General features: G+C 37.2%; 4 protein-coding genes and 3 non-coding genes across 7 annotated transcripts; 3 read left to right on the top strand and 4 right to left on the bottom strand.

Annotated features, from left to right (window-relative positions):
* Positions 1-24,882: 24,882 nt before the first annotated feature.
* On the top strand, positions 24,883-26,451 carry LOC113311259. The gene is made up of 2 exons (XM_026560099.1): positions 24,883-25,179; positions 25,858-26,451. Exons 1-2 carry the CDS (start codon positions 24,883-24,885, stop codon positions 26,449-26,451), a joined length of 891 nt encoding a protein of 296 aa, XP_026415884.1.
* Positions 26,452-36,204: 9,753 nt separating this feature from the next.
* Positions 36,205-36,276, bottom strand: TRNAQ-UUG. The gene has a single exon. It is a non-coding gene; the product is annotated as a tRNA-Gln (tRNA).
* A 2,032-nt stretch (positions 36,277-38,308) lies between these two features.
* On the top strand, positions 38,309-39,274 carry LOC113311258. The gene has a single exon (XM_026560098.1). The coding sequence runs from the start codon at positions 38,309-38,311 to the stop codon at positions 39,272-39,274; it is 966 nt and encodes a 321-aa protein (XP_026415883.1).
* Positions 39,275-52,654: 13,380 nt separating this feature from the next.
* TRNAV-UAC lies at positions 52,655-52,728 on the bottom strand. The gene has a single exon. It is a non-coding gene; the product is annotated as a tRNA-Val (tRNA).
* An 818-nt stretch (positions 52,729-53,546) lies between these two features.
* On the top strand, positions 53,547-55,859 carry LOC113314315. Its single transcript, XM_026563107.1, has 3 exons — positions 53,547-54,859; positions 55,053-55,616; positions 55,728-55,859. The coding sequence occupies exons 1-3, from the start codon at positions 53,999-54,001 to the stop codon at positions 55,842-55,844; spliced, it is 1,542 nt and encodes a 513-aa protein (XP_026418892.1). The 5' UTR covers positions 53,547-53,998; the 3' UTR covers positions 55,845-55,859.
* TRNAV-UAC lies at positions 53,590-53,663 on the bottom strand. Its single transcript has one exon. It is a non-coding gene; the product is annotated as a tRNA-Val (tRNA).
* A 351-nt stretch (positions 55,860-56,210) lies between the features above and the next one.
* On the bottom strand, positions 56,211-57,596 carry LOC113311256. The gene has a single exon (XM_026560097.1). The coding sequence runs from the start codon at positions 57,594-57,596 to the stop codon at positions 56,211-56,213; it is 1,386 nt and encodes a 461-aa protein (XP_026415882.1).
* Between the last annotated feature and the right edge of the window lie 14,493 nt (positions 57,597-72,089).

Below are 72,089 nucleotides of genomic sequence, written 5' to 3'. Positions count from 1 at the left end.
TTCTCATGTCTCATGTCTTCCGATTCCTCTCTGTCGAGAAAACAAGAAATTGAGAAGATGTTAAGCATGTGTTTATTTTTCGAATCGTTCTTGTGAATCGATCCTCAAGGATTCTGAGGAAAACCTACGTATGAAGTCACTTGAATGTGATAATCTTTATCAAAAGTACTTTTTGTTGGAAGAGAAATTTGCAGAGTCTGAAGCAAGATTTAACTCCCAGCAAACAAGTTTTGACGACAGAGAAAGCGGCCGAGAAAAGCGCATTGACGTTGATTTAGCTGCTGCTCTTGATAAAATCAAGATGTTGGAAGATGACTTGAAAAAGTTCAATACTAGTTCAAGCAAATTAACCACTATGCTAGGAGTAAGTAAAAATCATCGTGATACACGAGGATTGGGCTATAAGGGAATAAATGCTCCAAGTACTAGCAAAGAGGTAAAAATTGTCAAGGCTAGTGATTATTCTCAACAAAAGGTTTCCACTGATGGAAAAAGTGAAATACCTTCTCCGGCAGTTAAGGTTCAAAAGAACAAAGTATATCAACCTCCAAAACCAGCACACATGAATCCGGGTAAGAATGTTCCTTATATTTGTCATTATTGTGGAAACAAAGGTCACCTGGAAAGGAGATGTCGTTTTCGTATAAGGAATGAAAAACTTCATGATATTCTTGTTTGGGTGTCAAAAGAAGTTGTTAAACCGGGATCATATGTTAAGCCTAACACTCTTGACATTACGGGTTGTAAACGTCCAACCTTTAGGCAAAGGAATCAGTGCTATGATAATCCTAGATTTGCCTATAAACGTCATACGAAGCCTTTTCACAATCATAATGGTTATCAAAAGGATAACTTCGTAAAGACGAAGACAAGATCTGATCCTCCCAATTGGAGAAAGGATAACTTTCAAAAGAATAGTCAATCTAATTCTCTTCCAGAAAATCTTGAAGAGAGTAATGGGAAGAAGGTTTCGGTCGTTCCTAAACGCACTCAAAAGTGGATACCAAAGAAAGTCAATGATGGTTTGGGTGTGAAAAGGAATGATCTCCCAGAAAGTTCCATGATTATGGAGAAGGTAGTATCCATGATGCTGGAACTTAAAGAGTTCTTTGGGAAGATGGATTTGGATGTGAAAGGTTCTAAAAGTGATCTCTTTCATGATAATCCAAAGGTCACCTATGGTGAGCAAGACTTTCTTCACCCCAACGCAACTTGATTTTGTTGGAAGTGCATCCTCACCAAGGAATGCCCTGCTTTGTATACGGTGACGGAAGCACAAGAATTTGGGCACACAGATTATGTTCGGTAAGGCGGTAGAATTCGATTGGATTCATCTAAAAAGGTATGTCTATAAACTTGAGCAAGATTTGTACTTTTATTTTCTTAGAATACTTATAATAATTTTCCTTATCGTTCATTTCTACCTAACTTGATCTGTCTTTAAGGTTCTTAAAAGTTTAGGTTTGAAAATAATAGTTCGGGATGTTTGGACTACATGGTACACATACCAAGTATGCATAACAACATTCAAAATCAAAATCCATGGGTTTAAGTTCACAAACCCGTATGCATACTTGACGTCGATATTCTATAAACTTGTTTTGGTCGTAACTTCTTCGTCCGAACTCGGATTTACCTCATTCTTTTTTGTATTCTCTTCCTTATTGAATTCCCTTCAAAATGGAGATGATAATTGTTGAATTTGGATGAGTTAATATTGGTCTTTTTCCTGTCTCTTGTTTTTTAATATTTGCTCCGTTTCGTTGCACTTGTTCTATTCTCTTGGACTTGGGCACTAGGATTCTTGGAGAAATCCTATTCTAAGCTATTTTGTGGCTGTTACAAGAGTGATATTGGTGAATCACAAAGAAGGAAGTTCGAGAATGGGTAGTAGTTCACATTGCTATATATTCTTGAGTGTTCACAATCATCTCATGTGAACTATGGTGCATAGTCGTCAATGACTTTGTATGTTTTTATTTGTTAAGGAAATCTTTTTATACGCTTTTGGTAACCACTCTTGGTATAAATCCGTGCGAAAAAGATTGATTCTACCTTCTAAGGGAAAAGATTGTTATTGCAGTATTAATCTTTATGATTTGTGATATTGCAATTGTTTATGGGATATGTATTGTTTGCATCCGTGAACTTGAAGGTCCCATATGTTGTCAAAAGTAAAGTCGTTCATAAATTGGTATTCGTATTGATGAAAGGACGAATGGACTTTTGACAATTACAAAAGTTATGCCTATGCAGTCATGTATTTGATGGAAAATAGGATAAAATCTTTTGTTTGACAAGGATAAAGTCTGTTATGTCATTATGATGGAAAGTAGAATAGATCCTTGTATGTTATCCACGATATTGATCTTCATTTATCCATTTTCTTATGTTTTATCGTGAAGGCCCTGATTGTGTGTCTTATGTTGAACACGATACAACTAAGTCGATTATTCTTATTGGCTTTTTTGGTTGTTCCATAAGATGTTATATGTTGAGCATTATGAACTAAATTAATCATCTTGGTTGGTTATTTAATTATTTGCTCTGAAAGTCTTCTTTTGTCGAGAAAATATTTTGACAATTAAATTGATTACTTTTATGATTAGTTTGGTTGTTTGTATTCCAATTAGGTTAATTATAAGTTCTCTTGTAATTAGTCTAGTTGATTTTTCATATATTCCACAAGTTCTTGTGTTGAGCATATGAAGGCTATACAAATCATGTTATATTGGTTAATGTAGTCGTATATTCCGTAAGGTTTTTCCTTATGTTGAGTATGTGAACGATTAAGTTAGTCGTCTCCATATGATTACCTTAGTCGTAGCTCCGTAAGTTTACTTATGTTGAGCACCTTCAATTAAACTGATCACTTTTGTGGTTTGATTTAGTTGCGTATTTCAATTAAATTAATCATGGGTTTTCTTGTGATTAATTTGGTTGAGTTTTGGATATAGAAAATCATTTTTATGGTTTTTGGTGTCCAATTTAAAAATCCTTCTTTTCTTTCGAAATCAAGGTCGCTCTTGTTGTTCTTCCGGAAATGACATCAAATGGGGGAGAGTTCTTTTGAACTTGTTCTTACTGGTAATATCTTGCAGGGTGTGCGGCTGTGGAATTTTATAGGGGTTATCTTGTATCTTAAAACTCCTTGATGAATGCATTAAGCTTCGTCTTTATGATTGCATCTAAATTAAGTTGGTATGTATTTTTCTTTTAGTCTATGAAATGTATCTTGTGGAAATTTCATTATGATCCCGTTCTTGTACCTTTGCCAATTTTATTGACAAAAAGAGGGAGAAATAGTGTAGTTCACACTACAAGTACATATGGTTTTCGGATCATTTTGTAAGGGGGAGGGGTTTCCATGATCGAGATGGAGTATTGACTAAGAGGAGTGATACATATCACCGTAGTATTATTGTTCAAGTCTTGATACAATTGGACTTTGATATTACATAATAATACTATGACACTGTATAATAATGATCGAGAATCTCGATTTTTATCATTGTTATAGCTACGAATCTTCAACAACGGTGATGCTAAACTTACAACCTTTGGGATCATTAGATTACTTTGAAGGATGAAGATTTCAGGGAACGTTGAACATTAGACTATGAAATAGAAGCCTTAAAAGTTTATCTTTTTTGTATTCCATATGTATTAATGGTTTTGTCACTAAAATTGATAAAGGGGGAGATTGTTAGAGCATAGATCGGTCGACCTCGCATGCGGTGCTATCTCAAGCATGTTTGTCAATGTTAGTGATCAAAACTATAAGTCTTGATTTCTAGCCTACATAGCTAAGTCTCGGACTAGGATAGAAAAGTGTAGTTGAGCTCATGGACTTCATGGAGATTTATCATACAACGATGAAGATCTATACAAGAAACCATGGAACTTTATCAACAAAAAGGTATGTGGATACTTGAACTTATCTATCACTCAAAAGTCTATTTATCCTATCTCATACTTCTTATGAGACAAAATTTGTATGCTATATAGACTAGATCATACACATTTGCATTTCGAGATGAGCATTCATTCCTTATCTTTTATCTCGAAATTGTGTGTTGGTAAAGCGTTTCACTTTGATCAAGTTTATCTTCACCTAGTGACGAAAGTCGTGAAAAGTTTCAATCACTTTGAGAATTGCTCTGACGTGAATCGGTCTGTGAATAACGGCTACATAGCATCCTCTAAGAATGTTTCAATGATTGAAATGAGAGTTTAGATTACATAACCATGCATTCCTTGAATTGAAGTTTTTGAACTTTGTTGATCAAGAGAAATCGGGAGGATTGTGGAATTGGCTTGCCAAGTCCGCGAACCCAGTCCGCAGACTCAGTCCGCGAACTTTCGGAAGTTCTCGACCGAGAATTTCTGCTGGATTTTCCAAAACTCGTTTGTGTGCTAAGTCCGCGAACTGGCGGAAGTTCTCTTTTCGAGAATCTCTGCTGAGTTTGGAAAACTCAACCGATTAACTTACGTCCGCGAACTTGTTTGTGAACTTAAGAGGTTATGATCTAAAGATGTGCTCTGAACATGAAACATTAAATTACTAAGGAATGCTTTATGCAAATAGTGGCTATAATGTTCATGAGCCGATTCAATCGAATCGAATCATCTTTGTTTCAATTGTGTCTTGTGTAGTTACATAAGATCTCATAGCAATTGAACAACTCTTTAACTAGTTCATTTGAGTCAATTGAACTAGTTATGGTGAAGAAGAACAAGGTTAATATGAAATGCTCATATGGTTAACCTTTTGGGTTACTATGTTGAACCAACATACACGTACACGTTTGGGCATGGTTTTCACAAACCCAGTAAACGTTACCCAAGTGTGTGTGACAAGCTAAGTTTTCGATCTAACGGTTGAGAAATATTAGCTTGAATCTAAATCAGGTTTTCATCTAACGGTGAATAAGGATTGCTTTGTAACTAAGGAAAAACCCTGATTTGAAGGCTATATAAAGGAGACATCTAGCATTGTGCAAAACTAATCCCCACACGTCTGTGTGCTACTAGTGCGCCGCTAGAGTCGTCTCCATTAACCTTTGATTTTCTTCTCTAAAATCAGGTTAACGACTTAAAGACTTCATTGGGATTGTGAAGCCAGACGATACTACTTTATCGTAGTTGTGTGATCTGATCTTGCATCTTCTATCGTACGAGTAATCGATTGATTGGCTTGAGATCGTGAGAGTTCTCCGATAGGCAAGATAAAGAAGTCACAAACATCTTCGTCTCACTGTTTGTGATTCCTCGACAAACCTCCTGTGTAGTCAGGAAGGATTGTAGAGAGGTGATTGATTAATCTAGGCTTTTCTTCGGGAATATAAGACCGGATTATCAATTGGTTCCTGTTCACCATGATTTTATATCTTAAGAAGGAACAAAACCTAGGGTTTATCTATGGGAGACAGATTGATCATTTTATAGATGTGAGAGACAAATCTGTTTATTATCAAGTCTGTTATTTTGGGTTGCAACAACTCTTGATTGTGGGTGAGATCAAATGGGGGAGAGTTCTTTTGAACTTGTGCTTAATGGTAATATCTTGCGGGGTGTGTGGCTGTGGAATTCTATAGGGGTTATATTGTATATTAAAACTCCTTGAAGAATGCATTTAGCTTCGGCTTTATGATTGCATCTAAATTAAGTTGGTATGTATTTTTTTTTAGTCTATGAAATGTCTCTTGTGGAAATTTCATTATGATCCCTTTCTTGTACCTTTGCCAATTTTATTGACAAAAAGGGGGAGAAATAATGTAGTTCACAATACAAATATATATGGTTTTCGGATTTTTGTAAGGGGGAGTGGTTTCCATGATCGAGATGGAGTATTGACTAAGAGGGAGTGATACATATCAACGTAGTATTATTGTTAAAGTCGTGATACAATTGGACTTTGATATTACATAATAATACTATGACACAATAATGATCGAGAATCTCGATTTCTCTCATTGTTATAGCTACGAATCTTCAACAACGGTGATGCTAAACTTACAACCTTTGGGATCATTGGAGTACTTTGAAGGACGAAGATTTCAGCGAACGTTGAAGATTAGACTATGGAATAAGAGCCACAAAAGTTTTTTTTTTGTATTCCATATGTATTAATAGTTTTGTCATTAAAATTGACAAAGGGGGAGATTGTTAGGGAATAGATCGGTCGACCTCGCATGCGGTGCTATCTCAAGCATGTTTGTCAATGTTAGTGATCAAAACTATAAGTCTTGGTTTCTAGCCTACATAGCTAAGTCTCGGACTAGGATAGAAAAGTGGGTTTGAGCTCAAGGACTTCATGGCGATTCATCATACAACGACGAAGATCTATACAATGGACCGTGGAACTTCATCAACAAAAGTTATGTGGAGACTTGAACTTATCTATCGCTAAAAGTCTATCTATTCTATCTCCTACTTCTTATGAGACAAAAGTCGTATGCTATATAGACTAGATCATACACATTTGACATTTCGAGCTGAGCATTCATTCCTTATCTTTTATCTCGAAATCGTGTGTTGGTAAACGTTTCACTTTGATCAAGTTTATCTTCACCTAGTGACGAAAGTCGTGAAAAGTTTCAATCACTTTGAGAATTGCTATGACGTGAATCGGTCTGTGAATAACGGCCACATAGCGTCCTCTAAGAACGTCTTAATGATTGAAATGAGAGTTTAGATTACATAACCATGCATCCCTTGAATTGAAGTTTTCGAACTTTGTTGATCAAGATAAATCGGGAGGATTATGGAATTGGCTTGCCAAGTCCGCGAACCAGTCCGCAGACTCAGTCCGCGAATGTCGGAATTTCTCGACCGAGAATTTCTGCTGGATTTTCCAAAATTCGTTTGTGTGCTCAGTCCGCGAACTCAGTCCGCCAGTCCGCGAACTGGCAGAAGTTCTCTCTCCGAGAATCTCTGCTGAGTTTGGAAAACTCAACCGATTAACTTACGTCCGCGAACTTGTTTGTGAACTTAAGAGGTTATGATCTAAAGATGTGCTCTGAACATGAAACATTAAATTACTAAGGAATGCTTTATGCAAATAGTGGCTATAATGTTCATGAGCCGATTCAATCGAATCGAATCATCTTTGTTTCAATTGTGTCTTGTGTAGTTACATAAGATCTCATAGTTATTGAACAACTCTTTAACTAGTTCATCTGAGTCAATTGAACTAGTTATGGTGAAGAAGAACAAGGTTGATATGAAATTCTCATATGGCTAACCTTATTGGGTTACTATGTTGAACCGACACACACGTATACGTTTGGGCATGGTTTTCACAAACCCAGTAAACGTTTACCCAAGTGTGTGTGACAAGCTAAGTTTTAGATCTAACGGTTGACAAATATTAGCTTGAATCTAAATAAGGTTTTCATGTAACGATGAATAAAGATTGCTTTGTAACTAAGAAAAAACCCTGATTTGAAGGCTATATAAAGGAGACATCTAGCATTGTGCAAAACTAATCCCCACACGTCTGTGTGCTACTAGTGCGCCCGCTAGTGTCTCCATTAACCTTTGATTTTCTTCTCTAAAATCAGGTTAACGACTTAAAGATTTCATCGGGATTGTGAAGCCAGAACGATACTACTTTATCGTAGTTGCGTGATCTGATCTTGCATCTTCTATCGTACGAGTATTATCGATTGATTGGCTTGAGATCGTGAGAGTTCTCCGATAGGAAAGATAAAGAAGTCACAAACATCTTCGTCTCAATGTTTGTGATTCCTCGACAAACCTCCTGTGTAGTCAGGAAGGATTGTAGAGAGGTGATTGATTAATCTAGGCTTTTCTTCGGGAATATAAGACCGGATTATCAATTGGTTCCTGTTCACCATGATTTTATATCTTAAGAAGGAACAAAACCTAGGGTTTATCTATGGGAGACAGATTGATCATTTTATAGATGTGAGAGACAAATCTGTTTATTATCAAGTCTGTTATTTTGGGTTGCAACAACTCTTGATTGTGGGTGAGATCAAATGGGGGAGAGTTCTTTTGAACTTGTGCTTAATGGTAATATCTTGCGGGGTGTGTGGCTGTGGAATTCTATAGGGGTTATATTGTATATTAAAACTCCTTGAAGAATGCATTTAGCTTCGGCTTTATGATTGCATCTAAATTAAGTTGGTATGTATTTTTCTTTTAGTCTATGAAATGTCTCTTGTGGAAATTTCATTATGATCCCTTTCTTGTACCTTTGCCAATTTTATTGACAAAAAGGGGGAGAAATAATGTAGTTCACAATACAAATATATATGGTTTTCGGATCATTTTGTAAGGGGGAGTGGTTTCCATGATCGAGATGGAGTATTGACTAAGAGGGAGTGATACATATCAACGTAGTATTATTGTTAAAGTCGTGATACAATTGGACTTTGATATTACATAATAATACTATGACACAATAATGATCGAGAATCTCGATTTCTCTCATTGTTATAGCTACGAATCTTCAACAACGGTGATGCTAAACTTACAACCTTTGGGATCATTGGAGTACTTTGAAGGACGAAGATTTCAGCGAACGTTGAAGATTAGACTATGGAATAAGAGCCACAAAAGTTTTTATTTTTTGTATTCCATATGTATTAATAGTTTTGTCATTAAAATTGACAAAGGGGGAGATTGTTAGGGAATAGATCGGTCGACCTCGCATGCGGTGCTATCTCAAGCATGTTTGTCAATGTTAGTGATCAAAACTATAAGTCTTGGTTTCTAGCCTACATAGCTAAGTCTCGGACTAGGATAGAAAAGTGGGTTTGAGCTCAAGGACTTCATGGCGATTCATCATACAACGACGAAGATCTATACAATGGACCGTGGAACTTCATCAACAAAAAGTTATGTGGAGACTTGAACTTATCTATCGCTCAAAAGTCTATCTATTCTATCTCCTACTTCTTATGAGACAAAAGTCGTATGCTATATATACTAGATCATACACATTTGACATTTCGAGCTGAGCATTCATTCCTTATCTTTTATCTCGAAATCGTGTGTTGGTAAAACGTTTCACTTTGATCAAGTTTATCTTCACCTAGTGACGAAAGTCGTGAAAAGTTTCAATCACTTTGAGAATTGCTATGACGTGAATCGGTCTGTGAATAACGGCCACATAGCGTCCTCTAAGAACGTCTTAATGATTGAAATGAGAGTTTAGATTACATAACCATGCATCCCTTGAATTGAAGTTTTCGAACTTTGTTGATCAAGATAAATCGGGAGGATTATGGAATTGGCTTGCCAAGTCCGCGAACCCAGTCCGCAGACTCAGTCCGCGAACTGTCGGAATTTCTCGACCGAGAATTTCTGCTGGATTTTCCAAAATTCGTTTGTGTGCTCAGTCCGCGAACTCAGTCCGCCAGTCCGCGAACTGGCAGAAGTTCTCTCTCCGAGAATCTCTGCTGAGTTTGGAAAACTCAACCGCTTAACTTAAGTCCGCGAACTTGTTTGTGAACTTAAGAGGTTATGATCTAAAGATGTGCTCTGAACATGAAACATTAAATTACTAAGGAATGCTTTATGCAAATAGTGGCTATAATGTTCATGAGCCGACTCAATCGAATCGAATCATCTTTGTTTCAATTGTGTCTTGTGTAGTTACATAAGATCTCATAGTTATTGAACAACTCTTTAACTAGTTCATCTGAGTCAATTGAACTAGTTATGGTGAAGAAGAACAAGGTTGATATGAAATGCTCAAATGGCTAACCTTATTGGGTTACTATGTTGAACCGACACACACGTATACGTTTGGGCATGGTTTTCACAAACCCAGTAAACTTCTACCCAAGTGTGTGTGACAAGCTAAGTTTTAGATCTAACGGTTGACAAATATTAGCTTGAATCTAAATAAGGTTTTCATGTAACGATGAATAAAGATTGCTTTGTAACTAAGAAAAAACCCTGATTTGAAGGCTATATAAAGGAGACATCTAGCATTGTGCAAAACTAATCCCCACACGTCTGTGTGCTACTAGTGCGCCCGCTAGTGTCTCCATTAACCTTTGATTTTCTTCTCTAAAATCAGGTTAACGACTTAAAGATTTCATCGGGATTGTGAAGCCAGAACGATACTACTTTATCGTAGTTGTGTGATCTGATCTTGCATCTTCTATCGTACGAGTATTATTGATTGATTGGCTTGAGATCGTGAGAGTTATCCGATAGGAAAGATAAAGAAGTCACAAACATCTTCGTCTCAATGTTTGTGATTCCTCGATAAACCGCCTGTGTAGTCAGGAAGGATTGTAGAGAGGTGATTGATTAATCTAGGCTTTTCTTCGGGAATATAAGACCGGATTATCAATTGGTTCCTGTTCACCATGATTTTATATCTTAAGAAGGAACAAAACCTAGGGTTTATCTATGGGAGACAGATTGATCATTTTATAGATGTGAGAGACAAATGTGTTTATTATCAAGTCTGTTATTTTGGGTTGCAGCAACTCTTGATTGTGGGTGAGATCAAATGGGGGAGAGTTCTTTTGAACTTGTGCTTAATGGTAATATCTTGCGGGGTGTGTGGCTGTGGAATTCTATAGGGGTTATATTGTATATTAAAACTCCTTGAAGAATGCATTTAGCTTCGGCTTTATGATTGCATCTAAATTAAGTTGGTATGTATTTTTCTTTTAGTCTATGAAATGTCTCTTGTGGAAATTTCATTATGATCCCTTTCTTGTACCTTTGCCAATTTTATTGACAAAAAGGGGGAGAAATAATGTAGTTCACAATACAAATATATATGGTTTTCGGATCATTTTGTAAGGGGGAGTGGTTTCCATGATCGAGATGGAGTATTGACTAAGAGGGAGTGATACATATCAACGTAGTATTATTGTTAAAGTCGTGATACAATTGGACTTTGATATTACATAATAATACTATGACACAATAATGATCGAGAATCTCGATTTCTCTCATTGTTATAGCTACGAATCTTCAACAACGGTGATGCTAAACTTACAACCTTTGGGATCATTGGAGTACTTTGAAGGACGAAGATTTCAGCGAACGTTGAAGATTAGACTATGGAATAAGAGCCACAAAAGTTTTTATTTTTTGTATTCCATATGTATTAATAGTTTTGTCACTAAAATTGACAAAGGGGGAGATTGTTAGGGAATAGCTCGGTCGACCTCGCATGCGGTGCTATCTCAAGCATGTTTGTCAATGTTAGTGATCAAAACTATAAGTCTTGGTTTCTAGCCTACATAGCTAAGTATCGGACTAGGATAGAAAAGTGGGTTTGAGCTCAAGGACTTCATGGCGATTCATCATACAACGACGAAGATCTATACAATGGACCGTGGAACTTCATCAAAAAAAAGTTATGTGGAGACTTGAACTTATCTATCGCTCAAAAGTCTATCTATTCTATCTCCTACTTCTTATGAGACAAAAGTCGTATGCTATATAGACTAGATCATACACATTTGACATTTCGAGCTGAGCATTCATTCCTTATCTTTTATCTCGAAATCGTGTGTTGGTAAAACGTTTCACTTTGATCAAGTTTATCTTCACCTAGTGACGAAAGTCGTGAAAAGTTTCAATCACTTTGAGAATTGCTATGACGTGAATCGGTCTGTGAATAACGGCTACATAGCGTCCTCTAAGAATGTCTCAATGATTGAAATGAGAGTTTAGATTACATAACCATGCATCCCTTGAATTGAAGTTTTCGAACTTTGTTGATCAAGATAAATCGGGAGGATTATGGAATTGGCTTGCCAAGTCCGCGAACCCAGTCCGCAGACTCAGTCCGCGAACTGTCGGAATTTCTCGACCGAGAATTTCTGCTGGATTTTCCAAAACTCGTTTGTGTGCTAAGTCCGCGAACTCAGTCCGCCAGTCCGCGAACTGGCAGAAGTTCTCTCTCCGAGAATCTCTGCTGAGTTTGGAAAACTCAACCGCTTAACTTAAGTCCGCGAACTTGTTTGTGAACTTAAGAGGTTATGATCTAAAGATGTGCTCTGAACATGAAACATTAAATTACTAAGGAATGCTTTATGAAAATAGTGGCTATAATGTTCATGAGCCGACTCAATCGAATCGAATCATCTTTGTTTCAATTGTGTCTTGTGTAGTTACATAAGATCTCATAGTTATTGAACAACTCTTTAACTAGTTCATCTGAGTCAATTGAACTAGTTATGGTGAAGAAGAACAAGGTTGATATGAAATGCTCATATGGCTAACCTTATTGGGTTACTATGTTGAACCAACACACACGTATATGTTTGGGCATGGTTTTCACAAACCCAGTAAACGTCTACTCAAGTGTGTGTGACATGCTAAGTTTTAGATCTAACGGTTGACAAATATTAGCTTGAATCTAAATAAGGTTTTCATGTAACGATGAATAAAGATTGCTTTGTAACTAAGACAAAACCTTGATTTGAAGGCTATATAAAGGAGACATCTAGCATTGTGCAAAACTAATCCCCACATGTCTGTGTGCTACTAGTGCGCCCGCTAGAGTCGATCTCCATTAACCTTTGATTTTCTTCTCTAAAATAAGGTTAACAACTTAAAGAGTTCATTTGGATTGTGAAGCCAGACCGATATTACTTTATCGTAGTTGTGTGATCTGATCTTGCATCTTCTATCGTACGAGTAAAATCGATGGATTGTCTTGAGATCGTGAGAGTTCTCCGATAGGAAAGATAAAGAAGTCACAAACATCTTCGTCTCACTGTTTTTGATTCCTCGACAAACCGCCTGTATAGTCAGGAAGGATTGTAGAGAGGTGATTGATTAATCTAGGCTGTTCTTCGGGAATATAAGACATGATTATCAATTGGTTCCTGTTCACCTTGATTTTATATCTTAAGACGGAACAAAACCTAGGGTTTATCCGTGGGAGACAGATTTATCCTTTCATAACATTACTGTGTGAGACAGATCTGTTTATTATCAAGTCTGTGATTTTGGGTTGCAGCAACTCTTGGTTGTGGGTGAGATCAAATGGGGGAGAGTTCTTTTGAACTTGTGCTTAATGGTAATATCTTGCGGGTGTGCGGCTGTGGAATTTTATAGGTGTTATCTTGTATCTTAAAACTCCTTGATGAATGCATTTAGCTTCAACTTAATGATTGCATCTAAATTAAGTTGGTATGTATTTTTATTTTAGTCTATGAAATGTCTCTTGTGGAAATTTCATTATGATCTCGTTCTTGTACCTTTGCCAATTTTATTAACAAAAAGGGGGGGAAATAATGTAGTTCACACTACAAATCCATATGGTTTTCGGATCGTTGTGTAAGGGGGAGTGGTTTCCATGATCGAGATGGAGTATTGACTAAGGGGCAGTGATACATATCACCGTAGTATTATTGTTAAAGTCGTGATACAATTGTACTTTGATATTACATAATAATACCATGACACTGTATAATAATGATCGAGAATCTCGATTTCTCTCATTGTTATAGCTACGAATCTTCAATAACGGTGATCCTAAACTTACAACCTTTGGGATCATAGGATTACTTGGAAGGACGAAGATTTCAGGGAACGTTGAAGATTAGACTATGGAATAGAAGGCACTAAAGTTTATCTTTTAAGTATTCCATATGTATTAATAGTTTTGTCACTAAAATTGACAAAGGGGGAGACTGTTACAGCATAGATCGGTCGACCTCGCATGCGTTGCTATCTCAAGCATGTTTGTCATTGTTAGTGATCAAAACTATAAGTCTTGATTTCTAGCCTACATAGCTAAGTCTCAGAATAGGATAGAATAGTGTAGTTGAGCTCAAGGACTTCATGGTGATTCATCATAAAACGACGAAGATCTATACAAGAAACCGTGGAACTTTATCAACAAAAAGGTATGTGGAGACTTGAACTTATCTATCACTCAAAAATTTATCTATTCTATCTCGTACCTCTTATGTGACAAAAGTCGTATGCTATATAGACTAGATCATACACATTTGACATTTCGATCTGAGCATTCATTCCTTATCTTTTATCTCGAAATCGTGTGTTGGTAAAACGTTTCACTTTGATCAAGTTTATCTTCACCTAGTGACGAAAGTCGTGAAAAGTTTCAATCACTTTGAGAATTGCTATGACGTGAATCGGTCTGTGAATAACGGCTACATAGCGTCCTCTAAGAATGTCTCAATGATTGAAATGAGAGTTTAGATTACATAACCATGCATCCCTTGAATTGAAGTTTTCGAACTTTGTTGATCAAGATAAATCGGGAGGATTGTGGAATTGGCTTGCCAAGTCCGCGAACCCAGTCCGAAGACTCAGTCCGCGAACTGTCGGAATTTCTCGACCGAGAATTTCTGCTGGATTTTCCAAAACTCGTTTGTGTGCTAAGTCCGCGAACTCAGTCCGCCAGTCCGCGAACTGGCAGAAGTTCTCTCTCCGAGAATCTCTGCTGAGTTTGGAAAACTCAACCGCTTAACTTAAGTCCGCGAACTTGTTTGTGAACTTAAGAGGTTATGATCTAAAGATGTGCTCTGAACATGAAACATTAAATTACTAAGGAATGCTTTATGCAAACCGTGGCTATAATGTTCATGAGCCGATTCAATCAAATCGAATCATATTTGTTTCAATTGTGTCTTGTGTAGTTACTTAAGATCTCATAGCAATTGAACAAATCTTTAACTAGTTCATTTGAGTCAATTGAACTAGTTATGGTGAAGAAGAACAAGGTTGATAAGAAATTCTCATATGGATAACCTTTTTGGGTTACTATGTTGAACCAACATACACGTATATGTTTGGGCATGGTTTTCACAAACCTAGTAAACGTCTACCCAAGTGTGTATGACAAGCTAAGTTTTCGATCTAACGGTTGAGAAATATTATATTGAATCTAAATCAGGTTTTCATCTAACGATGAATAAGGATTGCTTTGTAACTAAGACAAAACCCTGATATGAAGGTTATATAAAGGAAACATCTAGCATTGTGCAAAACTAATCCCCACACGTTTGTGTGATACTAGTGTGCCCGCTAGAGTCGATCTCCATTAACCTTTGATTTTCTTCTCTAAAATCCGGTTAACGACTTAAAGACTTCATTGGGATTGTGAAGCCAGACCGATACTACTTTATCATAGTTGTGTGATCTGATCTTACATCTTCTATCGTACGAGTACAATCGATTGATTGTCTTGAGATCGTGAGAGTTCTCTGATAGGAAAGATAAAGAAGTCACAAACATCTTCGTCTCACTGTTTGTGATTCCTCGACAAACCGCCTGTGTAGTCAGGAAGGATTGTAGAGAGGCGATTGATTAATCTAGGTTGTTCTTCGGGAATATATATAAGACTGGATTATCAATTGGTTCATGTTCACCTTGATTTTATATCTTAAGACAGAACAAAACCTAGGGTTTATCTGTGGGAGACAGATTTATCCTTTGATAGACTTTTCTGTGTGAGACAGATTTGTTTATTATCAAGTCTGTGATTTTGGGTTGCAGCAACTCTTGGTTGTGGGTGAGATTAGCTAAGGGAATCAAGTGAGTAGTATCCTGCTGGGATCAGAGGCATAGGAGTACAACTGTACCTTGGATCGGTTTGAGACTGATTGGGGTTCAATTATAGTCCAGTCCGAAGTTAGTTTGCAGTAGGCTAGTGTCTGTAACGGCTTAATACAATGTGTATTCAATCTGGACTAGGTCCTGGGGGTTTCCTGCATTTGCGGTTTCTTCATTAACAAAACTTTTGTTGTCTGTGTTATTTCTTTTCCACATTATGTTTTTTATATAATTGAAATAATACAGGTTGTGCGTTAAAGATCATCGATTGGAAATCCAACCTTTGGTTGTTGATTGATATTAATTGATCCTTTGACATTGGTCTTTAGTACCGTCCAAGTTATATCTCTTTGATAAAGACTCGCAGATTTCCATTTGCTTGAGTAAAGATCAAATCGAGAGATTGAGATATAATTAAACTCTTTGATATATCTTTTTATTGATTGAGTATAACTGTCTAGTTGATTCTCATAAAAAGTATATTGGAGTTTGTCCATACAAATTGCTAAGCGAAATATTGGGTGGTGTTGTTAGACCCCCGCTTTTTCACATTTTATTAGAAGCATAACTATCCTTCCATCCTCGTGATATTTCATTTACATGCCCGTCATAAGGTTGTTGACATGTATGAGAATATCCATAAGGTTCCGTGGGATATTGATCATAGCCAAAAGATTGGTTTTGATTATACCCGTAGGATGGTTGGTAGTTTTCATATGAATTAGATTGAAAACCATATTGATTACCACTGTTGTATGTGTAATCTTGTGCTCCGTACATGCTATTTCCGTAAGGAAACATGACGACTCACAATAACAAAAGAGAATATCAAAACAAAAACCTAAAAAATAAAAATAATCTAAACAAATAAAAAATCAATTAGCGACAGCTCCCCGGCAGCGGCGCAAAAATTTGATGCTTGTCGTTAGTGCAACAAATTAATCAATATATTTCCCACTAATAACTGGTAATATAACGGTAGTAAGAGATCGTTCCCACAGAGAGCTGTGTAATTGATATGTTATTTGATCAGCAAGATGAAGTAAATAACAAAGGGGGTTTTGGTTGTGAGATAAATAAAAAGACAATAATAAATAAAAGAGATGATTAAGGAATCCTTCGTCGTTACCAAGCGATAGCTGGATTCGAATACTTATCTATTATTCGTAAGAACCATTCATCACCAAACGTAGAATAACAGCTAGATCAGTGTTATCCCCAAAACTCCTTCAATCACTGGATACAGAAGTTCTCGACTACCATATTCTATTCAACGAACCACCAAGTAGTAGATCACTCAAGGTGTAATCCAATCGAACGCCTTAAGATTTATGAATTTAGGTTGATCCCAGTAGTTAAACTCTTAGATCAAGGTTTACTTGCTGGTGTTTTCTTCACACACGATTTCTCCACAGAATCCCTCTGTAAGGTCTCGCGATTTCTACTTGTGTATAGAGTTATTTGACGATTACTTATCTCGTAACTTCCACTAGCAATAGAACAATCAATAGACTAATCTAGTATGCATCCCAAATCAATCTAAGAATCACTCATAAACCCTAGATATAGTAAAGACAAACGATGTTGATTAAAACTCTCAATATATTTGTATTATTAATAAAGCTTCACCCTTGAACATTGAATTCATCCTTAATCAACAAAGGATTTAACTACTCATATTACAAAGAAGATGATAATGATGGTTTCCCCCTAAAGGGGTAAACCCTAGGTTTTTGATGTAGAACTTGTGATATGAGATTCGATGATATTTTTACATAACCTAATACCTTTTTATAGGCTAACATTGCTTGGTCTCCAAGTATTTAGTTAGGTTTAGGAACCCACCCCGAAAATATGACATAACGACTCCAAACGTGCCCTTAGTCCTTCCAAGGTGTGAATACACGTTTCGTATTTGGTAAGTTCGCGTATCCAGTCGGCAAACTTCAAACTCCAGCAGATATTTTCAGAAATAAGTCTGTGAACCCAGTCCACAAACCCATTTCGCGGACTTCACTGTCTTCGGTATTTGATAAAACTGATAAAACTGTTTTGGCCATAACTTCTTCATCTGAACTCGGAATGACCTCATTCTTTTTCGATTCTTTTTATCTTTAAATTATCTTCAAGATGATGAGGAGAAATCCTTAATTTGAATGAGTTAAGATCAGTCTTTGTCCCGTCTCTTGATTATGTGTGTTTTGCTCACTTCTCTTGGACTTTGACACTTGGATACTTGGAATACTTCTCTTCTTAGATCTTGTCAGCACTTTGTAGCTCCTTTTTGGATGATTCACCTGTTGGAGACAAATAAGAGAAAACCAAAGTCATAATACGAAAATATGCATAAATATAAAGCAAGTATGGAATGTACACTAAAATCATATGAATTATGCACTTGTCACCTTTCTATTTGAATCTTGAGTTGATCTTCGTTAAATTCCTTCAAGGCCTTCGCACCATTAGTAATCATGATCTTTCTTCGTAATAAGAGTATTCTTCTTCGCTTCTAAAACTCTAATGCTCTCTTTATCCTCACGGGCACGATGTTGAAAGGTTCTGTTAGAAACTAGCATTGGTCTGTGATCACAAATAAGGGCTTCATATTTCAGTCTCAGCTCCTCCCAACTAAGATTCTCTAAACCACGAATGGGAAAATTATCCAAGGAGGCGTTAAGGAGCTCGAAAAGGGCATCATTATCATCAGGAAGACTAGCCGCTTCTTCGGCCAAATTATAAAGTTCTGCAGGTATAAGTAGTTGAAAAAACATGAAGATATAAAGAAAGTTATAAGATATAAGGGAGCGAAAAGAAATGCACCTATTAACTGGTTGTTCATTTGGCGAAGTTCATCTTCCTACAGGGCTTTACGCGAGAGCTCACCCCAAACCTTCTAACACTCAGCTTCTAAGGAGCGAATTTTTCTCTGCGAATCAGCGGGAACAGCACGAGAAGCTCGCGCATTTTGTAACAATAAAAAGATAAGAGAATTTAAAAGCATCAAAGAATGAAGATGAAATGCCATCTTAAACTCATCCAAATTTAGGAAAAAAAATAGGAAACAAACCAAAGAGCCCAAGGCGAAGAGAAAATCAGGAGATATAGCTGAGGCAGATCCTCGCAGAGATTCGTGATTCAAAGTGGGAGCATATTATATGGTAGATATCATTTCACATGTGCGAGTTAAATCATCATCACCAGCGGCAGAGAGGGGGTCTTTGAAGATAAGAGATAGTTGAGCCATGAGAGAAGCTAAGGAAGAATCATCAGGGAATGGAGGTTCGTCTCCCTGAGAGCAAGGAACTAAAGGAGAAGGAGAAGATGAAGTAGAAGAAATTTTCTTTTCTTCTTGGGTTTCGCTCCCTTATTGTTGTTCTTCGCAGAGGACTTTGAAGCAACGGTTTTGCCTTTAGTCTTCGCAGGGGAAGAAACCCTCTCCTGACCCTTACAAGGACTTTCATCATCAGAGCCACCAATATCTAACTCATCTACCTTCGCACACAGATAAAGATAAGAAATAGAGGCAACAATATTGTTAAAATTTGAGTAAAGGTATTTCTTACTTCATCAGTGATCGAACGTAGAGCTTCCAATGTGCCCTGCCTTCTGTGAGCCTTAAAATCCTTCTTCACCTTGGCAATCTGAAGATAAGAAAACTAGTGAGACGAAGAGAAAGAAAATGAATAAAGAAAAATTGGAAAACAAGTGAAGCTTATAATAGTATACCACGGCCTCTCTCTCTCAGTCCAATTGAACTCCCAAGGGGAGCAGGCAGAAAAACCCTCAAGAAGAGGATTTACCGACTTGTCAGCACCAAATCCAGTAATGTAAGGACCCTCAAGGACGACAGGATAAACGTCCCAGCGATTTTCGTAAGATTTTCGTGCAGTGCGGTTGGTCTTGTCGTGAAAATCAACATCTCGCATAACCCTTACGTTCTCCGCGACGCCATCTTTCCTCGCTAGACGAATAGCCCAGCGGGATCACTCATTCTTCATAATCACAACTTCACAGTTAGCGAAGAATCTATCAACAATATAATCAGAAGAGACGATTTCCAAATCATCATACGCTTCATTCTTGTATTCTATAGGGTAAAGGGACCCTAATTCAGCCGCACGTAGAGCGAATTCCACCATGATCCTGATAGCATCCCCACTCAACTGAAAAATCGCACGTTTAAAATTCTTATGAGATAAATTTTTATAAAACAGAGGAATTCGCGGGTCTAAGAGAGGAATAGGGAGACCAGCGAGGAGCTGCACTAAGGAGATGATGATTTTTTGATCATTCCATTGATTAATATCGAACCATCTAGGGTTAAGCGTCAAAGTAGGACCTGATAAGGGAGGAGCGGATAATTTAAAACCTTTATCCCTGAGTTCAACTTCAAGTCTCTCAAAATCTTGAACCATTTTCCACTCGGCCTTGTGCCCCATTGTTGTTCTTATAGAATTAATGGGAATATAAATATCAATATAAAGGATATGATCAAGAAAGCGAGATAGTACAATGAGTGGGAGATTGAAAGAATAGTTGGAACGAAGGAGAAAAAGAAAATGTGAAGTAAGAAGAATCAAGAATCAAGATTAAACAGAAGAACAACAACAATAAGAAAAGAGAAGTTGCGGAGGTTGAAGAAGAAAAAGGAGAGTAAAAAGAAAGAGATGAAAACGAGAGAGCATATATAAAGGATTCCCTTCCCCTTTTTCGAAATCCCACGCATTAATGGGTGAGAAGGTATGAAGAGACAATTGAAATGATTAATCGTGATGTGTCAAGAGGTAAACCAATGAGAGCGACAAATGGAACAATCTAGCCCGAGATCTCAGATCATTGTCAATTAAGAACATGAAAAGTTAAGAGGGTGCGGCAAATGATATGTAAAGGCGCGAGAGTGACTACGAAAAATTTCTCTCATCGCTATTTATTCAACAAAGATTGATAAGAGAATAAGCAAAATGTAGGGGTAAAATATCGCACAGATAGATAGCACGCGAAGCGATAGCATTATAAGGGGGCGAACTCATTCGCACACAGCATATTCCGGATGATGAAACTGATGACGTCACAAAGTCACGAGTAAAATATGGAAGTTGTGCGAAGTGAAAGGACACGAGCGAGAAGACCAAACATAAGCGTGCGAGAACATCGCACGTCAGATCCGAAAATAAGGGGGTTTATTAGCTATCCTCCACTATGTAAACTCTTATATATAGGACCAACTACCGTTGTATCGAGGGAGAAATTTTTTAGGGAGTTGAGGTAGAACTTTAGGAGAGAGAAAGTTGTTTGCTCCCCTAGTTAGGGTTTTATCTTCTTCTTTCCTTGTATTTATTTCTAAACTTAATAAAATTCTTATAACTGTTCTTCATGTTGATTTCATAGTTTATGTAGGGGCGAAATATCGTACAGAACTAACCCACAGTCTCGCCCTCACTAAAATAATTACTGGTATAAGCAAAGAGAGAAATTAGGAGAAAGGATACAACGCGATAAAAGGGGACAAACATGAGAACACCCACACGACAGACACGACGCGAAAAGCACGAAGCTGCAACGCGAGAGATAGTTACATCTTCCCAAAGCCTGGCGAATAAGACAGAATGAGCAGGAATCAACTAACAGAGATTTGCACGTGAAATCGTTGTCTTCTGCCATGATGACCGACTATATAAGGGTTCAAATAATGAAGAGAGGGGCAGGTTGCAAAGAATTCAGTCAAGAACAAGAGTAGAAAATCACTACTAGAGAAGAGAAAAACATTACAATTATCTTATCATCATCATCTTCTTTATATGTATAAATCTTTGTGATATCAATAAGAACATCATTTTTCTCCATACAAAGCATGTGTAAAGATCATATCTAGTGTCAATGGGTGTATAATATCATTAATGTTTGAGTTTATTTCCATGACTTAGACTTAGTGTTCTTATCATTTCTTTGGATGTAGTTCCACAACTACATTTTGTTGTTAGAAACATGGAGGATTATCCTCACCTGCTAGCTAGTAGCTAAAAACCATCACCTTAGAAAACAACTGTCCATCCTCACCTACGAATGTATTTCAGCTTTTAGTGTTCAGACCGAAATCACCGCCTGTTCAAACTAAAGCTAGTTTCAGCACCGCCATCTTTTATTCCTCGTGAAAAACTTGATGATTGATTGGTGGGAACTGTTATCCTCCTAAAGTTTACGGCACTCGATCCATTTTGCAGATCAACCAGATAGTGCGCAGGAAGGATCAAAATCTTCACCTTATTCAGAAAATCCTCTTTGTCAATGGCTAATCAAATCTCATGATGTAACGAAGATAGAAGGCAGATATAGAAGGAAGCAAAAGAATGGCCAAAGAATCTTCTGTCCATGGAAACATGCAATGGATCAGAAAAGGTCATGAGAAAGACAAGGGGCAAGTTGGAGTTACCATCGAACAAACGGGAGATAGCATAACTGAAAGAGAGTACAAAAGAATACTCGCGCAATGGAAAGATAGGGAAAGAGCACTAATCGTGGAACGGGTGAACCTCGCGGTCAAGTATGGGTGATTGTTGATAGAGATTCACAACCTGAAAAGGAAGGTGCGAGAATATGAATTGGATATAGAGTATGGGGAAAGTTACAAGCGATACTGCAGAGCAAGAGAAGTTGCTAAGAGAGTTCAAAGAGAAGAACGACTAGACGAAGAAATACGAAACGATGCACAAGAATGACTGGATATAAGAAGATCAACGCGAATGAACCATTGCAAGGATGGGGGAAGAACAAATCGGCACCAAGTATGGATAAGAAGGAACACTGACGAACATCAACAGTGCAACGCCATAATATTAACTGCAAAAGATGTTAAGGCGTTTCATGACAAAGTGCTAAGGCGAATCTTTAAACGTGACTTCAATGGAGCAGAAATATACCCGAAGAAAAAGGACGAACCCTTGAAGAAGTGGAAGAAACAACTGATAGTATTATGTGCAGAAGATACCCCGAAAGAAGGAGCACCACACAAAGAAAACTTGGTCGTGACCTTAATAATGAAATCAGACTGTCGAGATGTAGACAGTGCGATACCACCGGTGGCAGTGACAGGATTTTGGTGGGCAGTGGAAGCTCTATAGATGTGTTATTCTACCATACGTTCAAGGCAATGGGATATGATGAGATAAACCTCGCACCAGTGGAATGTGACATATTCGGGTTCAACGGAACAGCGACAAGACCCAAGGGAGAGATCACGCTGACAATACAAATAGATACGTTGGAAACAATAGTGACATTCAGTGTCGTGGAAGTGGATTCTCCTTACAATGCGATTATAGGAGGCCCATGGAGTGAGAGGAATCGCATCCACCTTCCATCAGTGCATTCGCTTGCCCGTACCAGATGGGATTGGAGAAATCAAGGGATACATCATACAGGCGAAGGAATGTAAAGATTTGAACGTGCGACATCAAGAAGGATGAAAACAAAGAAAGAAAGATAAGAAGAAAAGGGCGAGAGAAGTTAAACAAGAGAAAGAATTCCAAGTCTACATGGTAAAAGAAGCTGAAGGCAAAGGAATCCCCAGTGAGATCCCTGAAAAAGAAGGAGACCCAATACACCATATAAGAGAGCCAACGCCGCAGGGGGGAGCCTACACCAATATAGGAACAAAGGATGAACCTAAAATGATAAAGATAGGAACCATGATGGAGGAAGAAGAAGAGAAAAATCTCATACAATTGCTCAAAGACTATCAAGATGTCTTCGCATGGAATATGGATGAGATGCCTGGCATAAATTCTTCTCTTGCCTGCCACAAATGAGCTATTAACCCAGCTGCAAAACCAGTTAGACAAAGAATCCGAAAGATAGCAACGATGTATCACGAGAAAATCGAGATCAAACTACAAAAAATGATTGACGCGGGAATTATTAGGCCAGCAAAATACGTAGAATGGGTCGCAAATATGGTAATAGTCCCTAAAAAGAATAAGAAGATTCGCATTTGTATCGATTTCACCGACCTAAATAAGGCATGCCCAAAAGACAACTATCCACTGCCAGATATCCCACACACTGTAGAATTTGTTACCGGATACAAAAGGGTATCATTAATGGACGACTATTCATGGTATAATCAGATACCGTTCGCAGAAGAAGACTAGGAGAATACGACATTCTTCGCACCAAAATGCATGTACTAATACAACCGAATGTCGTTTGGGTGGCGAAACGCTGCGGCCACCTACCAGCGAATGGTGGAAGAAGTGTTTAAGCGATGGATACCCAACATCTTAGCGGTCTACATTGACGACATGCTAGTAAAAAGCAAAAAGTCTGTTAATCATGCGAAGGATCTGGGAGAAATATTCGAGCAAATACGAAAAATTAAAATGAAGATAAATCCAGCGAAATGCATCTTCGGAGTCGCGTCAGGAAAATTCTTGGGATACATCATCTCCAAGGAAGGAATTCGGGTTGATCCCATCAAAGTACAAGCTATACGTGAAATGCCCTCACCCGCCACCATCAAAGATGTACAAAATTAAATGGCATGGTCGCATCGTTAGGAAGATTTGTATCACTCTCGTCTGACAAGTGCAGGAATTTCTTTAACATCTTGAAGAAAGGAAGTAAATTCTCATGGACACAGGAGTGCGAAGCTGCTTTGCAAAGCATAAAAGACTACTTGGAAAATCTATCAATGCTACAGAAACCTGAGCCAGGCGAAGAACTACTGATATACCTGGCTACCACACCTTACACACTTAGCGTTGTGCTGCTATGATCAGACCAAGGGTTAGAAAAACCAATCTACTACATCAGAAAAACTTCAACCCTTCCGAGCGAAATTACACTAAGATAGAAAAAATTCTCCTCGCATTAGTCTACGCGACTCAGAAACTCCGAATTTACTTCCACGCACACAAAGTCAATGTACTCACCAAAACACCCATTGAGTCAGTGTTAAAATCCTCCAAACTAGTGGGAAGAATCGAGAGGTGGAATGCACAGATCGAACAGTTTGGGTTGAGTTACGAAGTTTTATCCTCACCAAAGTCCCAACTAATAGCAGATTTTATCGCGGAATTTCCCCTAGAAGAAGATGATCCTGTGAGCGAAATGATGGATATTGACGAAGAACGTCCTGATCCGGAAGACCTACTTAAGGAGGATAACCCAAAAAGATGGGAAATATTTGTAGATGGATCAGTGAACATTCATGGAAATGGGATAGGAATTGTCTTTGTCTCACCAGCCGGGGAAAGAATAGCCTACTGTTTCAGATTGGAGTTCGAAACTACGAACAATGAGGCTGAATACGAAACCGTCATACACGGATTGAGATTGGCAGTCTAAATGGGGTTGGAAGACATCCGGCTTACTAGTGATTCACAACTAGTGATTCGCCAGTTGGATGGGCGATACAAAATCAACGATCTCATGCTACAAAGATATTCACAACTGCCGAAACAATACATTGATCGTATTCCAAGTGTTATATGGAGACACACAGGTTGGATAAAAAATCGAAATGCAGATGCTCTCGCCTTTATCACTTCAATGATGGTGAACCCTGAAACAAGATTCATTCGCATTGACAGTTTGAGGCAACCATCAATCGACATTCGAGGATGTGCTGCGGAAGTTATAAATGTAAAAAATAACACTGGAAGCGTCGAAAAGACCGACTGGAGGATCTAAATCCACAAATATCTACAAGATGGAGAGACACCCCGCGATAGGTTGGAGGCACATAAACTCAAAATTAGAGCTACAAACTATGAACTACGCGACGGAGTATCATACAGAAGATCCTTCCAAGGGCCACTTTTAAGATGCTTATCACCACAAGAAGGCATCGAGATTATGAAAGCTATACACTATGGGGACGTTGGGAATCACAGCGGAATAAGGTCTTTGGCTCTCAAAACTAGAGGGCAAGGTTATTATTGGCCACACATGCACGAAGATGCAAAGGATATCAGAACTAAATGCGAAGAATGCCAAAGATACGGGAAACTCATCCATGTACCAGGAAGAACCCTGAATTTCGTGTTAAGTGTTTGGCCCTTTGCGAAGTGGGGCATGGATATAGTAGGACCCCTCGTACCAGGCAGTAAACAACGAAGATTCTTGATTGTAGTAACCGATTACTTCACAAAATGGGTTGATGCAAGGGCGACACAACACATCTGAGATTCCGATGTGTTCTTTTTCATATTCGAACAAATCATATGCAGATTCGGGATACCGGTACAATTGGTATCAGACAATGGAAAGCAATTCAAAGGATAGAACATTGTCATGTTAATTAATGCATTCAAAATCCAGAGTGGAAAATCTACTCCACTATACCCCCAGAGCAACGGCCAGGAAGAGGCAACTAATAAGACCCTGGCAGACATTCTGAAGAAAAAACACGATGGTCATCATAAAGGATGGTGCGAACAGCTTCATAACACTCTATGGGCATACAACACGACACGACGGGAAGCTACTGGAATGTCGCCCTTCTGTCTAACATATGGTGTAGAGGATGTGCTACCAACAGAAGTTATCATACCAACCACTAAGCGCGAAGCTTGGGAGAATAATTTAAATACATATCTCATATTGAAGAAACTCGATGATGCTGAAGAAAATAGAGAAATCGCGCTGCAGCACATGATCAATTACCACGGAAGACTATCGCGGGAATACAACAAAAAATTCAAACCAAGGCACTTCAAAGTGGGCGATTTGGTGTTGCGCGAAATCCCACCATACCAAAGAGAGTCAGGAGGAAAACTCGCGAAAAACTGGGAAGGGCCTTATATTGTGAAGAGCATTGTGGGGAATGGAGCCTATGAGATAACAGGTAAAGACGGAGAACATACGCTCACACATCCATGGAATAACACCTATCTCAAGAAATACTACCCATGAAGCAACAAGATATGCAAAAGAATTCAGGGTTCAAATAATGAAGAGAGAGGCAGGTTGCAAAGAATTCAGTCAAGAACAAGAGTAGAAAATCACCATTAGAGAAGAGAAAAACATTAGAGCTATCTTATCATCATCATCTTCTTTATATGTATAAATCTTTGTGATATCAATAAGAACATCATTTTTTCCATACAAATCTTGTGTAAAGATCATATATAATGTCAAGGGGTGTATAATATCATTAATGTTTGAGTTTATTTCCATGACTTAGATTTAGTGTTCTTATCATTTCTTTGGGGGTAGTTGTGGGATTTTCCACAACTACAGTTTAGTTTATACATTATTCAAGAAGTGCAGTTGTGGGATTTCCTGCAACTACAGGAAGCTGCACTCCGGTCAAAAGTTAAAGAGGCATTGACAACAACAGTGAATCCGGTAACTTCAGTTGACCTGGTTTTATCTTAAAAGTTGATGCCTAAACTTTAAAAGATTATATTCTGTTAGATAGAAGCAACATGATTATAGCTTAAGTTTTCTTTCATACAGATGGAGGAGAATGACGCCATTGTGAAGATAATAACACAAATGACATTTTCTTGTTTTTCTTCCTGTCAAAAACTTCTTGTTTTCCAAAAGAATGTTGAACAAAGCTACTTCCAACGCAAAGAGAAACAAAAACGGAGAAAGCCTCGCACTTTTTACATCCATGTGGTTGTGAGACGGATGTAAAGTGATCATCTATCGTAGTTACTGTTGGATACGAAGGACCTTTACTGGCATGTAGAGGTAGGAAAACCTAGGGAAGTTGTGGCTTAAGATGGAATTCTTTTACGATGATACATATATGGATTCCACTCTTAATCCCTAAAAGCATCAACTATTAGAACCATTTTATTCTTGTATGTAATTTCTTCTAGTTGCTAACTGTAAACAGTAACTATAATAGATTTAGGACGAACTATCCGTTTGGAGGCCTCTAGGAATATGTTTTGGCAGGGTATGAGGGTACCGAATGAGCATGGTCAAGGAATGTTTGATATCATCTATAGCCATATATTTATAAACATTAGGATGATTGATTGTCCACGAATTTGTCTCACACAATAGAGACTATTCTATTAGAAAGGACACACCGCTTCTGTAGGAGTTAAATATCGCACATGTTAGTAATCATGCGAAGTAAAGAATACAACCTAAGCGAACAGTATCGCACACAACAAAGTTGAGATCACGCACCCGCTGATGTCAGCAAAGTAACGAGTAAAGTGTGGAGAACTGTGCGAAGAGGTACGCTATGCGGAGATGAGCGATTGTATATGAGCGAATGTGTCGCATAGTGATCCCGAAAATAGTGGTATCTTAGATGTCATCCACTATGTAAAACTATATATAAAAGAGATAGGTCATTACTTGTGGGGGGTTCTAAGGTAAGTATTGATCAAGGAATAGAGAGAGAGACATAAAATGAATCTAGGTTTCAAGTGAAATTGTTGTAATACTTGAATCTACCTTGTAAACATTATCAACATTCAATTAATCAAATAAGAATTCATAATGATCACTTAGAAATTGGATTAGTTTTAGTGGAGTGTAGTTGTAAGAAATCTTACAACTACATTTTTGGCGCTAGAAACAGCTTTGGATGACAAATTCCTGATAGTATATCATAGACTTTAAGGAAAAAAGTGTGATCTAAAAATTTAGAAATGGTAAGGATTGAGTTTGTTGTTGAACAAGGAAGGACAACCAGAAGAAGTAACAGAATTGCTGAACGAAGACGAATTACAAATCTTGAGCAACAAGAGGAAAGAATGGAAGAACATCAAAGAACAAAAATTCCAATTGGATCTCAGCGAGAACAAGGACAGAATAATGATATAGATTATGATAGAGTGAGTGTCCATACTGCAATGTCGGATTCTACAGAGGAAGGACAGAGAATTGGGAACGAAGAACCAGTTACACCGAGTGAAGGAAATATGACGATTGCAGAGCTTAGGCAAAGATTACTAATTGAACGAAAGAGACAACAAGAAGAAGAGCGTGCAAATTAAATCCGTCAAAACGATGATTTACGAGAAGGGAATCTTAGACTACAAGAACAAAGGTCAAGGAGTGCTATACGTTCAAGGTCAAGATCAAGTAGAAGTTCCTCCAGACAAAGTCAATCTAATCGAGGAAATGATAGGCGAAGGCAACACATGGAAGTCATTGAAGAAAACTCGCAAGAAAATGAAAATTTGGAAGATGAAAGGGAAAGGAGACGTATAGTTGACTTAACAACTAATCGGTATGAACATCCACTGGAACTTCTTCGTCGCGCACATATTAATTTTTAAAGGGAAGAAGAAGATCCAAGTCAAGGACAAATGATATTACATGGTAGAGAAATATTAAGAGACGAATGTGAGCACGAACGAGAAACTGCACGTACAAGAGATAGACAGAGAAGAAAGGAAGAATTAGAAGAGAGAGAATTACAAAGTGGATTGCGTCATATTGATAATCGAGTAAGGGGACGTGAGCGTCATCGCATAGATGATATAGATCAAGGTTGAGTTATACCAGAAGAAAGATAAATATCAACACATCGATATGATCCCACAGGCAATGAAGGAAGACATGATAGGGTACAAATTGAAGCAAATAATGAAAGGCGTAGGTGAAGAAGAGAAGAAACTGAACAACAGGAGATACAAGAGGCAATACGCCAAAATAATCATAAGAATATATTGAGACAAGAAAGATTAAAAATACCCATGCGAGAGGATTTGAATCAATCATTAAGCGAAGAAATTCTTAAGGAGATGGCAGAATTAAGAGAAATGATGACAATTAAAGAAATGACGGAAGAAGACAATTAGAGGAAGCAGTGGAGGAAGCTGGAAAAACTCCATTTACAAAAGACATTCAAAGAGCACCGATACCATCCAAGTGCAGTTTACCGGCATTTACAAGTATATTTGATGGAAGTGCATGTGCGATACAACATGTGAAAGATTATGCAAGATCTTTATTGCAGTGGGAAAATTATGATGCAGTAATGTTCAAGTATTTTGCTGCAAGTTTAGCAGGTGAAGCTTTGAAGTGGTTTGAAGGACTACCTGTAGAATCCATTGGTTCGTTTCATCACTTACAAAATGTCTTTTTGGGGAAATACATAAGTAATAATCCATCCAGACCAGGAATTGAGACAGCATTCAGACTTCGCAGAAGAATAAATAAGAGTTTACATCATTTAACGACAAGTTGGAGAACCATATGTAGTGAAATGGGAAGACGGGTGGATGAGCGACATCTTATTCTTGCATTCATTAATGCTCTCTTTGCAACAGATCTACTATATACCCAAATATTCAGAATAAAGGATAGAATAACAATGTCGGAGCTGCGCGAATTTCAAGAAGAATACATAGCACTTGAGGAAAAGCAAAGAGATATGGAGTCTTACCCAGTCGCAATATCTGATTCGAGGTTGACAAATGTTGTTGCGAGTACACCGCAGGGAAATCAAGAGAGGAATAATGCATAGATGGAACAAAAGTTAGTAGCTATGGGCAGTGCAGATCAAGAAGAATTTGATAAAGAGTACAGAAACAAGCAACTTCAAAATCGTGGAGGTACTGATACAATTCAACCAGGAAGTTCTGCAGGACAACGAACACATTATAACAAGAAAACTAGAAGAATAGTGTGGGAACAGATAAATTTACCAAAGTTAAATACTATAGTGGATAAAGTATGGGAAGCCGCTCTCCTAATGGATGATATTGCAGAACTACATAATGTAGGCGAAGAGCCACCCAAGGAGTGCAGAAACTCGATCAGGGCGCCGAGGTACACGGTTGAGTCAAGAGTGCCCGGGGCGTCTGGAGCGTACCTTGCCACTCTTGACAAGTCCTGACTATGATGCACTCCATCCGAAGATACCCCACTTAGGGTGCGGTCTTGCTGCCATAAACCCTATAGGTAGTGTATGCGAGACTGCGAAATCAACTGGTTATTGAAAAACTGGATGGGAAGATCCATAATCTTAACCTGATAGAGGTAAGCTTCCTTGAAGGGGCAATCAGGGGGAAGATAAGGACGGCACCCTCCATTAGGGAGCTGAATTGTGCCAAAAGTCGTAAATGTCATAAGACTTGTAACTCATACGAGTATTAAGACTTGTGATATTTATGCGAATTAACCTGAAGAAGAAATAATACAAGAAAATGAGAAGACGAGGTCAATGGGTCAATATACTATGGTGTAAAAACTTCCTGCGATTTCGTCGCACATAAACAGAGGCAACGTAAGACCTTTACATTGGAAGGCAAAAATAAGACCTCATAGATAATACAAGAAAATAAATTATTCATAAAGTTACACATATGTTCGCACCAAGAGAAGTTTTTAATAAAATATAACAATCATGCTTGGTATATCAAGATATGACAAATAACAAGAGGCAAGAATGGGAATGCAAAGGAAGTGTTATTTGTCCCATTTTGATAGTCTTATAAGCATATGAAGATGTTATAAATATGAAGCGAAGAAAAGAAGAATTATATTAAAAAGATGAAGACTGAATTTACAAGAATTTACAAAAATTTACAACAAAAATTTACAAGAAGAAGAAGAAGCAATCAATTTTCATCTCCCTCATTTCGCTCAGTCTCAGAATCACCGATTTCTTCCTCAGAATCTTCTTCTCCATCAGTAACTTGGATATTAGGAATGGGTACATTTTTAGGAATCACTGAAAAGATGTATTTCGAAAAAGGAATACCATTCTCCAGACAAACTCTTTTAACATCGTTACTGTTGTTTTGGACTAAATTAAACCAATTTTCCTTCAATTGCTGATACTTTGAGTTACGAGTGGATGATTCTTCTTCTTTAGCAGCCAAAGAGTTTCTAGCTCTGCAACTTTCTTTTGATACTCCTTCTCTTTCTCTGGGAAGCACCGACAAAAGAGTTAAAATAACAGACAATTATTCTTAAAGAATATGAATGAAGATCAAAGAACAACAAATGACCTTCATAATTGGAGATAATGTCTGTGACCAGTGTAGAATGCTCAATGTGAAGGCTAATATTTACCCTAAATTATTTCTAGCCTCATTCAGAACTCTAGCAGCCCAATTAAACTCAGCTTCACTTTCTATAAGGAGTTGAGATCGAATTAAGTTTTTTTCCTCAATAAGAGTGTCCCTCTCACTAAGAGCGATTTCATCTTTTTCAATAATAAGTTTGTTCTTCGTCGCCTCCAATACTTGAATTGCTTCTCTCCCCTCATAAAAACGACGTTTAAAATTATTGGCGGTGGATAATGCACTTTTATGGCGTTGTTTAAGAGTAGTATATTTTAATCTTAACTCTTCCAAGCTAAGATTTGCAAATCCTCTAGTAGGATAATTATTTAAAGAGGAACTGAGGTGCTCTAAAAGAATTTCAGCATCGGGTTGATTAGCCGCTTCATCTGAAAGGTCATACAGGTCTGCGAAGATAATTAAGTAAGAACTTTGAATGATCGCATAAAAGAAAAAGAGTGAGAATATAAATTGCATACCAATGAGTTAAATTCTCATTTCTAAGTTTTGTATTCTCGCCTGTAAGATTCGTATGCACATCCGAAAGAATAGATTTTCTCATGTTTCTGTTTGGCATTCTCGTCTTGCAACTTGTGAAGCTTTCTTTCATTGTCTAAATAAATCGCATAAGATATGCGGGCACTCTGTGAAATGTAAAATAAGCATTATAAGAAAAAGAAGAAATAATAAGGAAAAGATAAAGACAAATGTTGCAGAATATTACCAAGCCCTTCATCGCAAATTGAAAATCTTGATTTATCGCAGAGGCAGCTCCACGAAGAGATCAATCTCCCCAATCAGAAGAAGTACAGATCCTTGAGATCATCTTTAAGGCACGATCTGTTTCATCATCCTCGAGAATAACAAAAGCATATCCAGAAAAAATATCAGAAAACTTCTTCCGATACAAATCGATCGATACCTCTTCTTCAGAAACAAAAGTATCTCCATCTGAAGATTCCGAACTTGAAGAAGAATCATATATCACACTCTTCCTAGAGACATCATCTTTTAATGAAGTTTTCTTGGATACAGATTTTGACGTGGGTTTCTTAGGAGTGTTCTTGCCTTTGCCTAAAGTTTTATCATTCAAAGGATTGACCTACGCAAATAATCAAGATAAGAAACAAAGGCAACAATATTTTTAAAATTAGAAAGTCTGTTTCTTACTTCCTTATTCTGCGAAGTTGATACCTTTTTGGCATCTTGCGAAAAAGAAAAAATCAGAGAAGGAAAGTTATGAGAATTTACAAATTGGATCAAGAGGATCACATATCGCTACTTTCTTTTCCTCGTTTGCGAGTAATTTAAATTCCCAAGGTTGGTAAAGAGGGAAATATTCGGGCAGAGGATTGTTAGAACCATCCGCAGCTTTACCAGATACAAAGGACCCTTCTAAGATGACAGGGCAATTAAGCCAACTGGAATCATTGGATCTGCGAGCAGCGCGATTAGAATTTGAATTCCAATCAACATGTCGCATAATTTTCTCATCTTCAGCGATACCATCCACTCTCCTTATGCAAACAACCCATTTAGTCACGTTACTTTTCATAACAACGACATAATAGTTCTTAAAGAAATTATCGAGAGTATACTCAGCATGATCTATAATTTTATCACGATAATCCTGTTTTCACACTTCATCAGGGTAAGAATTTCCAAGACCAGCTGCGCGACGAGCATACTCTAATGGTTTCCTAATAGCATCACCACTCAATTGAAATATTCCTCGTGCGAATCTTTCATTAGCAAGAATTCTATAGAAGAGGGAAATCTCAGGGTTATATAAAGGAATTGGTAGAAATTGAAGTTGACCTAACGTAACGATGATTTTTTGATTATTCCGTTGATTAGATCAAGATTAATTTTGGATGAGAAATTATATGAAGGAGGAAGAGAGAGTTCATAACCCCTTTGGTTGAAGTCAGTTTTTAATCTGTTAAATTCAATCTCCATCTTTTTACCAGCAGGAGCCACTGAAGAATGGGAATGAAGAGTATAAAATTGCAGAAAAGGTGAAGAAGAATGAAAGAAATAAAAGGAGCAAGGTAGAAGAGAATATATAGGAAAGAGCTACCCGTTTTTCAAGATTTATTCTCATTAATGCGAAGAAATGAACGGATAAAAACATACGGTTAAAAAGGACGTGTCGAATAATGAATGGTTAAAAGGACACACGTACATAAGGAGAGCTTGAAATAGGGAAAATTGTCGGCAAAGTAAAATGAAGAAAGACAAGCATGTGCGACTTGCAAAAGGGGAATTTCTCATATCGCTCACTCTGAAGAATAAGCAATATGAGAAGAGGCAAATGTAGGAGTTAAATATCGCACACGTTAGTAATCAAGCGAAGTAAAGAATACAACCTAAGCGAAGAGTATCGCACACAGCAAAGTTGAGATGACGCATCAGATGATGTCAGCAAAGTCACGGGTAAAGTGTGGAGAACTGTGCGAAGAGGTACGCTATGCGGAGATGAGCGATTGTATATGAACGAATGTGTCGCATAGTGATCCCGAAAATAGTGGGTATCTTAGCTGTCATCCACTGTGTAAAATTCTATATAAAGGAGAGAGATCATTATTTGTGGGGTTCTAAGGTAAGTCTTGATCAAGAAATGGAGAGAGAGACAGAAAATGAATCTAGATTTCAAGTAAAATTGTTATAATACTTGAATCTATCTTGTAAACATTCTCAATATTCAATTAATCAAATAAAAATTCATAATGATCAGTTAGAAATTGGATTAGTTTTAGTGGAGTGTAGTTGTAAGAAATCTTACAACTACAGGTTCAACATACCCGTGTTTGTTTGTTTATGCGAAAGCTAACTCATAGAAGTTTATCAACTCATTGCAGTGGTCTTGAAAATGCTCCTCTGTCTGATGGTGATCCTACTGGTGTTACAATTCCACCAGTAAGTACTGTTTTGCTGTTGTTGTTTTTTTTTGTTATTTTTGAAAAAAGAGTTAAATTTTATTGAAAGAGAGAAAAAAAAAATAACAAGAAAGAAGCACTAAACTAGTGCAATAAATAGAAAGGAAACAGAAGACACCAGCTACCGAACCTACAAGGAAACATTAGGTATCCAATCTTCTTCCTAATCGAAGTCCTTTTCTTAAATCCTGAGAACTTGATCCATCTTAATTCTTTCCTTTTATATACAAGTATGAATTGGATTAGACACAACCTCCTTTCTCGTTGTTCTCTTCAAATTTTACATTTTCCAGTAAGTCCGGTTACTACTGATGGATATAGGTTAATGTAGTTGAGGTCTGCTGGTTTATCCTGTTGGCCAGGTTCGTATTAAGTATTCCTTTCCTAATTTTGCCCAACCTCCTTATCTCAGCTGGCTGAAGTTTCAATGCTGTTGGAAACTCCGAGTCAGTCCTGTATTCGCACCGGAATCAGAACTATGATCCATATATAGGGGCTTGCCTCCTTTTCGATAAAGAAATACAGCTAACTAATACATTTCCACATTTCTTATTACTGCAGAGTGTTATTGAGGGTCATGTCATTGACATTCGTGGACCTCATCCTGTTAAGGCTTCCCTTGATGGAACTGGTGCTGTTAGTGGTTATGCTGCGCGTCTTTTCTGCATTCCTTTCAACTTCATTCGTGATAAGTTCTCGGGAATCATTTGGAAGAGTGATGGCCGTGGTACTCACCCGGTTGAGGGTTCTGTTGATGGTGCTGGTAGTGGTGATGCTGCACATCACACAAGGCTTTGGGTTGACAATAGCCTACATACACATGATGATAAGTCTTCGGGAATCATTGGGAACAGTGATGGCCTTTTTCATAATATGATTGAAGGGGTTCTCTACATACAAATGGGGATGGTAGCTGAGGCTGGACCAGGCATGATTCAAGTGGCAGGAAGCACAGGGAAAGACGATCTTAAGGTCTTACTTTTATGTGTTGACATAGCCGCAGCAGTTTGTTTTATGAGTTGTGGTGTGGGTTTGCTGGGGATGCGATTACTCGACTGTAAACGCATTAATAGTTCATTTCTAAAGAAGGCCCGGAAATTTGGTTTCATTACTGCAAGTTCCGCCATGGGAATCTATGTGCTCCTTGCATTGGCTTACATCCCGGCAGCTCTATTTTTGTAAGAGGAGGGATGGTACCAAGCAAGGGCGCACAACCCATAGATTTGTCTTTTAATTTATGTTCTGGGGCACACAGTGGTTAGTTCTTTTCTGGGGTCTTTTAACATTATCCCCCACCTACAGAATAATCTGGGGTTACCAGTGGAGGTAACGAGGAATCTGAGTTGTGTAACCACTGTTTTCGGTGTAAGTAAAAGTTTTTAAAGAAGGATTTGTCAGATCATTATACGTGGTTCGATCAAATGAAATTTAAAAAAAAAAAAGAAAACGATAGAAATAGGTCTCTTTTAACACTCTATCCATCAAAAATTTCCAAAAAATCTGACAAGAATCATAGTCATGAAAAAACAACGCACTGAAAAGGGCTTAGAGGGATGCAAAATGTTGATTAGACGTAAGACCACTTGGTATTACGCAACTTATAACATATGGAGACGAAACAATCTCATATACGTACTACGCGATTTCATCAAAATTTTGGCTTTCCCTTGGAAAATCAGCTGAATTGAGAAGAACATCTTGAAAACAAAAAAAAAAAGAGGTGAGAAACCACAAAAAAGAGGTCCTACCGGGAGTCGAACCCAGGTCGCAGGATTCAAAGTCCTGAGTGCTAACCACTACACCATAGAACCCATTTGTTGTTGATAAAAGAAGAAATTAACTAATGGTTTCTTTTAAGTCCACCTAGCTACTGTCTTTGTCAAACCAAAGCACATCTCTTCATGAATCCTTTCCTAGTTTTCTTCATCTTGTTTAACTAACCAATGATACAATATCTCTCAATTATCAAGTTGTTGTTAATCACTTATTGTATGTGTATTTGAAAAATGTGCAACATGCATGTGGAAAGAAAGCTGGTTGGTGGATGTCAACAATCATATTTGTGAACACTGGCCAATTAAAATGGCAAGACAGCATGGGAGATATGGTGATGCGTATTCCAAGACCAGAAACCAAACCCAATTGGAGTCATTCCACACATCCAAAACCTCAACTGGAAAGAGCACCAACCAAACCCATCTTGAATTAAAATGAATCAATTTCAACAAAAAAAGGTCCTTTGGAGAGTCGAACCAAGGTCCGAGGATTCAAAGTCCACTACACCATACAGAAACGATCTAATTGAGTGTCTTCGTTCATACCAAGCTACTGTCCTTATCACACCAAAAGGTCCAAAATTATATCTATCCATGATTCCTCTCCTAGTTTTCTTCATCTTGTTTAACTAATAGTAGGCAATCTCTCTCAATTATCAAGTTGTTGTTACTCACTTGAATAACAATTAACATTGAGCTAATTATTGTATGTGTATTTGAAGCATTGGTTGATCCAACTGATTAAGCAAGTGGAGAATGAAGACAATACATAGGTAGTAGAATCCAAGTACAAAATGACAATCTCACTTCCAATTTTATTTCATTACTTCTCTGATTCATTTTTGTATACACATTTGAGGTGTAAAGTTTGCATAAATAATCATACATTTTTTGTCCAATGTTTTGGAATTTCCTATGGACCCATTCACTATGTGATGTTAACTTCATTTAGACATCATTTTGGATCAGCAAGAAATTTTCAAAAACTTTTAAATAATTATTTTTGTAAAAAGTGGTTTTAAGCGACTACTTCTTGTTTGATTCTCTCTTAATCTTTGATTAATTCAGCTTCTTAATACAAAATTTCTTCTTGTTTGATTTGTTAATTCGGCCGCGTTATGGTAATGACGACGATGAAGATGAAAATGGGGTTCATGTACAGTGTATTAGTACTGTCGATACTTGGACTAAATTAAGTTTTTATATGTACACGACATTACGTGATGGTTTGTAATTTACATGCATTATTTTCATTTGTCAAGATAATCAAAACTAAGTCTGAGACGACATCGGATGTCGACCGATAACACGATCGTTCATCCGAAGAGAAAGTTGACTACAAAAAATCGATAGTTAGTCACGAAAGTAGGCGTCAATTTTGATTAACTTAATCAGCATATAAGCAAACAATAGTTTCATCAATTTGCGCAGAGATCTTGATTTCAGAGATAAGGAGAAGTACTGTCCGCATAGAAAATTCCATGATTTCTGCTGTGTCGGGAGACTATACAGCCTAGAGAATCACAAAGAGCGTCTGTTCCAGATTCTTGTGGTCCTATGGAACAAAATTATAAACGGGTGAAATCTATATATTTCACCAGTGTTCGTATTAAATCAGCACTTAATAATTTTACCACCTCTACTGGCCGCACCTATACTGGCCGCAGGGATAATTGTGGCGTTATATAATTGATTTTAACTAGGTCTGCATTTTATTTTTATACTGGTAAATTAAGAGATAGACGAAGACGAATATCAATATGAAGATCATCCCAAAGTTGAGAATATTACCATGACTTTGTAATCACCGTACTGAGTCATGCAACTACCTTGACAGTGACAGCGGTTTTTAATTAGTCGACCGGTAATAGATTAAGGAAACCTAACTAGCAACCTCAAGGCAGTGGCTAGCTAATTTCATCACAAAACCAGTTCAAGGTCATTTATACATATATGTATACTGTATCCGATCATATGTTCTCTCTCAAACCATTACACCTTCAACTGCATATATATACATCTTCTGTAATACAAGAAGAATTCTCGAAGAACAGCAAACCCATCCGTCATGGAAACAGGTAGTGGTGCAATTATGGAGGATGCAGCCAAATATTGGATGTGGATGAACAGCAAACCCGTCGGTGATGTTAGAGCAATCTCCAACAACGTTATTGTCGGTGAAGCTAATAATTGGGAAGAACGAGCGTTTGCGGTAGATTCAGCTGGACCTCTAGGGGGATTTATATGGCCGCCAAGATCTTATACATGTAGCTTTTGTGCAAGAGAATTCAGGTCAGCTCAAGCTTTAGGTGGGCATATGAACGTACACAGAAGGGATAGAGCTAGACTGAAAGAATCTGATCATCTTCCAATTGATCATTATAATCCCAACAATAACAATATCCATCGAGCCGTGGTTTACAATTCTGACCATAGTATTGTATCACTGTTACCTTTATCATCAACGCAAGAGATTATAGATATCAACGGTGCGGCCGGGAAGACCATATTGCTGGTTTCGCCTTCCTATGCTTGGTCTCCCACAGTTGTTCATGAAAACAATTATGCACAAGTAAAGGAAGCAGCAGGATCCAAACTTCTTTTGTTAGATCTCCCACAAACAGCCGATCCGGTTTTGGCTAGGGTCCGTAGTACTAGCAGTAGCAGCAGTAGTAGTACTTTAGTTTGTCAATCAGCATCGAAGCTTGAGGAAGAGAAAAGTTCATCCAAAGCACATGAAATTGAAGTACTCGATGATGATACGGCTAAGGATAATATTATAGAAGCTGTGAGTTTATCGAGTAATATCGACTCAAACAGGCCTACAGGGTTCAGTAACAATCATCATGTGTCTACGATGGGTAACAAGAGACGCAGAAGGGATGTACAAGTACTACCGTCCTTATCCCTCTCCCTGCTTCTGCCGACAGATGGTACTGCTGGTTCAACATCCACAATCTTCGATAACGTGAATGGGATACTCCATAGATCTAACCCGTCCATGGATGAGTTAGATCTTGAGCTCCGGTTATAGTTAGCGGCGACATAGATTCTTTGCGCAACATGGATCTCAAATAAACGTATGTACCTATTTAGTCCATGTTTATCAATTTCTTTTACTTCGCTTGTCTAGGTAATAGTTATAAATAAGGATTGATCCTTAACGCAAGCCTCTATAGGCTTCATCTGCTACTTAGATATTACACTTGACTAGATATACAAGTCTTTTACAAATTATCGGAAGCATGATTACAAAATTGATATTGAGAAATTTAGAAGTATACTAGTAAATGAAATGTTTATTATTGCTTTCGTGTATATATCTTTAGCAATTTGGGCGTCATAAATCTCATAACTAGTCCTGTTTTCCTACTACTATATTGTATGTTCAACAAAATCAGTTCCTGGTTACCAGATGCTAGTATTTAATATGTTACAGTTACTACGTTCGAATATACTAGCTAACTAGTCTAGTTTTAAATTACCCATCAAAGATAGATTTCCAGATTATGCATTTTATCATCTGTCCAAGGTTCTAACAAGAAAAACAAGAAAAAAAAAAAACAAACACCAAAAACCAAACAAATGGATTCCCCAAGAAAGTATGTATATAAGTCAGTTTACAACGCAACACAGATTCCTTTTTCTTTGTTTTCCATCATATATCACAGAAATTATATATCGAACTGTCTCTGTATACAACTGTATTCATTTTAAGCACATTTTTCTTTGGTCACAAAATCCATTCAGTTGTGCTCTGTTAACAACTTTTCTTTTTTGTATCCTTTCAAATTTCTTGTAAACCATCCAACAACATTCCCCACCAACTCTCTGTGAAGTCACGTTATAATAATTATGTACTAATTTTGCTTTCTAAAATTCAGAAATTAAGAGAGAATATTATTGCGTCATCCATCAGGTCACCTCCTGCCGGATTTTTGTTTCTTCTTGCGTTCCTATTATAGTAAGATTAATGTCGTACGTACTGTTGTATCTTGATCTGTCAGGAAAATGAAGAACCCTATGTAGGATATACTACTTATTATTGCTCTCTACTTGTCGATATCTTATCTTTATTTTTGACTTGTTTGCCAAATAATTCTGCACAAAGAAACGCAATTTTCTTGGATCCATAGGTATATGCCATGGGTGTTAAAACCAACAAAGAACAATCCATTGAGAATAAATATCTAGGTAATATGTGTTCTTAATATACTTAGGAATGGGGGTTGAATGCAGAGAGTGCATATGCAACCTGGTCCCTGGCTCATGTCGAGGGTGCCTATTGTGGTTGTTTGTCGGTCTGAAGTAAAAAGAGTTTCATGATCTTCTTAAGTGACAAGATTTGGAGAAGCATCAAATAATCCTTTCTCAAATGCTGCACGAGAATCCTTGGAATTTTTCGATATATTTTACTAGGACCTTTAACAATACTCCACCGAATCTAAAGAAATGTCTAAGTTCTTAATTAGCACCAAAAATTATATATGAAACAAAGCAGGGAAAAAGGCCTTCCCCTCTTTTGTTGGCTCCCTAAACCTAATCTAATTAAGACTATTTTCACATAACTCTCTTTAAATCTGTGTTCTTCGTTGTCTGCCCTGCTGACATGTGCGTAACAGTATTAATTGTAGCTAGCTTAGAGATGTGCAGAACTGTCAAAATTAGCTGTTTCATGCCTTGGTAATTAGCTCCTCGACGTGAAAAGCGTATTGTCAAATGACATACTGTTTCGCTTTCTTTTTATCCAAAAGATATATGTGGTAAAAGTCAACACATGTGTTCTACATTTCTATGATGGCCAAAGCAAGACTACTGTTTCATAGATTCTGTGTACAGAGATATTGATTCTTGAAGCATCGCAATTGATAAAAAGATGAGGCTGAGCATGAGGTTTACATTTTGGTTCTACACCAATGTTGTCATCCATCGTTCTTTGGCAGTATACAAAATATATTTTTGCTGTAGTTCTTGGGTCTGGATTTGTATTTTTTAAAAACATATTCGCATCAATATGTAACTTTACTTCCATATATTAGCCGAAATAAAAATATCACGGTTCTTCCGTAAAAATAAATTTGCACTCATCACTTACGGCTATCAGCTAAAAGGCAAAGAAGAATCTTCTTATGTACTACAAGTCCAAAAGCTTCACTCATATCAATTTCCTCTATTTTCATCCCCAAAGGCAATTTCAAGTAAAAGAGGTAGAAGGAAGTAGCGATGATCAAGAATAAAAGGATTTTGAGCAAAGCTTGGAAACATATTGTCCTAGGAAGACAAAATCATAAGGAGGGTTAAGAGAGAATCTAGAAAAACAAAGAGAGAACTCCGTACGCTTCAATAGGATTATAATCCTAGAATGTCCAATGATGACATGGAAAATCTATGTAAAGGTTGTGGGTTCGAGATTAAGAATACAAGGTGTGGAAGGACAATAGTCCCACATCGTCTGTTTCCGCAGAATTAACTTAAATATAATATGGAAGGGCCTCTCCACTCATTGTCAATTGGTTTTGAGTTAGATGCCCGCATACTTTAATATGGTTATAGGATCAAAATATCGCACAAGATATTTGTTAGTGTGCGAAGTGCAATCATCTTAGCATGCGAGAACGTAGCACACGTGCGAGAGAAGTTAGCACAAGTATAAGGCAGAAGTTAGCACAAGAATAAGACAAGATGAGCTGTACTCCACTACATGTGAGCTGTCATCCACTATGTAAACACCTATATAAAGAGAAAGGCATGAGAGAGAGAAATGAGGAATACACTTTTAGGAAAGAGACACACTTTATATGAGGAAACATTATGTAGAGAGAGAAGGTAGAATTATTATTATTAGGATTACCTCCTTCTTCTTCCTCCAAAAAAACTAGAGCTCCAAATACCCATTAATGGAGTCTCAATTGTAATCCATATGTAATTTCTACAATCATCGTGAAACCTAACCCCGTGGATGTAGATCATATTGATCGAACAACGTAAATCTTGTGTCCAATTTACAATTTTAGCACTTTAATCTTTATTTCGATTGTGAAATAGATTTAGATCTAGGAATAGTTAATGGGGTGTGTTGTAGGATTTCCTACAACTACATTTTTGGCGCTAGAAACGCTACCTTCTTCTTGTTGGATTGAAGAAGATTCAAAGATATTAGCTATTGTTAGAGTTGAATTCATTAGATCTACAATGTTTCAAGAGAAAATATGGAAGTCTCGGTGAAAAGAACGCTTGAAAACAACAAAAAAACATTAAATATTATGTCAAATCAAGTAACAAAGATGAAGAGGCAAAAAATGAAATTTCAGTGGAAGAAATTCATCTTCAGAAGACAAATGATGTTGAAGTTCGCAGAAATCCATTGACAACAGGAAAGAAAGGAAAATGTGGAAGAAGTGAAGGAAATCAAAGATAAGGTTAAGAGGCGGTGGCTGTGATTTTTGTCACAAACAGAAAACGCACAGATGGTTCAAGGTTGAGCGAAGAAGCAATAGGTCACGAGTTCGAATTCGCACAATTACATATTTTTCACTTTCTTTTCATCCCCAGGACGAATAAAAGAAAAAGAAGAAAATGTTGTGTTAATCTCGCAGAAGAGTAGCCTGAACAATTGGTTCGCACGGAAGTCTACCAGTCAGGACTCACGAGTTTGAATCCTCGCTTACACAAATTTTTGATATACTTTTGAACAGTTATGAGCGAATATAAGTTAAACTTGTGCGGTCGTTTAATTATTACACACATGCGAAGCAGTACAATTGGTCAAGAGAGCAGAATGTGCATTCGTGGTCGCAAGTTCGAATTCGCCTGCGAGCATAGTTTTCTTCTTTTTACAAAGGGCGGAAATATGAATAATTTCTCAGTGTTGTTTCATTCCTTCGCAAACAAGAGGCAGCGTGTTCAAATCCCAACACTAGCGTATTTTTTCGCGTGGTCTTTGATTATTTCGCATAAAAGAAAGTTGGTGATTATTTCGCACAAATATTCCTCTTTGGAGGGTTCGTACAGATGGTAGAGAGTGAAGTGAACAAGTTTTATGTCACGGGTTCAATCCTCACCCAACTCATATTTTTCACATATTTTTTCCAGAACGACAAAAGCAGAATATAAGTTAAGTTTCAACATGGTGCGTTATTTTCGCACGGTAGAAGAAGCAAAGATGGTTCAGAGTCAGGAGTACGAGTTGGTATCGCAAGATCAATTCTCACCGCAATTATATTTTTCACACATTTTTATAAGTACGAGTGTGTGGCTATATGACTTTCTTTCACAAATAGGAGACAGAACAGATGGTGAAAGACGAAGAGTGTGAGCTATGCGTCACGCGATCGATTCCGCATACGCTCATATTTTTGAGAAAATTTTTCTACAAAGGCAAACAGCGAATACAAGTCTAGTTTCCACACTGTGCGTTCATTTCGCGTCATGCGTTCAAATTCGCATCCACACGAATTTTTCACAATATTTTGAAGAGGCAATAATACAAGAAATAATAAGACAAGAATAAGACCTCTACATAGGGAGGCGAAGTAAGACCACACCAATGTAGTTAATATTGGATACCGGTTTGTCTCGGCCGGGGACCGGTTTACTGGTACAACATTGTATCGGGGAGATTTCGGTTTCAAATATCGGTATAATATCGGTTCTAAATTTTATATCTATAACTTTTATAATAAACATTTGTTCAAATAAGATCCCCTATTTGAATCACTTACGTGCATACGTAGTTAGATCACATACCATGGGAAAAGGAGGCTGATGCAGTGATGTTCCCACTAATTAAGGCAGACTTGAACCAACCAAAATGTTGGATAGTCAGAACCTTACTCCCAATTTGGTTATTAAACTACCAACAACTCATACCTATTAAACATGTTGGCTTGAAACATGATGCTCAAAATTGATGGAACACTAACTACTGTAGGTAGCGTGGTTTTGGTTTGGTTTCGATGAATTTCTGAATTATTTATATTTACTTTTTGGGTGGAAAGAATACCAGCCTTTTATGTATCAGAGTATACGAATTCAATTTAAATTGGAACAACTTATTGCTAGTGTCTATGTATATTATGATGATGATCAGAAGGTGCAAGAACTGGAAAAGACAAGATCACGAAAAGAAGAAAATCTACGGCAAAGATACACGAGATTCAACACATAAAAGCATCACAGAACATTCATCACAGAACAATTAGAAGAGATTAATAATCAAACATCAATCTCTTGCTGGAAAAAAGAAAAATCAATTGAATCTTGCCCCGTTAAGATTGAGAAGAAGAGCTTTTTCAGATGAATATTCGATGGGACTCGGCGATTTCATCTCTTCCCTTCGCTTAAAATTCCCAAATTACCATGATGTTGAGAACAAATACCGAAAATATCAAATATCGGTAAAAATCGGCCGTATCGTTTCGTGTATATCGGCCGATATTATCGGCAAAATATCGTATCGCCGATATTGTTATTCCGTTTCGCTCTACCACCGATACCGGTAATATCGCCGATAAATCGGCCGGTATCGGCGATATTGACTACATTGGACCACACTAGGCACACATAGACCTATATATTATGATGATTATATTATTATTATGCAGGAATAAGGGAAAAGAAGCAACAATACAATATGATACGATGAACTAAAGATGGACAAAGAACAAAGGTAAGTAACTCAACATTATCTATACATTACATGAAAGCATCGCATAATCATACATGGCATAAGCATCACATAAGCATTACATGGCATAAGCATCGCATAAGCATTACATCGCATAAGTGTTTTCGCTCAATTATTTCGCATAAGCAATTTGAAGTCATTATACTCAAAGAAGAAAGACGTGAAGATCAATTCGCTCATCCAAAACTTTCTCAAGGATTCTTCCCTCATAGATAAAACACAAGGCAACTATGGATTATCAAGAAAATATTTTTTGTTCTTTATCTCTTCGGTCAGAATCATTTCCAAAGAGGACGCCCATTCATGAATAACAAGAATTCTCACCAACAATGGATTAAGAGAAATAAAAGACATGAAATAGGAATCACATCAAAAAAGTTTCGCATGATTGATTCGCAATACTTCTTATATTTTGAGGATTAATACTTCTTATACTTCTTCAAGGATACTTCTTATACTTCTTCGAGGATACTTCATACTTCTTATACTTCTTCGAGGATACTTCATCCTTCGTATACTTCAAGAAATGATACTTCTCAAAGCTTCGTAACTTCACAAAAGAATAAGAGGCAAGTACTACTCCAACATCACGCATCTCGCACCAGCGACTACAACAAAGTGGATTTTTCCTTGAAGATCACTCTTCAAGCGATATTCAAGAAAAAAGAGGCAAAATATAGGATCAAAATATCGCACAAGATATTTGTTAGTGTGAGAGGTGCAATCATCTTAGCATGCGAGAACGTAGCACACGTGCGAGAGAAGTTAGCACAGGTATAAGGCAGAAGTTAGCACAAGAATAAGACAAGATGAGTTGTACTCCACTACATGTGAGCTGTCATCCACTAAACACCTATATAAAGAGAAAGGCAGGTGAGAGAGAAAGGAGGAATACACTTTTAGGAAAGAGACACACTTTATATGAGAACACATTCTGTAGAGAGAGAAGGTAGAGTTATTATTATTAGGATTATCTCCTTCTTCTTCCTCCATAAAAACTAGAGCTCCAAATACTCATTAATGGAGTCTCAATTGTAATCCATATGTAATTTCTACAATCATAGTGAAACCTAACCCCGTGGATGTAGATCATATTGATCGAACCACGTAAATCTTATGTCCAATTTACAATTTTAGCACTTTAATCTTTATTTTGATTGTGAAACAGATTTAGATCTAGGAATAGTTATTGGGGTGTGTTGTAGGATTTCCTACAACTACAATGGTATCAGAGCTATGCTTGTAGGGGGATTTTTTCCATTATTAATTATTTACCGTGACCGATTTTTCACTTGTGCACCCATGATCCCACTTTGGTCATTATGTACGTGGTCCACGCATAATTAACTTAAATATAATGTGGAGGGGCCTCTCCACTCATTTCCAATTGGTTTTGAGTTGGATGTCCGCAGACTTTAACAAAAGGTAATATTTAGTGCTTTAAGTAAACTTTTCCCTATTTTAGTAAGCTTTTCCCCATTTTACGTTATTGTGTTTATTGGTTGCTTGCCCAAGACCTGTTTTCCATGGTTTTATTGTTTGTTTTGGTGTTTTAGGAGGTTTATGCCTTGACAGAGATCCGCCTAGACGTTCTCAATCTGTTTTTTTTTTTCCTTTTTCAATGAAAAGCTTAACTTTTCTTTTCAGAGAAGACACTCCTCCACACTGAATGAATGAAGTGAAGGTCTCCAGTTCGAGCTTGTGTAGCTCCATTGTTTTCTTGATCTTTTTTCTTTTCCAGTTTTTTCTTTCGTGCACCTGCATCTGTTCATCTTCTTTATTTGTACCTCATCTTCTGCTTTTCTTTTTGTCGCACCTTTTAATAAAATTTCAATCTTTTTCATTTAAAAAAAAAAAAAAAACCTAGAGTTTTTGGTGCATTGTTGGTGGAAAGTGTGCTTCTCTGTATGATATTAGCCTACAACAAACTGCACGATTAGCCTGTGGAATATCCAAGTCTCAACTACTACACAAGGTACCAATGTTATGTGGAAAGACTTCTGGAAGATTAGAACGTGACCTAGAGTCAAGCACTTCTTCTGGAAGTGTCTTTTTAATAACCTGCCAACATGACAAGAGCAAGATTGTGTTAAGAATTTGATATATTTCTTATTATTATCATTCTCTAACTCTTTACAACGAATTATATATATGATTCAATACTTGGGAAAGAAATAACTTCTTTCCTAATACGACTCTTTTCTAGACCGACCTTAAGAGTCCCAATTAAACCATATTCCTAATCAGTCTCGGATCCTCAGATTTCTTACCGAGCTTAGAAGTCTTATTGGTTAGACTTTCCTAAACAATCTCTAAGAGACGTGTATAACTGAGACTTTCCTAATCAGTCTCGGATACACGTCTCAATACCCCCCTCAAGACGGAGCATGCTGGTCACAAATGCCCATCTTGGACAAAATAGCATGGAACTGAGCTTTTCCCAACGACTTTGTGAATATATCCGCCAACTGCATTGTTGTAGGAGTATAAGAAGTAGAATAATCTTCTGTATTACCGCATCCCTGACTAGATGACAGTCCACTTCAATATGTTTCGTTCGTTCATGAAAAACAGGGTTTTTCGCAATATATAAAGCTGATTGACTATCGCAAAGAAGACTCATAGCTTGTGTATGATAAACCCCCATATCACTGAGTAATTGTTTCAACCATTTTAACTCACATGTAGCCGCCGCCATGGAACGATATTCTGCTTCAGCCGAGCTACGAGACACAGTTGGTTGCTTCTTAGTCTTCCAAGATATTGGCGAATCTCCAAAACAAACAAACCATCCCGTCAGTGAGCGCCTAGTTAAAGGAAAACTTGCCCAATCTGAATCACACCAACCTCTCAAGGTTAAACTACTATCAGAGCGCAACCGAATTCCTTGTCCAGGATTCTTCTTTAAATATCTAACCACACGAAGTGCTGCTTCTCAATGCTCCATTCTCGGTCGTTGCATAAACTGAGATAAGATATGCACTGAGTAAGCAAGATCTGGTCTGGTGACAGATAAATAGATTAAACGCCCAACCAATCTTCTATATTTTTCTACATTATAAAGCAAATCTCCTGTTGCTAAAGCAAGACGATGATTGGTTTCAATAGGAAATTATGCAGGTTTCGCACCCAATAAACCTGTCTCCATTATAATATCCAACGCATACTTTCTCTGGAAAATGTAAAAACCTTGTTTACTACGTGCCACTTCCAATCCAAGGAAGTATTTCAATTTTCCTAAATCTTTCATCTTAAAACATTGACCCAAGTATGCTTTAAATTGTGTAAGCGCAACTAGATCATTTCCTGCAATAATCAAATCATCAACATACACCAGCACATTAAGTTGCATTTTTCCCTTCATCATAGTAAAGAGAGAGTAATCTGAGTACGATTGCCGAAACCCATAATTCTTCAATGCAGTTGACAGCTTCGCAAACCAACACCGCGGTGCTTGTTTTAGGCCATACAACGATTTCTTCATCTTACACACCATATGAGGGTTACCCTTAGCAAATCCAGGTGGTATTTTCATATAGACTTCCTCTTCCAAATCTCCATGTAAGAACGCATTATGCACATCCATCTGATGCACATTCCACTGTTTAGCTGCAGCAACAGCCAAGAACATACGAACAGTTGTCATCTTTGCCACTGGTGCAAACGTCTCATTGTAATCTAATCCTTCAACTTGATGATTTCCAAAAATCACAAGTCTCGCCTTTAAACGCACCAAACTCCCATTTTCATCATACTTTTCCGTATATATCCACTTACTTCCTAAAGCTTTCTTACCAGGTGGCAATTCTATTAGATCCCACGTGCCTTGTTCTTCTAAGGCCCGTATTTCTTCCGCCATTGCTTTCCTCCAACCTGGATGTTTCATTTCCTCTCTGAAATTCCTCGGCTCAGACTTTGCAGATAATGCAGCAATATAATTTTTATGCATGTCAGAAAACCTGTCACAACTAACATAATATGTCAAAGGATAAGGTGTACCTGAGGATGATGACTGTGATGGTTGAGAGTGAGATGAACTATTTTCTCTAATGGTGTGTGTCACAAAACATTTCAGCCTACTCGAGGGAATCTTCTGACGCTTCCCCTTACCTAAATCATCATTCCCAACTGCAACATCTGTGGCTTGTCCATCATTTGTCACAACTGCCTGTTTTTCTGAAGTTGTAGTCTGACGCTGAACTGCTACATCGTCAACAGGTGTTGCAGTCTGCACTGCGACATCTTCATCCGTATTTCGCTGTTCTTCTGCAGTTTCTTCACCATCAGCGACTATGCACTCTTCGTCATCACTCCATTCTTCACCAGCACGATCTGTCTCAGTTGTAGTCCCAGCAACATCAGTTGCTATATGACTTCTAGAGCTCTCCATCATATCCGTTTCAACTATATTACCATTCAACTCAGTCTTAAATGGAAATTGTGTCTCATAGAATTTTACATCTCGAGACACCATAAATTTTCTTGTGTCTAGATCATAAACTTGCCATGCCTTCTTACCATATGGATAGCCAAGAAACACACACCTCCGTCCTCGACTAGCAAACTTATCTCCTTTACTGTTTTGATCATGTACATAGCACAAACACCCAAACACCTTCAATTTTTTATATATAGGTGGTTTTCCAAACAATACTTCATATGGTGTTTTATTATTTAGGATAGGTGTAGGCGTACGCTGTTGTCAATGCACACTCTCCCCAAAACCATTTCGGCAAGCTTGCTTGAAATCTTAAAGCCCTTGCTACATTTATTATATGTTGATGTTTTCTCTCTACTCTTCCATTTTGTTGAGGAGTACCTACACATGATGTCTCAAAGACTATTCCATTAGTCTTAAAATAACCACGTAATGCATTAAATTCCGTCCCATTATCACTTCTAACAATTTTAATATCTTTGTTAAATTGACGCTTCACAAGAGCAACAAATTCACGAAATATTGATTCAACCTCTGTTTTATTCCGAATTAAATAAATCCAAACACCTCTTGAAAAATCATCCACTATTGTCAGAAAATATTGAGCTCCACATGATGAATGGATCTTATAAGGACCCCATAAATCTATATGAACTAAATCAAAAATACAATTTGATTTACTCAAACTACTAGAAAAGCTGCTTCTACGATGCTTTGCCCGGGGGCAAATATCACAAGCATCATTATTCTTCTTAATTAATCTACTAACACCTTGCAACTTCTGCAAAACTTTCTCTGAAGGATGTCCCATACGTTGATGCCACAACTCATATGTATCTTCACGCACAGCCATAACTTCAACATGCGGCACACCACAGAAAATATATAGTCCACCTTGTCTCTCAGCCACTCCAATCATCCTCCTCGTAGACCGGTCCTATATAAGACATAATTTGTTAGTACACTGAATAATATAACTCATCTCATCAATAAGTTGTGTGACTTAAATTAGGTTACAGGTTATCTTTGGCACATAAAGTACGTTTTCAAGTTTCAATCCACCAGGAAGAATCACAGTTCCTATTTTCTCAGAGGATGCATACTTTCCATCAGGCAATCCAACCGAACATGCCCTAATATCTCTTACATTTATCATGTTAAGAAGTTCATACGTAACATGGTTTGTTGCTCCTGTGTCAACAATCCAAGATGTTTTATTCTTTTTACCTTGTAGATGAGAACCCGATTTTCTTGAGTTTAAAAACTCCATCACCTGTTGAACCTGTGCTGCTGTAACTCCTACTAGAGACGTTTCATCAGCTGATGACGTACCAGCACTATCCTTTGTTGCCGAAACATGCAGGTTATGAGCACGGACAGGATTACCTCCTTGTCCTCTACCTCCTCTTCCAGCACGTCCTCTTCCTCCAGTTCTTCCTCCTCTGCCATTCTTTGGTCTATCTCCCCACCATTCTGGATATACAATGATCTTAAAACAGCCATCATCAGAGTGTCCTTGTCTGCTGCAAGTTTTGCAGTACTTGGTGGGATCATAAGCACTATTAAGTAGGCGTTGATCAGCTTGCACCTTAAAGGCCATAACATTCTCCTGCATCTCTGTAGGTACTACTCCATCTCCAATCTTCAGGCGTTCTGAGTTCACAATGGTTTGATACGCAACGTCTACAGACGGCAATGGTTCCCTTGCAAGCAATTGTTCACGCAAAGAACTGTATACAGAATCTAACCCAATCAGAAAATAGTGCAAGAAATCTTCTTCTCTTAACATACTAACCTGAGATGCAATATTACATGTACACTGTCCACACTTGCATTGCGGTATCTTCATATAAGTCACCATCTCATCCCATATTTTGTTCAATCTTCCAAAATATATAGCAACTCCCTCTGTTTTCTTCTGTTTACAGTCACTTAAAGATGCTTTTAGTTGACATATTCTTGTCCCACTAACAACACAAAATCTTCTCTTCAAGTGTGCCCATAATAGACTTGCATCCTCATAATCTCCCAGGGTTGATCTTACTGACAACTCCAATGTGTTAGCAATCCATGACACCAACATTGATTGCACTGCTATCCATTCTTCTAACTGATCTGGATCTTCAGGTCGCTTAATGGTTCCATCAATGAAGCCATATTTTCTCTTGGCTATCAGCGATCTTCTTATGGCTCTAGCCCATTCATCATAATTATTTCCTCTCATAACTATTGGCGTGATGATAGTTCCTGGTCCATCACTCGATCCTAGATGATATACAGGATTCTTCTTCTGGGTATCATATTCCACCATCTTACTTTTTGATGATTCAATCTCATTGACCATCCTTTTTTTTTTTTTAGGTTTCAAAACTGGCTCTCGATGTCATGTTAAGAATTTGATATATTTCTTATTATTATCATTCTCTAACTCTTTACAACGAATTATATATATGATTCAATACTTGGGAAAGAAATAACTTCTTTCCTAATACGACTCTTTTCTAGACCGACCTTAAGAGTCCCAATTAAACCATATTCCTAATCAGTCTCGGATCCTCAGATTTCTTACCGAGCTTAGAAGTCTTATTGGTTAGACTTTCCTAAACAATCTCTAAGAGACGTGTATAACTGAGACTTTCCTAATCAGTCTCGGATACACGTCTCAATAATTGTCTATGGTCTGCATTTATATCAACCAGTTATGTCCTTTTAGCAAGCACCTGACCTGTCACCCGTGCTTTCTCATGGACGGTTTGGATGGATGTACGCAGAGTACTGCACAATCAAAGCTCAGACATCCTTACCATGTCTGAATAATGGATAACACAAGATAGTCAACTACAAGGTAATGCAGAATAGTTGAAGGCAATTTACACTCTGCAATGCAGAAAGCCACCAAAGGAGACAGGAAAAAGAAAAACACAAAACAAGGACAAAGGACCAAGGAGGTTCGAAAAAAAGAGTCCCACAGTGATTAATCAATGGTTATCACATCATGAGTACAATACCCAACTATATATGGAAGCTCTATAAAGCTGTACAAAAATAGGCGGTTCTGCGGTGAGCTTATCAAGTACCATTGACTCAGACAGGCCTACCGTTCTTGTTCCCCTCTTTGCTTATTGCCACAGATGGTACTGCTGGTTCAACATACCTTCGGTGTTCAACAAAAATGCAGCTTCCTTGAAATATGCCTAGAGACGCATACTTTTCACCGGCAATGCATCAAAAGCGCTAGGTTTTTCGCAAAAAGAAAAAGAAGAAAGATAAAGAACAGAGAAGAAAAACATTGGTGCTGCCCAGGCTCGAACTGGGGACCTTCAGTGTGTAAGACTGACGTGATAACCGACTACACCACAGCACCGAGTTGTTAATAATTCTGTGTTAAGACTAAGTTATTCATAGCGCAGCACCAAATACCCACTTAAGTTCTAACACCCTCGAGAAATAACTTTAAATCTGCCAAGAGAAACAACAACGGAAAAACAAAATTCCACTCTTTCCTGTTCCATGTTACCAATAGTACCTCTTGGACAAAGCATTTTTACAGTAGGCAAGACTCACGAGTTCCCGTCCACAAAGAAAAGTTCTCCTTTGGCGAGATTGATTTATGCCACATAAGCTGTCATCCGAAACAGTAGTGGTACTAGTATTCACTCGTAGAATAGATGGTGTCTGAGTGAGATCCTGCTTTGTCTTATAAACAACGTTGTCTGTCGAGTTGCTTACGGTATAAAGTACGTAGCTGAACAAGACGAAGCTGATGATGGCAAGACGAAAATTTACATGATTTTTCAAGAAACACTGCACTGTTCCTTACTGCATTGTTTAGACTGGAAATTGCGTTTGGGTATGAAATTAGAGGAAGTTGATATGAGTAAAGCTTTTGGAGTTACAGTACGTAAGAAGATTCCTCTTTGTCTTTTGGCTCATAACCGTAGATGATGCATGCGTGCAAATTTGTTTTAACGGAGAACCATGATGTTTTGTTCTAAAAAAAAATAACCATATTGACAGGTGCAAATATGTTTTTATGGAGATCCGTGATGCTTTAAAAAAAAAAAAACATAACCGTTGATGATGGATGCAAATTTGGTTCAATGGAGAACCATCATGTTTATATTCCGCAGCTAGTATGAAGATAAAGTTACTCATTTCTGAACTTGAGCTTCAGGTGAAAAAAGTAGTCATAGAGAGAAGAAAAGTCAGAAAAAAGAAAAAACAATGGTGCTGCCCAGGCTCGAACTGGGGACCTTCAGTGTGTAAGACTGACGTGATAACCGACTACACCACAGCACCGGATTGGTCAAGCTCCTGAAACATGATGATCTCTCCGGTTGGTTCCTTGGTTATGTGGTGAGGATTGGCAGACTGGGCTTTCTGGCAAATAAAAAGTTGCACCGTGGATCTTTTTCAGGGAAGATTATTTTTCATTTAATACAATCAAGATATGACAAGTATTATTTTTGAGAGAAAATCGAGATATCACCTTTTTCATTTCAAAAGATTTTTTCAATTATTGACGTTAAGAGTATTCCAAATTTAAACATTTTTGATATCTCTGGATATCCTTGATTCCATGATATCCTCTCTGTTAGCCAGAGTTTTACAGATCCACCACTCCCACCACCACCATGTGTCAAACTACTATCAGTGGTGGTGAAAAAAACAAAACCCATTACTTTGAAACTAGTACTACTTATTGGAATAAGTTGATCAATTTTCCAAACCCAGAAATTTTCATGAAATTAACATTTTTATTATTCCTTTTCGTTTCATTTGCATTTCTTTTTTCCCTATCAGGATGGATTAGAGATCCATTGTTGTTCATTAGTACTCTTAATACCCTTACCACCACCAAATGTCCTGACACGACAACGAAAATCGTCGTCCAAAATCAAGAGTACAAAACCAACATTTCTCATCTTGTTTTTGGTATAGGAGGTTCAATACAGACATGGGAATCTCGAAAACATTATGCGGAGTTATGGTGGAAACCGAACGTCACGCGTGGGTATGTATGGTTCGATGAGGAGCCAAACGGGACATGGCCTGAGAATTCACTGCCGTATCAGGTTTCGGAGGATGTGTCGGAGAGATTCAAGTATGGGACTACGTCGGCGAATCGGATAGCTAGAATTGTTTTGGAGACTTATAGATTGGGGTTTGAGAATGTCAGATGGTTTGTCATGGGTGATGATGACACTGTTTTCTTCACTGAGAACTTAGTTACTGTTTTAGCGAAGTATGATCATAATCAAATGTATTATATAGGTATGAATTCGGAGAGTGTCGAACAAGATGTGTCGCACTCGTATACCATGGGTTATGGTGGTGCTGGTTTTGCTATTAGTTATCCTTTGGCGAAACTATTAGTGAGAGTCTTGGATGGATGCATTGAAAGGTATTCTTATCTGTATGGTTCTGATGCGAGAGTTGGTGCTTGTATGAATGAGATTGGGGTTCCCTTGACCAAAGAACTCGGCTTCCACCAGGTACACTTTGAACTCCCGATCCTGAACCCTAATTCGCGCTGATAATTGCTACTAATTTTTTTTATTGTTAATAATGTTATTTTTCTGTTTTTTTTTTCTTTTTCTTTTTTTTGTTTCTGTTTGACAATTCAAAGAATTTCTCTATTGTCCTGCTTTGTGTTCTGATTATGGTGTCTAATTCTACAACATGTAGGTTGATATTCATGGTGATCCGTATGGTTTATTAGCTGCGCACCCAGTGGCACCACTTGTCTCGTTGCATCACCTCGACTATGTGAATCCAATTTTTCCTACTAACATTAGTCAAATTGATTCCTTGAAAAGGCTAATGGGTGCATACAAAATGGACCCAGGGAGAACCTTGCAGCAGAGTTTCTACCATGATTGGCGACGGAATTGGTCAGTGTCTGTATCTTGGGGTTACACTGTTCAGATATACCCGTGGTACGTGAAAGATAGTCTACTCAGAACCGCATTTCAGACGTTTCAAACTTTTGGTAGTTGGAGTGCCGAACCTTTCACATTCAATACTCGTCCCATGAGTTCCGAACCTTGTGAACGGCCGCTTGTGTATTTCCTGGACAATGTGAAGAATGGTAATGAAGTTGGAGAAGATTACGAAACATTTACTTCGTATAAGAGGTTTGTAGCTGAGCCATGGAGGGATGAGTGCAACAGAACTGACTTCCGTTCTGCTCTGGCTTTGGATACTATTAACATTACGGCTCCAAGGATTGATCCGGGCATGTGGAGCAAGGTGAGATTAAAGCGCATGTTTTATTTGTAACTGCAAATTTTGCGATTGCATACCACATTTTTCATTAAGATTGTTGTTCAGGAACTGATAAAGGCTTCGATTGATGAGCAGGCACCGCAAAGACAATGCTGCGAGATCACCACCCCCTTTGACGGAGTGGCTAACAGCTCTGTTCATATTAGAATCAAGAGTTGCAGTTTTGATGAAAGTTTTTCTCTGCCTAGGTAGAATCACTGATCCCATTGTAAATACAGAAACCTTGGTATCAAAGTTTTTTCTTTTCTTTTCTTTTTATGGTTGTGATGTTTTGAAACAGAAATTCAGATTCTCAATTATATAGAATTCACTCTAGTTTCACTAACTTCTAGCAAATTTAGATAGTTTAAACTATGTCGTATGAGGCACTAGGCCTAAGGCACGCGCCTATGCAATAATCTCATCTTCCATGCAACTCCTTAGTATTATTTCTGTGATGTTTGAGCCGCCATATATACGTGCTATGTCGCAACATTCTCTTTTTTTTCCTTCCTGAAAAGCAAAAGAATTGAACTCAGAAACCACAATATGTAAACCAATTCTATAAGCCTACATTGATCAAATTAGTGTGCGTGAGTGTGAAGTTTTTCCACTTACTCCACCATCATATCTCTTTGCCGGTGAGATGACACGAATTCGAGAAAGCGAATCAGCAGAATGGTTACCAGTTGCCGAACAAGCTGGTAATCTGCGATCCCATTTTCTAACGTAATTGGTAACAATCTCATACCCACCAGTTTTCTGCTCCACGGAATCAAGGAAGAAGAAATGAGGCGCTTCACATGGATTGTTAGTAGGATATCGAGTGTTAAACATGAACGCAGGTGCTCTATAATTATTTCTCCACGGGACGAATGTCTGAAGAGGTCTCTCTAGATTACTTGGAGGAAGAATGTCTTCGTAAACTAGAGCTGAGTATCCCCATGAGATTGAAAATGTCCAGTTATTCTTTTTCTGGTAACAGATGGATTGTTGTAGTAGACGAGACGAATCGACTCTTGAGACATTCATAAAGAGTTTTAGAGACTGAAAAACATTCATTGCAGGGTAGAGAGGATTAGTGTAGTCGAGATGATGAAGGGATATTATAGGAGAATGTGGATGAGCTGATAAGAATCCCGATATGTCACCGTGCAGATCAATCTGATGGAATCCGGGTTCAAGCGTAAGCGAAACTCCTAAGTCAGATATACAAGCTTGTAATATATGATCGCTCCCATATAAGTTTGGATACCTCTTGATGCATTCGTCTAAGTTTCTTGCCAATGCCTTGGCAAGTGGGTAGCTCAAAGCATAACCAGCTCCTCCAAATGCCATTTGAAATGAATGATCAGCGTTTGAACCAACAGCCTCAGAATTACATCCAATGTAGTAGTACTCGTTATGATCGTACTTGGAAAGAATCTCAACAAGATTATCCAAAAACAGAACCGTGTCATCATCGGCCATTACATACCATTTCACACCTTTCGGGGATTCCAGAAAGGTCTCCTTGATAACGCGCACCATTCTAATCGCAAACGGCATTGCATGTTTGTTAAATTCCTGGAATCTTGAGACGTTTTCTGATACACGGTAAGGAGGTGAGAACGAAGACCACGGCAAGTACTCTTTCGGAGGTACATCGAAAAACACAAATCCCCTTGTTATATTTGGTCGCCACCATCCCTCAATGTATTGTCTTCTGGTTTTCCAGGTACTGGTGGAAGTTGCAATTCCGAAAACAAGGTCTGTAATGTCAGTGTTGGTGTACAAGTACCTTCCATGTCGTCTAAAGATTAAAGAATTGAGAAACGCAGTAGATTGTCCGGATGGATTTGATACCAAAATGCAGACTGCATATAACACGAGTCCTGCAACTGCCAATGCTCTACACCAATCCCCACCAGATAATGCTGTTAAGTTTTGCCTTACTGCACTGAGTTTTACACCACAAAAGGACATTATGATAGGCGACAGAATCGTCCGTTAGGAATGTTTACTGATCCCTGATGGGTATTATAAGTAACCAATACAGAGAATCATTTTATTTGCTAATTGGAACACGAGATATTTACTACATTTCAGTAAAACAGGGAAGTTTCGCAATCATTTCAGTGGCACAGCACTAGTGTAGAAGCTCATATTTGACGGTTACAGAATAAGTGAAAGCATTTTTTTTGTGATTAGTAGAGAAACGAGAAAAGGAGCAGGAATGTCTTAAAATTGAAGTGAAAAATGATATGTGCCATCCATCATCATTGCCAAACTTCTGGTTCTCGTGATATGACACTCTTTGAAGTGTACAAATAATGCCTGTAAATGAGATGCACGTCAAAGCGTACGTGCTAGGTAGCCAGCAGAAATTCCCTGAGGTCGCGTTTGGCACCTTTGGTATCCCATCCTGGGCTGGGTCAACACCAAAATAACCGTCAAAACATGTTTGTCTATGTTGATTACCTAAGAAAAAATTCTAGCTTTTATGTTGATTACGTAAGAATTTTTTTTTCTGATAATCCTGATTACGTAAGAAAAAATTCTAACCCAGTTAAGTTCTATGTTGTCAAAGATGCCAAACACGGCCTGAAATACTCAAACAACAGAGGTTCAGCATTAACAGATGATAAGAGAGCCAGTAAGTATGGAGCGCACTGGAGATGGTCCAAAAAGTGATAAATCGGGCATCGTTCTGACTCAATAATCAATGGACTTCGAAAATATAAATCTGGTACTGAGCCTATGTCGGCCTTGACCTAGTTTGATGCTTAGGTTTTAATTATTTATTTTTAATCGCCAAAGAATTTGGTGTTAGGTTTTAGTAAGATGATCGCCTAATTAGGAATTCAGTCTTAGGGTTTAGTAAGAATTTATTTTTAATCGACAAAGAATTCCAACTCCATTAGACTCTGTAGCAACACATAATTCGGCCATCACCAACACCACTTCCTAATCACTTTCCATTCTAGCTTTCTGCTCAATTTTATCATATAATATAAATCTGGCATTGGGCCATATCGGGCTTTACCTAGTTAGGAATTCAGTGTTAGGGTTTAGTAAGATGATCGCCTCAGAGCAATTGCAGTGGCACGAGTATAACCAAATATCAAAAACTAAAAAAAATAGGTTTACTCCGTGTTGCCACGCTACGGTGCACGAGTAAAATTTGATTGAGCGCACATAATAAGATCGCCTGGTTCAAACGTAGCTTAAACGTTCGTTTGTCATCAAGCCAACATTATATGCCCGCCCCACTTAGCTATAACATCTGCCCCACCATCAAACGGAGTTGCGCTTGGATTTCGTGCGTAGCTTATACATTCGTCCCACTCCAAACGAACTTTAAAACTGCATCTGGTATCGAGCGTACTTGTAACTTCTGCCCGACCAAATATAGTTTTGTCTGGATTACAAATCATATTTGGTCTGATATTTGGTTTTGGTCAAGTATTTAATCTTGTAGAAATTGAAGTTTAGTCCCAAAATTACTGGGCTTCGGACGCTTTAGTCCACCCCTTCCAAGCCTAGTACTCCTTAGTCCAAAAATTCCCTGGACAGATAGTTTGGTCCAAAATTTGGACGAGTTACTCCAAATTTCTGCCGATCCAGAAAATAAACTTTTTCTTAGTACCCTGATTACTCTTTCTGTGTTCGGGCATTCATTTTTGACATCTTAGATTTTTTTTCTGAAGAGAGAGATGGAGGCGGAGCACAGAGACGATTACCATTAGTGTTTTTAAGTAATACAGGTTAGAGTTTTGATCTTTCCATTTTATATTTATTTGATTGATTTTTCTTTTACTTTTTTTTCATTTTTTTGGTTGGATTTGTTTACAGAGATCCCAAATTTAAGAGCAAAAAATGTTTGAAACATCTCGATTTCATTTTAATTTTACTCTCCATCTAAAAATTTTCAAAGATGAGAAGGTATATTTTTGTTGATTTGTAAAAGTAATTTGGATCTAGATTCTGAATTTTGGTATGATTTAATCACACACAAGTTGCATCCAGAGCGATTCGATGCCAATTAAATTTGTGGTGGGCTGATTGAGTTGAAACAGTGGAAGATATACAAGAAATTTGATTATTTAAATCCGGATTTCATAAACTGATACATGGATTGGTGACTGAAAATAGCATAACCTAAGCAAAATTACTACGTTAGGTTCGTTTTATTAGAAATGATTGCACTGGTTCTTTATGGTCAAAAAGTGACTCAAGTTGAGATTTGAATACCGATATCTCTTTTAACCAACAATCTTAGTTTATCTGTATTATATGCTTTGGATGCATAGAGGGAATGATTTTTTTATATAATTGTACAAGTAATTTTGTTATGTATTTGAAATTTTTTGAATTTTATGCATATAAATCTGATTGTTTGTACACTACGTGAGCCATTACTAGGATCCATGATCCAGTATTTGAGATATTGTTTTATGATTTCATCACCGTAAAACTTTGCTTAACGCCCTGGTTTCGAGTCTTGCTAATAAAAATGTGTGGCTACTTTACATTTTGATATGAAATCTCACTCAGGATGCTGGTATAATTGATGGCCTTACTGTACTGCAATATAAAACATGCTCAAGAAGATGCACCATTTTACAATTTTAACGACTGCATTAGCCAGTACTAGTGAATGATTGTTTTACTTGTTTTTGGTTCTTAATTCATATTAGTTATGTTGCTAGGAGTAGTTTGAAACCTTTTTTTGCAACAAATGTTGTTGAGATAAGAAGCCAAACAACATCTAATTATTGATGATTATCCATCAATAGAAGCCTAAAAGTCTATCAACGCTGGTGCATGCCATATTCTATCAGTTTCTGTTAGGTTTGGGCGTCCAACTTGTATTCACTGTACGAGGTGTATTTATTTTTACACCAGTTTTACACAGTGTACTTTTTAGTGCACCAGTTTAGTTGGTTCTTAGTTTTATTTGTTTTTGGTTCTTAGTTCATATTAGTTATCACATTCAAGGGGTTTGTAATATACTTTTTTCTTTTGGATACATTTAGTTGAATTTGTTTTGGTATTATAAAATTTTAAATTATGATCCAATGTTTTTATCAATTCTTAATGTGCGCTTAGTTGTACACGTTGATTCTTAATGTGTACATAAATGTACACTTATTAATGTGTACATAATAGTCCAAGAGAAGTGGAAATTATGTGCAATATGAGACTTATGCTCGGGTAAATAACTAGAGTAGAAATGATTTGGAGGCATGAAACTCAGGCTTATGTAAATTTTTATTTGTTTCCAGGTGTCCCACGTACTATCACTTTAAGCTTGCATTTCTGTTGTGGCTCAAACTTCTATCTTTTGATGTGAGTAAAACCTAGCTTTTGGGTGGTTTTTTTTTTTTTTTTACATTTAGGTTTGTGTTAATAAATCTCTATGTTTTGACCACTCTTCAGTTATGTTCGTAAACTAACAGTGTGTACACATTAAAATTAACTCCTTTTAAAACTCTTTGTTACTTGTCCTGAAGTTTTTTACTGTTTAGCCCTTCAAATTATTATTATTATGTCCGCATGAACATTAGTTGTAAGTTCTCTTTGGCCGCCAATGATAGTTGGGAGAGACGTGGAAAGATAGGATCATTTGGGTATATATGCTTTGGATAGACGTGTATACAATATGTGTACATAATCGTATACGTGTTAATTGTTAATGTGTACATAGTTGTAAACATGCTTCTTACTATACAAGAATCTTTTATTTTAGATTTAATTGTTATTTTCTGTTTACATCTTTAATATGATATGTGGTGTTAACTCAGGAGGGACATGGAAAGACCGGATCATTTTGTAGGCCTGTATATAATTGTACAAGATGATAAAGATGAGTTCCCCACTAATGTTGTTATGCTTGCAGCCCAAGATGATGCAACACGCTGCAAGGTATTTGTTCTAGTTGTATAGTTTGGTTCCCTTGATGATTCCTACCTTAATATTGGTCCTAACTGATAATATGATTGTGTGCTTTAGGATTTCTTAGTTGAATTTGCTAAGTACAACCTTCGTTTGATGAAATAACATATTGATTCTTAATGTGTACATAATTATACACATGTAGATAGTTAATGTGTATATAGTTTTGCACTTGTTGATTGTTAATATGAATAATTGTTGTTATGCATGTTTTACATGGGTGTACATATTGGCGCACCTGTGTAAATCTTATGAAAAAATAGGTTTCCCTTGTTTTACAACGGTGTACATATTGGTGCGCCTGTAGGAAGTAATTCCCATGAAAAAATAGGTTTGTGTGTGGTTGTGAATGATCATCTTTATGCATGTTTTGAAGTGATGTACGTATTGGTGCACCTTTGTCATTCCCATGTAAAAATAGGTTTGTGTGTGGTTATGAATGATCGTTTTTCTACATGTTTTGCAGGGATGTATACATTGCTACACCTGTATAATTCCCACGACAAAGTGTGCCCGAGAGTGAATATGAATGATCGATTTTATGCATGTTTTGCAGGGGTGTGCACATTGTTTGTGTCTATGAAGGATTGATTTTAGGAATGTTTCACATGGATGAATACATTGATGCACCAATATGCTTCTCATGAAAAAGTAGGTCCGGGTGTGAGTATAATTGATCTGTTGTGCATGTTAGTAATCTCCTTTTCAGTAAAGTTCAATGAATCAATGTACTGGGATATTTCGAAGCCATATTAAGTTTGTGTAATAATGCCCACATGGATTGTGTCTCTGACCATAAACTAAGTTTTTATTTTGATCGTTTTTTTGCTTTCTTTTCTTACGTGGATGTTGGTGAAAGGATAGTCACTTTCTTTTCAAGCTGCAATTTTCTTATGTTCATTGTTTCGTCCTCAATGCAGTCCGGCTATTATGGATGTTATCCAACTGCTGCTTGGCATGGCTGATATTTTTCTCAGTCTGTGCGGACTAGGGTGGCAGTCTGGCTATCATGGATTTTGGATTTTTTTGGATCTTTTCAGCGGTGTACATAATTGTACACACAAATGTAAATTAAAATTTTTTAAAAATGAAAATTATATAGTCATATGGGTACTCTTTTTGTAGCTCTCGGAAAATGCTTTCCAAATATATAAAGTTTGTCGATTTTTGACGAGCGGTTTAAAAGATAAATTGTTTTAATTACTTTTTATGTTATTTAAAATTGTTGACATGTCATTTCCAGGTTGAATGCGTCAGTTACAAAACCATCCCCACTCGCTACACGTGTGCTTTATGAAACACGTGCGGAGATCAGCAACGTCTTTACACAATTTTTGAATTAAACTGTATCTAGTCAATTAGGTCTGGACTATATTGTTCTATTTAGTGGGGTTTTGTACTGAACCATTTTTTTCCCTTTAATCTTTACTCCGTCCCACTGTGATTCGTTTGGGAACCAAAATTTTTATTATGGTCGTCCATTGTGGACGCTCTCAGTCCTTTGTATAAACAAGGGGTCGAGTGTCCTTTTCACACAATTACAACCCAGCCGCCTCCACCTTGCACAAGGTGTGTTCTTTTGATAAATAACAAGCTCTTTTGAAGTATAAGACGGCTACAAAAAATTAAATATGATGAATTAGTGGATCTCCTTTTTCTGATTAATCAACTAGTTAATCTTCTAAGATTGTTCATCATATTCTATCTTTTGTTGACGTTCTACGATGAAAAGACCCGTAGGTGGGGTTTTGTTTTATTTTGGAATATGGAACCTGATATTTTGGATCAGCAACTACTTACCTGACTCATCTATTCATTATATACTAACTTTTCTTCAACCAAGAATCAAGATTATTGTCAATGCTAGGATAGTTTGTAGGGAAGAATTTAGCCAGGCAAGTTGTTTTGTTGGGGCATAATATTTCTACATTTTTTCTATCATTTTTTTCTTCTTATTGGAGCCTCACCTATAATATGTAAGTTGAGAGCTATACCTCATTGTAATTTATGATCCTTATTGCTCGAAGGATAAATTGATAATTACTTTGTTTTATTTTTTTTAATATTTATTTCCTCAAAAGAATTACTTAAATATTATTCAAAAAGACTATATAGAAAAAATAATACATATAATAATAATAATATAAATGTATACTTTTTTTACACATATACTTTTAAATTAACAATATAATTTAGTAATTGATCTTAATATCTCACCATTAATACGGATGTGAGGCAAGTAATGATACCTAGCACGAAGCGCGAGGCACGTGAGAGAAATTGAACGACAGACTTGGTATTGGCGAATTTAGATGAGAAAAATAAGGAGATAGCACTCCGGCCTATGGTGAATTATCACAAGAGGTTATCAAGACAGCATGGAAACCTGGTGGAGCCGCGAGAATTTCAACTTGGCGATTTGGTTTTGCGAAAAATACCACCCTATCAGAGAGGATGTGGCGGGAAATTGGAACCAATTTGGGAAGGCCCGTATCATCAAGCGAGTAGTGGGAAACGATGCTTACGAGCTAGTGGACCATGTAGGCGTGAAATGGATCATCAAAAACAATTGGATAATGCTCAAAAAGAGATTAACTTTGTGGCCAAGAATTAAGAGTTATAACTATTACTCATAACCAAAAAAACTGACACAAAATTCAAGCTAGTTTTTATAAAGATAAATATAAGGATAAATATAACCATGGTATGGATAATAACAGATATTTCCACTCGTTTGTGAATAAAAGGCTACATAGAAACAATATTAGTGGGAACTGGTATAGAAAGAGAGAGATTGTATTAGTAACCTGGTTACTGATCACTTTAGCTCTATTTCTTGCACTAGTAATCTTGTCTTGGATGATGAAGCTTTAGATATTATTCATGTTGTCATAAATGATGATGATAATTTTGGTTTGCATGTTGTTTCTTCTGCTATGAATTTTGGTGTTGTCAAATCTATGCCAGCTTGGAGTTCACCAGGTCCTGATGGTTTTCAAGCATGTTTTTACTCAATGGTCAAATGTATGTAAGGATTTTATTGATGTAGCTCAGTATTTCTTTGTCAATAGTTTCATCCCTACCGTGAAAGATCCTAAGAAATGATCTGGTTTTAGACCAATATGTCTTTTGCAGTGTATCTTATAAAATTGTTCCTAAAATCATAGATCATATAGTTAAACCTTATCTAAAGAGTCAAAGTAGGGTCTACAGTACTAAAACAAGATGGCTAGCAAACGAAAGAAATCATAAATAGACAAGGGAATCTAGACGTAGAAAATCACCTTGAGAAGGTATTGCTGATTCTGCGAAAGAGAAAGAGGTAAGCAGGTTGATCGGAGTAGTGTGAATTTAGTTACGATGGAATGTGGAAACAGAGCCACCAAAGGTACGGTGTGTGTAACTGGTGGAGCAGGATACATAGGTTCATGGTTGATCATGCGACTACTTGAACGTGGATACTCTGTCCGGGCAACCGTCAGACTTGATCCTGGTAATCCCCAATATCCATCTCTTTGTTTATCTTTCTGTATGTAGTGTACAAGATATGTATACACAACTAAGAACCTTTTTTGTTTTGTTGTTGGCAGAAATGAAGAGGGACATAAGCCATATTACCAACCTTCCAGGAGCATCAGAGAGGCTGCAAGTCTTCAACGCCGATCTCGAAAAACCCAATAGTTTTGACGAAGTAATGTAAATTCGACAAAGGCTCTTCTGTTTATCTCAATAAACTCCTTCGTCAGGTTCTTAGATCTATATTATGTTCGACTACTAAAGGTAATTGTTAAGATTTTGCAATCAATACATTTAATCACAGAGAATTGTATTGATGCCGATCTACACAACTAATCAATCCAATCTACCATAAGGATAAACCGATTATATTTGGATCCTCTATACCGAAACAAGAATTGTGCACACCAAAGATTATGAACCCCAAATCAGAAATCTTTATTATCTTATTTGTCTTCAAATCATCTTAGATATTCAATAAACACATGCACACAACAACTTGAATCTCTTGTGATCAATCACCCACAGAACGGAGTCTGTTAACAATGGATTATCACAAGATCGTCTTTAGCACTAACAACAGTCTAAAGATCCTTGTCGAAACTTCGATCTAGTTTGAGTGAATCTTATATCATAAGAGAAGATTCTCAAGCATAAACAAACTAGGTGCAATCAAAGTTCAACCACCGTTAGTCAATCAAATCAATCGAAAGCACAAGATAAACCACAATTATCTAGTTTCCCACCAACGGTACTAATAGAGCTTCTCAATTCCAAATAAGACTTTAAACTGAGCGGCCGTAAGAGATTAATAAGCTTTTGATATTCAGCAACCCCGGTTAAAAAATAATCGCAGAAATATTTTAGCAAAATTAGGTTTGCTAGAAATGCGATCCTAATTAGGTTTCCTCTCCGAATAGGCGGCTTCAACAGTAACAACACAACCGAGGAAGTTTGCTGTCACGAAAGATTAGTCTGCTAGAAATGCAAACTTCAAGTATTTATAGACAAGGAAGTTTGAACACCAAGGAATTTCCAAAACCGAAAATATTCTCAAAGATATTAAGTATATTCCAAATTCGGTTTCCATAATTCCTGGAAATGCTCTGTCCAAAATATTGACCGAAAATCTCTTTGGAAAATCTTTAACTAGTAAATGCACATTACTAATTCTCATTTTCCTAAAATAAAATTCAGACCTTAATTAAAAGATTCTTAACTTATTTATGTTTTGATCCTGGGATTTTCTTCCTGTAGCTATTAAGGAATAACTTTGAACAATAAAAGATAAACATTACTGTACGTGTTCAAAGTATGCCGACATCCTTACTTTGTAAGTCCTCTTTTATACTTACAACCTTGAAACCGATTTGCCACACTTCCAAACAAGTGTAGAATTGGTTCATCTGACTTTCAACAACTATGCGATTGATCAAGAAACACTCAATCACAAATCATGGGTTCAACGGTTCTACCAAAACAAGTTTCGGTTCTACCTCCATGTGAGTACTGTGCATAGTCACACTAGCTTTCCAAAGTTCGGTTGGCTAGGTACTAGGATCGGTTCCCCACATATATATGGTATCTAACTTATATGTGTTGCACATGTCCATAGGATCGATTCCCCTTTTCCTAAAAATGTGTTGCACATGTCCATATGATCGGTTCCCCTTTATGCTACAAACTTGTTGCACCTCATATAAGGATCGATTCCCCTTTGTGATGTGTTGCATATCTTACTAGGATTGGTTCCCCTCTCCCCAGATTCGGTCATATACAAATCACAAACTCGATCATACCATCTCAGGTGATTACTTAAGGTCGGTTTCACTAATAACAGTCATACCAACACATAAGTCAGGCCTTTGTGAATAGTTTTACCAAGAACACAAACAAGTCATGAGCGGCTATACTAAATCTCACATATTGGTTGTTCACAAGATTTGCAATGAATAACAATACCAATAACGCCTGGCGATTTCCTTTTCGATTCATAAACAATTTTATGAACTTACTTCCTTTAAACACATGTAAAACATTGTTTCCTAGGATAAAATACTCACCTCATACCCATACATAATCACAATATCATTCAAACGATTATGTCGATGTCTTATCTACAAAGTTTAATAGTTAAGTAATAAACCTCGTATTGTATTCCTTAATACTATGTCTATCTAGAGTGTTCATGCTTCGTAGTTTTGTTTTCAATATGCATGACTTGAAAGATACGTTAGGCAATGAAACAGTTCAAGTCAAATATCACTAACCTCAAGTGGAAGGATGATGTTGTCGTTGTAGCTTCTTGCTTCTTCACTTCTTCAAGTCTTCGCAATACTTGTAATGTCTTATATCTGAATACTTTCGAGCTAACCTATACGAAGTTGAGTCTAGTACATAATCAAGCGACTCTTAAAATGAGTTTTGGTTCACTAAAATATGACAACCAAACTTGACATACCAACGCTTGGTGGGTTCAACCGAGCTATGCTCTAACACAATTTTTTTTGGACAATAAAAAAAACAATATAACAAAGTAAGCTGACAAGAACTTTGTTACATATATTTGATAGAAAAATATTGATGTTTGATTTAATCTCAACATAATGGTCTATAGGTTTTTGATCGATAGTGAATTTACTATTGTACTATAAAGATTTTTGTGCCAATGATTTTCATCACACAATGACTTTATCATTGTACTACAATGACATCAACTCCCAGTGTACTCCAAAAACATCGTATTTTACCTCATTTACTCATTTAAATACCCATTAATTTAATTCCCTCCAAAATCTTTTAGATACTCAAATTAAAATACATTTATTTTCCCCATCATAAAAGAATTAATATTGGATTTATTATTTTGATTTTTCTCTCTTTACATTAAACTATATAAATAGTGCACCCATATTGAAGCAAAATAAGATCCATCAGTTCAATGTGTTGAGTTAAACGAGTTAGTGTTTTTCAATATGGTATTTGCGTCAAGGTTCTCTTCTTCTTCTTTTCATCTCGTTCTGAATAGGAATCCTCTCCTGGAAAAAGACTCAAATTTATCAGGATATCAGGAAGACATGTGAAAGTGCATAATTATTCCGCAGACCTGTTTTCATAGCAGCTATTTCTAATCCTACACTTAAGTTCTTCTTTAGTGTTGTTACCAGAAAATTTCAGCACATGAGCGGTGACGATGAGGATCGTTACTACAGTTATGACGTGGAGTTAAAAAGGTTGGAATGTATCTTCAATCCAAACCCACTGCAGTATCAACAATGGCATTTTAATCGTCTTACCCACATTTAGTCAACCTTCGCAACTGGTATGTATTGATCGTGAAATTTTACTTTGTAGTTTTACTTTGAAATTTAATCAAGCCCCTATAATTCTCCTCCTGTTGTCATAGCAGCTACTTCAAATCAAACATTAAAGATCATTTTTAGTGTTGCTACTAGAAAATTTCAACACATGAGCGGTGACGATGAGGATCGTTATTACTGTTATGATGTGGAGTTAAAAAGGTTGGCATCTATCTTCAATCCAAACCCATTGGAGTATCAGCAATGGCATTTTAACCGTCTCACTCGCATTTAATCATCCTTTGCAGCTGGTATGTATTGATCTTGAAATTTTTATAGTTAAGTTTCTAGTTTAGCAAGTTACTATGCGTAAAGCAATGCTAGTTTTACTTTGTAGTTCCTTTCCCATATTTAATTGATAGTAGGTTTGATAAACATTTAGAATGTATGTTTACATTTATTTAATTAAGGTGTCAATGGATGTTCGAAAACAACATAATTAGTTTGAACTCGCATCTGAAACACCAAATATAAATATTACTATCTGAAAATATTTTTTGGATTCAGATATAATATCTGAAGTAATTATCCGAAAATGTAACTAACTCGTTGCGGATACGAATATACGTCATCGAATTCTTTTGCATAAATATCTAATTTTTTAACTTATAAAAGTTTATCTCATGTTTAGTTTTTTTTATTAGTCTTTTTATTTATTAAAAAACATTTGTAATGATGAAATTAAAAGCTTATTTGCAGTAGTACTTGGTGTCTCTCTATGTGTGTCTTTTGGACATTGAAAAGCTGATCCTGACACTATTATCAGGAAACAAAACGATAAAGCTACTAAAAATAATTTTTTAGCTTTGCTTCCTCCAGAAAATTACCATGTTAAAATTAACTGTGAGAGTTTTGTTTCTTTGGTTGTTTTGATCGGCAAAGGTTATAGATAGACTAAAGACTTACAAGGAATAGGAAAACAAGCTCAAGAGCTACAAACTGTGTTGGTTCTTTGTTATCACAAATAAATTGGTGGATGGGGACTAATAGCTCGTGAAAATGCAGGTAGGCTCGTTGGACCCGAATGCGCCAGCATTAACAATGCAGTAGACACCGAGGAGAGTGCTTAGCAACAGAAAAAGGAAACATCATGGACACTCTCCAGAGGACACAAGAAGTTTATATCTTTGAGGATGATTCTCATCTAGTAGTTAAAGTAATAAACGGGCATGAAAATTCAATGGAATCACTTGGCAACATAGGCATTGTAGAAGACATTTTATTTAATTTAAAACAGCTTGATAGTTGGAGTTCCATCTCAAACTTGAACCGTCATTAATTCTTTATCAAGGTTTTCTCTCAGTTCTCAAATCATGCCATCACTTGAAGTCTTGAATGAATTTCGTATAATTTCATGCATATCCAATGTTATTACACATCATACTACGCACGAATATGTCTTGTCCAGTTATGTTAAACTAGTGAAAGCATGTTGTTCACCATTTGATGGAAAGGGATACAGATGAAGCCGCAAGTGAAATTTTCCTAGCCTTTACACACGTAAAATATTTAACTGCTAATGTTCCATCCCCACAGGTAAATTATTAACTGCATTGTAGCACACCACTAACATTGTCATCCAACAGGCTACAGTTCGTATGATAGGCGGAAGTAAAGTTGACAATAAAGTAAATTAGGAATGTAGCTCAATCGTCTCAAATGGACAAGTTCCTTCTGAAGAGGAACAAAATGATAAGATGCAGGATTGTCTTAAAATTGAAGTGAAAAATGAGAAGGGTCATCCATGATTGCCAAACATATTCTTCTTGTGACTCTTTTAACCAAATAAATGATGTCGTAGAAGGCTCGCAAGCATGCGATCTGAAGCTTAGGACTGACTGCTGAAATGAACTTTTTTATAAAAATTCCCCTATCCATGAAGAATTCTATCAAAACAGATGCGTTTTTCTTATGCCGAATTTATATATTGGTATCTGGCTAGTATTGCGCTAAAATCCCACGAAAGCGATTTACACAACTACACAATAGTATTCTAAATATTGCAAAGATAACAAACTAATAAATAAAAGGGAGAAGAATTTAACGAGGTTGAATCCTCGGGAATTTAACGAGGTAATATATATATATTACCGTTTAGGAGAAAACATATAAACCCTAAGAGATTTTTTTTTTTTTTGGTGTGATTAATTTTTAGGTTCACTACTTCGCTATTTATTTAGGTGCATTTCTTAGCCTACAAGACTAGGATTTCATAACTTATCTAGGAAGTCCCTAAACTTTAGGACTAAGAAAACTAATAAGAGTTATCTTAACTCTTGTGACCGACTGATTTTGGTTTATCCAGAATCTTTTCCACCACCCAAACAAGTTTGAGTTTATCACAAACTCAACTTGATCGGCCAATACCAACAGTTCTCCACCTCGGATCATGCACTCATGCATGAGACGATCAATAACAAAATCACATTTGTCTTCTAGTTTCAGTTACGCCATAGGCATCCTACGTATCATATACAAGGAATACAATCGATCGTAGTTCACTTAATGGCCTTGTTAGAAGGCCTCCTTCAGGTTCCTAATAACCTATACCCCAAAGGGTTACACCAAATCGGAAGAATGTGGATCAATTTCGAGCAATGACGAAACTTGACCCCAGATACTACTTTCGTTAGCATATTAGTTGTGTTGTCTTTGTTATCGATCTTCATAAGTAGAATGTTCTTACAGAATTTTTATAACAATGTGAAATCGAACAACTATATATGTTTGGTTCTTGCATGACGCACTTGATCTTAGCCAAGTAAATTGCACTACGACTATCATAATGCACATGCAGTTGTTCCTGCACAACACCCAAGTCATCGAGCAAACCTTGTAACCACATAACCTCGTTGAATGTCTCTATCACTTCCATATACTCCGCTTAAGAGTTGAGACAACCATAGTATACTGAAAAATTGATTTCCAACTAATCAGTGCTCATGCCAAGGTAAATACATACCTTGTAGTTGAACACCTCTTTTCCAAATCACCAGCATAGTCAGAATCTACATAACCAACACACAACTGATAGTTTCCATCTTTCTTCACAAACTCCAAGCCAACATGAACTGTACCATATAGGTAACTCAAAATCTATATCACATCTCGCCAATGTTCTTTACCAGGATTATGCATATAAGGACTGATCATACTTACTACATGTGAAATGTTTGGCCTCGTACATACCATTGCATAATAAAGCTACCAACAACATTGGAATATGGGACTTGGGACTTGGGCCATATACTCCCGCTCTTCTACGGTAGTAGGAGACATATCAGAACTTAATTTAAAATGAGGACCAAGGGGAGTACTCAAAGATTCCTTCCCAGACAACAAATTTCTGTAACACTTTATTCAAGTATGCCTTATGAAACAAACAAGCTTTACCCTTTTCTCTGTCACGTTGAATCTCCATGCTAAGAATCTTCTTAGCTTCTCCGATATCTTTCATCTCGAAATCAGTTGATAATTTGTACTTCAAATTCTCAATCTCTTTCTTGTTTTTTGATGCAATCCGCATATCATCGACATACAAGACCAAATATATGAAAGACCCATCATGTAGCTTCTTGAAGTATACACAATGGTCATAGTAACTTCTTTTGCAGCAACCTTGAACCCGCTCGGCTGAGTCATATAG

Source organism: Papaver somniferum, chromosome 9 (genome assembly GCF_003573695.1).
Source record: "Papaver somniferum cultivar HN1 chromosome 9, ASM357369v1, whole genome shotgun sequence".
In the NCBI taxonomy this organism is placed as follows: domain Eukaryota; kingdom Viridiplantae; phylum Streptophyta; class Magnoliopsida; order Ranunculales; family Papaveraceae; genus Papaver; species Papaver somniferum.
The sequence above is the reverse complement of the archived record's forward strand: the minus strand, read 5'-3'. Positions and strand labels throughout refer to the sequence as shown.

What these genes read in the sequence shown, in the direction of transcription:
- LOC113311256 (XM_026560097.1), bottom strand. Translation starts at nt 57,596, where the DNA reads ATGTCCTTTTGTGGTGTAAAACTCAGTGCAGTAAGGCAAAACTTAACA.
- LOC113311258 (XM_026560098.1), top strand. Translation starts at nt 38,309, where the DNA reads ATGGAAACAGGTAGTGGTGCAATTATGGAGGATGCAGCCAAATATTGG.
- LOC113314315 (XM_026563107.1), top strand. Translation starts at nt 53,999, where the DNA reads ATGTGTCAAACTACTATCAGTGGTGGTGAAAAAAACAAAACCCATTAC. An exon ending in AAGAACTCGGCTTCCACCAG is followed by an intron (nt 54,860 to 55,052) that starts GTACACTTTGAA and finishes TACAACATGTAG; the next exon opens with GTTGATATTCATGGTGATCC. An exon ending in ATCCGGGCATGTGGAGCAAG is followed by an intron (nt 55,617 to 55,727) that starts GTGAGATTAAAG and finishes ATTGATGAGCAG; the next exon opens with GCACCGCAAAGACAATGCTG.
- LOC113311259 (XM_026560099.1), top strand. Translation starts at nt 24,883, where the DNA reads ATGGGGTTGGAAGACATCCGGCTTACTAGTGATTCACAACTAGTGATT. An exon ending in GTGCTGCGGAAGTTATAAAT is followed by an intron (nt 25,180 to 25,857) that starts GTAAAAAATAAC and finishes TTCAAAATCCAG; the next exon opens with AGTGGAAAATCTACTCCACT.